Source organism: Anopheles bellator, chromosome 1 (assembly GCF_943735745.2).
Source record: "Anopheles bellator chromosome 1, idAnoBellAS_SP24_06.2, whole genome shotgun sequence".
NCBI lineage: Eukaryota > Metazoa > Arthropoda > Insecta > Diptera > Culicidae > Anopheles > Anopheles bellator.
The window spans coordinates 29143103-29215191 of record NC_071285.1 but is presented as its reverse complement, the minus strand read 5'-3'; the positions used below and the strand labels follow the sequence as shown (position 1 = coordinate 29215191).

Sequence of the window (72089 nt, the reverse complement as noted above, 5' to 3'; positions counted from 1 at the left end):
ATCTTCATCGCAGTTTGACTATTTTGCAGTTTGGTTACAGTTAGTGTTTATAGTTTTCGGAGCGTTCCGAATTTTATTCTCCTTTCCATGTTTTGTTGAGGAACTTTCGACTTATATTGTAAATGTTTCAAATAATGTTAATTTAGTGCATGTGCACTGAGAATACCTTAGACAAGGTCTTGTTACAAGCGTTCGGTGCCCTTCGCAGTGGTGCACTCACTTCCAATCGCTCACTATATACAGGGTGTTCCATCACGATCCAACTATTTAAATGTTTAATAACTCCGCTATTTCTCATTCGATTTCGACAAAAGAGCCAGATTCTGAAACGTTAGTCTATGCCGTTTTAGTCATGGATCATGGCTGAAATCATGTAGCGCTTTACATTGAAAACAATCGCTCAACCGTTTTTCAGTTTTCAACTGTGGAAACTGTGCGTGCTTATTAATGCCGATTTTTTCTGACTCCTTTCTGCTAATAAACGGCATACTTTACCACGAATAAAGCTTGTTCATTTATCAAAATCGACCAATAACGAAGTTATTCAACATTTAAATAGTTCGATCACGATGGAACATCCTGTACATTTCATGGTTTCTCATAAACATTATTACCGATGCTAATTAATAGACCTATTCGGCGGACCTTCCATGTCCGCACGGAACCCATCGGGACAAGGTTTGCATTCTCGATCGTTTTTGGACCGATGTTGCTTCCAGTAAACCTCTCTTATTAGAGTTATTAGAAAGAGCGATCTATACACTTCATATTTTATTTTTACATTATTACATTATTTCTTAGTGAGTTCCTTCTATTCTGATTTTTTACCTTTCATTCTCAATATGGAACACAGGAAAGTAGTAGTGTTGAACATAGAGGTTTTAACAGAAATACATGATTGCAGACACTCACTTTAGTGGCAATTAAATTATATCGAACGGAGAAAAAAAAACAAATGTTTCAAAATTTAAAAACAAAACAAAAAGACATTTAAACCTATCAAACCGAGTAAATTAGTGTCATTTGAAGGTAAAATCACAAAAATACACCAATTCACATGTAAATCCGCAAGTAACAATTGCTCATAAACCATCAATTACCCAAACACTGGGCTCTGGTTTATTTTTAATCGAAGTGTAACTGACTGACCATCGCAACCGTCAGAGTCCGTTGGTGGATCGGTACAATACGAAGTTCGAAGTCCGAAGAAATGCGGATTGAATGCATAGATTGAGATGGTTTGTTTATTGGTGATGGCAGCCAGACTGCCATACAGACTCATGTGGGTAAAAATGACTTGGAAATGTTTTATTTATTCTCTTAAGTCTATGTCTATGACCTTTAAGGTACTATCCATAATCGATGCAATCAACTTTGGTTTACTTTTGTTCCAATTTTCGAAACGATTCGAAAGGTTCATTGTTGGAATAACTTTATTTGTATCAGCCGAATACAATTTCCCGTGACAACTTATCGTCAGATTGTGGTTAGTCTATCCTGTCCTTGGCTTCTGTCGCTTGTCTATGTTTCGATTGAAGAACCCTGACGACTGATCACTAATGTTGCCCAGGAACGGAGTTCATGTATTTTGACATTCTCTTACAACATGCACCCCGCTTCTATATACTGCCCCGACTTTCGTCCTAAAAACCCGCAGCAAGATGGCAAAAGTGTCCGGCGTCCGGCGGGGCGAGCAACAGGTTGAGAAGCTGCCATCAAATTAGGGCATACAATGTCAGGATCCGGTGCGTCCCAACGGTGAAACCCAACGCACGTCCGCACTCGATGCGATGTCGCGACACATTTGGCCATGCCGCGGACCGGGTGGACCGCAAGGTGCAACCACAGGCGGACATCGTCGGGGCCACAAGGCACAGCCGCAACCGCGATGCGGAAAAAGATGCGGAATGAAATGTGCGTCTCCGGGCCAGCACTTTGCATTGCAATTCGTCAATTTTTTGCCCTGTCCCCGCGATATGCTCGCGTCCCACCCACACATCTCATATTCCGCCAGCATACGGACTGACCGCGGGGGATGGCGCTGGAACGGCGGGGGTCGGGGGGCGAATTTGGTATTCACATGTCGTTTGCTGCGCTGCGCTTCATTAGGGGTGTATCTTATCAGACTCGGTCGGTGGCGTTTTGATGCACTCGATTATGCACTGCCCTCCCGGAGCGATGATCGTCCGTCGTCCGACGTCCGCCTGTGGCCGTCGTCTGGCGGGCGATCATTATCATAAGTCGTTGAAACGGAGCCCGATATTAATTATGCTGTTATGCGCACGCCCCAGCCTCTGCCGCCCGAGTGCCACTGCCTTAGATGGGCGAACTATGCTGGCTGAGCCCCGGTTGACCATTGTCTCCTTGTGCCCGTGCGCTCTGAGGTTGTTAAATACCTGCGGCCAGTCAGTAAGTACGGTACAGTCAAAGGCAGGTCAGGCAAAAGGAAAAAACGCTACGCAAACCCTCGGCGAGCTGTCTGCGGCGATCGGTTCGAGTTATGCTTGATGCCATCTTGGTTGACGGTGGTTTGCATTGCGTAGGCTTTAATTGCACCGAAGAATGCTGGCTATTGGCGGCGGGGGGCCGCGAAATTCAAGGTGGACAAAGCGGATAATTATTGTGGTCCGACCTTCCAAAGCTCGGTTACTCATTTTTTTTAACCCCACGTGGCTGGCCAGTCAGACCGAACCTTCGGCTCGGTGCTTACCAGGTGTATCAGTTGAAACTATTGGGTTGATGTTTTATCATTTTCACTTGAGAGAGCGTCGTTTGCTTGTGGAAGTTAACAATTAACGTTGTTCTTGCGGTGAAAGTATGCGAGAGATATTTTTGGTAATTCTAAAATAGTGAATCGTATTTCAATCTGAAGGATAATGTCCATCCCGGTCCTGAGAAAAGGTTCTAAGATGAGGAATTGGAGATATTTTTGGATGCGTACCCAATCTAAAAAGTAGCAAAATTACTAAATGTGTCACAAACAACGACATCCCATCGTCCATCCCATAAAAGCCATGGGAAAAATCTAGAAACTTCAAAAATGGGTGTCACAGAAATTGGGCGAAATGCAAATGGAGCATCGGATTGTTACTGGCAATGGAAATAGGGTCTATTTTGAGAACCGTAAGCCCAAAAAGGGATGGCTTTCACCTAGTGAAGCCTGCCGAAGTCTGAGAAATCGAAGATGCTCTGTGTGTGGTGGGACCAGAAGCGTATGGTTTACCATTAGCTACCAAAATCGAATCAAACGCTGAATATAGATCGCTACCGACAACAAATCGCAGATTTAAACAGTGGAAATTGATGGAAGAATGACCGGATTAATGACATAATTGTGAAATGTTATCGTCCTCACGCGGTCCTCAAGCACTTGCAGAGTATCTCTTCTCCAACGGGAAAGGAATCCACAATTTGTCTGAGAAATGGGCGAAATGTACATTAAAAAGATATTTTCTCCTGAAAACTATATGTTTTCTTCATCGAAAAAAACCCCTTTAATTTCACTTGAAGTGTATTATTATTTCATCCGTGCCGTGAGTAACGTGTAGCTCTTTCAACAGCAACAGACATTGGCCTTATAAAAAAACCTTATTCAAGTACTGTAGTGAATACTTTTTACTGACCCCCTTTGGAGTACAAGTTCTTTCCGTTTCATACGAAATCCATGCCTGAAAAGTAATTTTCTTATTGCATCTGACATGTGAGCCTCACTGGCAGAGCCTCCCCCAGAGCTCACCGATGGCCGGGATGGCATGGCCGGGTTAATTTCTCACTTCTCATATTTGCCAAATATTCGCGACATTCTCGAAATTCTTCCACGAAACGGCGGGAACCCGCGAACATCAACCTGCGAGAGGCTGCGTGTGCTCCAAAATACGATTCCTAACTTTTTTTGGTCTTGCGCTTACGTATACTACCAACTTTGTCCCCGCCAGGCTTCGCGATCCCAATCGATCGCCGTGTTCTCATCGCCTCCCAGAGTGCTCGGGGGAGGAAAGCCTCAAAGAAAGCCCCCACAGCCCAGGATCGCCACAACATATCGGCGCACGATCATCAATAATTCAGAGCATGTTCGCTGTCACTTTGTGGGCGTATATGGGCATAAAAGGGCGAGTGCATGTTCGCTATCTATCGGTCGGGCGGCCGGCCGGCTGACGGGAAAAGGCTGCCGAGGATCGATGTCCGCCCCCGGGGCCTGCAGGCTTTTCCCTTCCAAAACGCATGCCCGCGGGCCGCCCCGATCGATCGAGTGGCGCGAGGTGCCGAGCGAAGGTTTGCTTTTCTTCCGACGCAACTCCCAACGCACAGGAACGGGGCAAAAATCACGGCAACAAAAACACGCCAAATCTGTAGCCTCGATGTAGCTTCCTGAAATTGATGATTGCTCTTCGAATCGTACTCGGGGGCCCCAAGGGGAGAAAAAAGAGGAAATATTTCACTTATTTATATGTTTATTTGTGTCCTTCCCGGGGCCCGTTTTTTGCCGTGCGCCATATCCTTGCTGCGGAATGCGCGACCCGCTTTCCCGCGCTTCCCAAGGCGAACCCAGGGCGAGAATGCCGAGAACGTTCTTGGGCCGCAGAGGCGAGCTAAATGCAGTAAAAATTACAGCCAAAGACGCAGCGAGGCATTTTTCCACGTTTCGTTGCTGCGCACCAGCGGAGACTGTATGGCTACCAGCGTCGCCCCGGTCGTTGTGTGTCATCCTGACACACACCGATGTTTGACGTTTGTGGTTTGGGGCCACGAATCCGGGATCCGGGTTCGGACCCGATGTGGTTTAAATTATGTTGACGAAACTATTGAGTTTTTCAGTAACTTCGAAGTGAGTCTAACGCTAAGTCTTTGTAAGTTTAACATTTTGAGTTGTTTGTGAAGAGTAAAACATGTGCGAGGAAACACTACAAAGGGAGTGACAAGCAGCTTTTCATCTTGTTCGCATCACGTATAACATTTAGGGCAATCAAGTATCAAACAGAGTTCTGCAAAAGGCGTACTTAGACATCTCACTGTTTCCCGATCTTTGGTATTCTTTTACCGTTTCTTTTCCTCTTTAGTTTTCTAATGTTTACTTTTATTCTCATATATTTGCAACGATATTCTTCTTTTTTATTTGTTTTCTTCCAAACGTTCCTTGTAAAACTAAATTAATGAATGAATAAATGAACTTCGCCATGTTCATTTGTTTATTACAAAACACAATCAACGGGCTTGGTCAAGAAGTGACGAAAAATTGTTAAACGTACGTCACAGCAGCGATTCTGAATTCCAGGTGAGGTAATCGTCTCAAAAATCCGGCAGGAGTAGAAAAGTTAAATGGGAAAATTGAGTTAAAAGAAGTTTCAATGAAAGTAGCATAATATTGCAGTCCGAGGCTTTTTTTGCAGAATTGACTTTCCTTTATGGCACTGCAAAGCACCACAGCGCCTGATTGTTCGCCCATTAACAACACGTTGCGCCGCTTCGTATAGAATCGACAAAATGGCAGCCATGTCCGGGGATAATTACATTGTTTTGCATAAATCAATGGCCGCCGGGCTATTATCGTTCCGCCAGCAGAGTACATTCGCTGGCCAAATTAACTCTTGCCCAACCTCGCGAGTCCTTCGCCAGCGCTTCGCGATCAGTTTTATCACCCCGGGGTTTGTTTGTGTTTTTTCTCTCCCCCCTTGGCCCCACCACCATGAAAGGAGTTGGCTGCCTTATGCGACGTCGGCACGTATCGGCCATTTTGAATAAATTTCCCTGCGCGGCCAATCGCGCCGCGTGGTGTAGCATTTACTTACGTTCGCTTTACTTTTTTCGTTTGTTACTGTGGTAGTTGTTGTTGCGTAGTAGTTCTCTCAAGAAATCCGTCAGCCAATACCTCACGTAGTCATTCGCGGCACGCGGTTCTTGGTTCTCGATCAACATCAACGCGGGAAGGATCGCGATGCCGTGGTATCGGGCAACCGTGTTCATTAAAATGCGACCTGCGGACCGCCGGATTGAGTCGAAAAACTTAAAATCCTTGCACGGTGGCACGTTGCGTTGCGTATATTTGGGCTTGCGTTCATTCGGGCAATAAAACGAATTTTATTGCCCACTGGCTGTTATGAACCTTGAGAGCGCCGCGAACGCAGGTTGCAAAAAGTGGCCACAACATTTTCATCGACGCTTTTCGACGCACGACGCAGCCGGGACCTTGCGTTCTAACTATTGGCGAGAGTGGTCGGTTGAACGTAAAAAGTAAACCCAAACAGAGGCCCTTCACTTGCACCGAGAGCTGCTGCTGCTGCTGCTGCTGATCTCGGCTGCCGAGGGGATGGCCACGTGTCAACCGTTTTTTTTTCTTCCCTCGTTTGGTTGGCCTCTCTTCACTTCAATCGTCATTGACACGCAACACGCAGAACTGGTTCTCTACTGTCAATCACCACTCCACGGAAACATAGCCCACGGCCGAGCCGCGACGGTGAGGGAAAATTCAGCCCGTGGTTGGTTTTTCTTTCCAAGCGCGATTAAAGAACTCCATCTAGGGGTGCTGAAAGCCAAAAAAAAAAAACGGGCGCAGAATCGGGTTGCATTATGCAAATCGCTTCACTCCTATGCGTTACCACTTCTATGGCGATTGGGATTGGGGCGATTTGTTTCACATCGATTGGGCTTTGGCATATTTCATAAATAGGCGCGGGCAGTCGTTTGAATGTCGCTTGAACGGAACAGGACGAAACCTTCCCAATGATACCGCGTTGGGTCGCATTTAACTGACATAGATAGATCATTACTTATTCATTAGAAAGCTACTTTAGATTTTAGCGGTCCTACTACTTAGTTGGCACTTCATTCAAAATGTAAAAATAATTCTAGCTTATTCCAAATAAAAGCCTTTTTCCAAATAAAAATTGGATGCCTAGAATTGAAAGATGTAAGTGCCTTCTAATGATCCAACCGTTAAGGCCAAAGCTTGGTGAAACAGCTTCGAGCTACTTTTGCGCCAACCATCATGTTGTAATACAGTTGAATACATCAAAAGGAAGTTTTGAGCTGCATACGTAACGATTGTAATTTACGAAAGTAAGAGAAAAGGAAAACAATATTTAGAAATTAAAAGTATTAGTTATTGCAATACCACGATGGTTTTCTGGTTATTCTGATCCTTCGCGGTTGCAATTTGTAGTCCATCGAAGTTCGGCTCAGATAGTTGAATTTCGGTAGTTGACCTTCCTAAGGATACTCAAGAATAGTATTGATGCAGACATTTGTATATATATAAATATAAAAATATATATATAAAAATAGTTGTTTGTCTGTCTGTATCGCTTTTTCTCCAAAACTACTGAACCAATCCGCTTGAAATTTTTCACAGCGTAGTTTTGTGACCCCGGATTGTGAATAGGAAAGTTTGACCCTCCCTCACCTCCGGGAAGGGGGGGGGGGCTACCATACAAACGTTACGTAACGTAACATCCCATACGTAACGTCTCATACGTAACGTCCCATTCCAACGTTTTCGAGCAAATCGAACCAAATTCGGCAGGCGGGGGTTTTAGGGGTGGGGAAATGTTCTGGTGAATGTTTGAAATCCCTCCCCTCTTTACAAAGGGGGGCTCCCATACAAAATTTTAGCTCGTTTCAGGTAAACTCGGATAGTTTTCAAGCAATTTGAGCCAAATTCACCTGGTGCGAGTTTTGACATGTATCCGATGAGAAGCGGGAAGGGAAGCCGATCATGTAAGTCACCGGTAATCCCGATTGTCTGAAAAGGATAAGTAACGGAAAATGAAAGGGAAGCCGATCGTCCGAAACGGAGGAATAACGGGCGGCGGGAAGGGAAGCCGATCGGACGTCATCTAGAAGTCCGATCCTCTGAAACGCCGGATAGTCGAGAAATGAGAATGAAATGGGGCGTGACGAAGCTCGCCGGGAGCTGCTAGTTGTTGGATAAAATTGTGGAGATGCAGTTGGAATGTGGGCTGTTTTACATCGCATCTTAAAATCTTAATCCTAGAAAATTGAAGGCTCTCTGATGCCCGAAGCGCACTGGAACTGGAATAGGGGTTATTGGTGGTCTACGAGGCTCTAATATTCTACTACCGTTCTGCAACTAGGTTAGTTAATCATTTTATGTTGATTACGTTTAATAAATAGACAATGCTAGGCAGACCTTGATGGGCCAATGTTCAAGAGAATTTACGACTAGACGCGACTATTAACAGGAAATATCGGTGACGGATAGTCGCAGTCCCTTACGCAGTTTGAACCAAAATTTCCAAATTGTCCTGTTGCCTGATTGCGATGATTATTTGGCGTATAACAGAATTAATTTAATTTAAACACTGAGGTTAATTTCCAATTACTATTCCTATTCCTATCAATTATCGTCATCATTCATCATTACTATTCCTATTACTATTCCAATAGCGGTAAACTTTATCACATTAGTGCCAGGCTACTAAACTACACTTATTCGAACACGTATTAAAGGTCCTATTATATTAAAAAAGGAACACTTCAAACCACAACACATTTGCCAACCTTCCGAAGCTCCAACCTTCCACTGAACGCAACATTGTAACGTCATGGCCATGGCGGAGTAACAATTCTACGTCCCGTCCCGTAGTTTGATAACCTGTCAGTTGCCGGAAGACCCGCGGTGACCCCCGTCCGCAGGTGGTAACGTTGCTGGCCAGCCGACCAGAAATGGGTTCCGCCACCAGAGAGGGGGTTTGCTAATTATAATTTTTGTCCAACGCCATCGCGCCCGGTGGGGCTCCTCTACCACACGCCGATTGTTGTCAAATGCTGTGCAACATAATCAGGTGTGTCCCGAGACCGAGGGTCCGTTTTTCTCGCCCAAGAAGTGCTCCAGAACCGAATGTATCACGCTGAGCTGAATATCAATTCGATGCCAGGGGTTCGGCGGGCCGGTCGGGAGTTGGCCGTTTTTTGTTGTCGACCACCCAAGCCGTCGTCGTGGTGGGCGATTGTTTTGTGTTTTGTTTTTTGGGTGGGGGCCGGACAACGCCATGTTTGGCAAAAGCTGGAGGTTTGCTGGAGCATCTTCGGCCACCGCCATGTAATTGAGACATCGCTCCCGGTGAGTGATTTAAGGGGATCTCCAGGATCGCCTTAGCTTGGACCATTTTATGCGCACGACCGGCCCCAATCTATGCTCGACTTGTCTTCCGCAACCAGCATTCCCGGATTGATCGGGGTTCCGATGCTCGATATCGTTCCCGCAAAGATCGGGATGCAACAATTTTCCAAAGCCCGCGATCGCGATGATGTTGATGAACAGTGACACACGCTGACGCAGGCGGGGTACGGTGGCCGTGGGGGGGGTGCATCTAACCACTTGCAGGCCGTGCCGTGCCGTGCCGTGCTACGCCTTTTCCAAAAGTGGTGTGCGCTATGACAAACCACATTTTACTCCGAACGCCGAACGTTGACAATATGGCAAAAAAATGTGCAACCTGCCCCGTGGTCCGGCTGGTCCGTAGATGGGCATCGGATGGGGTCCGGCCCGGTCGTATCAGTGCGCGGTCCAACCCCCCTCTCCTCCCGGCAAGGTCCGCCCGGTCGAGATTTGAGACGCGATGCGATCGGATGCGCTCACCGATCACCGATGGGTCTGCCGCAGACAAAATGTCTCTGTGGCTCATCAATCGCTGGCTGGCTGGCTGGCTGGCTGGCGGGCTCACGTTCGCAACCTGTCCCCAACCTGTCTGCGCGGTCCCGGGTGTTAGCTGGCGATAGTTTGTCTCAGCGGTGTCATTAATTTATGCTGCACGTAGCCCGCCCGGAGATGTCGCTTTTGGGGCCGCCACGGCCAGGACCGGATGCAAGGGAATGCCACTGGATCCCGCGGTTCGCTGCAGGTGCAGTCTACCCGGCCCCAAGGGAATAGACACTGTGCAGCGCAGCGCAGTTAGGTGGGTCCTGACGGGTGACGGGCCGTGGCCGTGTACTTTGTCGCCGCCGGCCTTGGATCGGGCTCGTCATTAGCTCGATTTTCCAGCGTGCACCGGCTAGGCCGATCGTGATTGGCACGCCGCTCCAATGCTCCGGCCGAAGGGTCCTTTTTCTAGATCAACACCTCGGTGCAGCCCGTCGCGCCGTGACTGACTGTGGTCGCCGCCGGCTTCTCTGTGTACGGATTGATGAAATCAAAAGTGGCACGAGATGGCTTAGAATTTAATCGTGGGACACCCCATTTTGGGTTCTGTGTTGTCAAGGGCCGCTCCGCGTACGTTGGCGAGGGGCAAAAGGCGAGCGTCACCTTCGCGCCGGGTCGGACTCGGTCTCGATTGGCGGCTCCAACTCGATAACGATCAAGGCCTCTCTGCATTCCTATATGCGTTCTACAGCGTGCGTGATCACGTGTCACGAAGCGCCCAACAACGCTATGCTTTTTGCTTGTTACAGTAGCGAAACGATATTCGTTTAGTTAACAATCGAAGTATAATACTCATTTTATTGGCCACCAGCAACTGGCTGATTTACCAATTTCATTAGATGTGAAAATATAATTTCTCCATTAATCCGGGATCCGTTAGATCAAATTGATTAAAGCATGGCCCAGTTAGAATCGGGGACAATTTAATTAGCTCTATCTCGGAGTTGGTTTGACTTAGGAAACATATCAAGGTGTCAAATTGATGGTATTTTATTTATTGTACTTTAAGAGTTTAGAAATTTGTTCTGTCGGTTGTCGGATGAAATCGCGAACATTCTTTGGAACGCGCGCCATCATTTTCTGCACAATCTTCTGGTACACCTCAGCGGCTAATTTGTTCCAATTTCTCGCCATCGCTGCAGCATTCTGGATCACCTTTTCAGTCTTCTTCAACTATCCTATCTTCAACTTATCGTAAAAGTATCACAGAACTACATCCCTGCTAGAGTGGCAGCTTTCCAAATCACGCCAAAACTTTACCGGACCTTTGTGTGACTTAATAAATGATAGAACTCGCTTTTTGAGGCACTCTTCCTTGTATAGAGTTGAGTTCATCGTCGTGTTTGTGATGAAAACCTTGATTTCGGTCCACAGGTGCAAATTCCTTGCTTTATCATTAGTTTTCGTACAAATTTATTGGCGAATACAAATTTGAACTTGTAGGGGACATCTTCCCGTGCCGTGGGAAGATAAACCTCTGGTCCAGGAAGCTCTCCAAAATCAATTTTCACGTATGTTTCGTCGTCCATAAGCAAGCATCCGTTTTATCTCGTAAGAACCTCGTACAGCTTTCTAGCGCGTGTTTTAACTACTAGGTTTTGCTTAAGTGTTCTATTTGGATGCTTACATGCAAGGAAAAAACAGTAGCTTCTTTGTAGACAGTCTACTTTAAATCTATCTAATGTCTACTCTAAGTCTATCGGTCGACGGTATCGGGTTCCCGAAAACGGCAAAGCTCAGCTCCAGTTGATTTTGCGAATTTTTGTGTTGTTGAGATTTTTAAAGCGGACCTCGAGGGGTTCTCGACGTGAGTGTGCAGAATTATGTTTCTTCTTTTGAGTTCCATTTAGCATAACTTTCTATAAACTCCGTGTACCAAGATGAAACATTCAGCACTGAAAGTAGAATGTATACTAAAGATATGACTTTCAACAGATTTGAAATCCAAAATTTGAAACCAGAGGCGCTGCTAGAAATCATACAATTGTTCCCGATTCTAAGTGGGCCATGCTTTAAACCATTTAAAATCTATTAATCGGAGCATCGAGAAAGAATTTATAGTAACTCATAAGAGACATTGCTGAGCTCGGAGCATTCATCTTAAAATGAAAAGTAATAAAAACAGTGACTGAACTTAAGATGCACACTCAATGCCATTTAATTATTGAATTAGTGAATGACTAATTGACACAATCCGTAAAGGATTTTACGAAAGCTCTAGTTTTAATTGGAAAAATGCAAAAAATGCCATTATCCGGTACGAAGTCATGATTAGTAGTTGAGTAATATCTCAATTGGATGCCACTGGACTGACGACAGGACCAACTAAGAACTTAGAACTATGACGAGCGATTTGTTTTAAAATCCAGTTATTTATAAAATTAATCCTTTATTTATTCATTATTTGTACTAAAATGTACTGCAGGCGGTCGATTAATGGAAGTCAAACAGGGACGCAATAGATTTGAATGTTACGATGATATCTATGTAGAAGAGGATCACAATTGGTGTTTAGGAACTTGCCTAGCTTAGGTCTAACGGTGTGTCGTTGATAAAAAGGTGGCTCATATACGATGGGTGTTTTTGGTCATATAAAAAACGGCTGAATATTTTTCGATGGTTGAAGAGTCTTAAAATTTTCTGAAACAACATCATCATAAACAGAGACCGCTTTTGACAATCTTGACAAACACCCAAAAGTCAAATGCTGTACGAACAATGAATTCTAAGGGTCTATTTATTCTTACGATTGCACGATCAGAAAACTATCTTGGCTATTCTATGTTTTATTTCGATTTATGGATTTCTGCGTCATGGAATATACTTAACGTGTAGGGGTTAATATTTGGATGCTCATTGAAAATCATTTCATCCATTCCAAATGGTTTTCGTCAGTTCGAAAATACTTGAAATAGAATATCTCAAATCATGTTTGTTAAAACAACATAAACTGACGCGGGAATGATTTCGTAAGACTGCCTTGCCCAAGGGAAACCTTTGAGCGACTCATTTCCACCCCATGCTCGGCCGCGACGCGTCCTGGCCGGTCGTTGAACGGTGAGGAAAATTTCTGAATTCGTAATTTGTCTTTGGCCACTCAAACACTATGGCATAGTCAAGTTTTTCTTCCTCTCTGTACGCCTCTCTCGCTCTCGCGACATGACACAAGTCACGCAGCGCTTCCATACTGGTCGACGGGGTAGGGATCACCGATAGCAGCAACCTCATTGCGCCGATGTTTCTCAAGAAAAAAAACCTCGCGGGGAAAACTCGACAGCAATGTTTGCCCGTTGCAACCCGCTCGACCTCGGCTCCTTCCTTCCGTGCGTTGGCATCCGCGACATCCGCGGTCCGCGACAACCCCGTCCCAAAAAAGGGGATGCCGTTGTCATGCATAAAAATAGAAAATATCTCGTTTGTCAGATCGCATTTCAGATCGCAACCGGAGTTTGATACGCAGTGCAGCATCGCAACTTGTCAGCCAAGGAGGCCCGCGGGGGGTGGCCCAGCGTCCTGGGAAAGCCTTTCCCGATCCAAACGGTGACAATCATCATCCCGGGGCTCGTGTCAATCACGGGGCTCACGTTTCCCCGATCGTTGCCCGATCGTTGCTCGCCGTCATCTGGGGCGCGTCATAATTTTGCGCTTCATTAATAAAGTACGGCGTTGCGATCGGAGCACGCGGAGACTGATCGGCTCCCGCGTGGAACGTGGCCAGCTTGAGGCCGGGCCAAGCCCGGGCCGTAAAAGGAATCCCGGGGCCGGGGAGAGCCCTCAACCGAAGAAGCTATCGAACTTTCCCAATCGGTCGAACGGCGGTGTTTGCCAAATTCGGGCGGAATATTTTATTAATGAAATACCCGGCCATACCACGGTGTGTGCTTTCGCCCGGGCCGCCATCACCAGCAACGCGCGTTTCAGCCACATTTCCTGGGTGCGATGGAACCGAGGCGACGGGGTGAGAATGATTTGGTAGAGGACGATCGGTTCGTCACTTGGGGTTGTTCGTAAAATGAGCGTTGAAGTCACTTGTTTGTCACATTTCCACGATTGCAGCGTGCAATCGTTACATGGGTGCGCTGAACGGGGCGAGAGAAACAAATAGAGTTACACAACACGGTCGTGTGACTGGTATTAAAATAAGAAGTTTGATGTCCCTTCGCAATATTAATCATGGCACTCATATTATGCGGTTCTCCTTTGATATCGGATTCTAATTCTATCGGACATAATTCTATGAATTGACGTAAATATTTAGTACATTAGTAGATTTGTCTGAAATGTGGGTACCGTTAGGAGTCAACACTGGATCTTTCTTTTCTACAACTTATCGTATCTCAAGATCTCCATCATGTCAAGGGATGATTGTTTTTTTTATGGAATAATTTGAAGCAGTCCTGACCTGAAAAAGGAAAAGATTGTCATCATATTCAGATCGTACAACTATTACTTTATTCTATCGTATTTAATCCAATGTTATGTTTGATTTCAAAGTCAACTTCAACTTGACGCAGTATTTTTCATAGTGCATCAAAAAATCCTGTACATGTCTCATTTTAAAGATGTTTTTGTGTAGTATCATACATGTTATTCGATTTTGATATTTACCCTTCATTTGTGGAAATGGCGTCGAAACATCTCATCTCAAAAGTTTGCACAGTTGGAGCGAAAATCCGAATTAGCTTCCTGGACAGGAGTACTACACGGCATCTGGAAGAGGAAAGTTGACAGAGATTTGCAAGAAAATTAAGCTGTTGCAATTCGCAAAGAAATTTCTCGTATTGCAGGCTATCTGTTCGTATGGTTCGTAAGTGGCATTTACATCGCGATCGGGACCATCAACCTGGAAATTTATGTCCGAGAGTTCCTAAATAAACGTCTTTTGCCTTTCCTAACAAAGTACAAAGGTTCTTTTCTGTTTTGGATGCATTTAGCATCTTGTAGTTATGGGAAAAAGACCATGGAGTGATATGCCGCAAACAACGTCGAAGTGGTGCCCAAAGACATGAACCGCGCCAACATGCCAGAACTCCACCCAATTGAAAAATATTGGGCAATCGTCAAGCGGAACCTTAAGATGGCTCGGAAAACAGTTATCAGTTAAATTGAATTTAAAAAAACTGGAGTTCTGCAGCAAAGAAAGCGACCAAGAAAACGGTGCAAGAATTAATAAAAGGGGTGACACGAAAAGTTCGGCAATTCGCATTCCTTAAGATGGAGGACTGAATGATATTTTTTTACATATTCTGTATTTAATGAGCTTTCAAAAGAAATATGACTTGATTTAAAAAAAAAATTGGCTGATTTACAATTTTTTTTGTTTGACTAGTTTTTGACAGTAACACCCTTTATGAGGCGCTGCCGTCGGTCTGACCTTGAATTAAAGCTAAATACCGCATTTTAACGAGATCTTCCAAATTCCTATACACAACTTACTCAATTGATTGATGCAAATATAGGCGATGAAGTCTATTTATATTAGCTGAGTTTTTATGTATCGAAAACTTCCAAATTGATTAGTGCTGGCTTGGTTTTTCAGTAATCAAATTGCACTGTACGAAAATAAGTGAATTTTGGTTCATATAATGCCAGTTTTGCGTGTTTTGAAGCATTAAATAACTTGCATAGCGCCCTACCTTTATTACTCTCTCGGCTATTTATGTTTTTTATAGCTTTTTAACGAATTGAGTGATTAATGCTTGGCATCGCTCGGTCTTTCATCGACCTGACAATTAAAGACCTTTTGGAAAACTATCAAACAGCTTAGTACATCGCTGATGTATAGAGTGAAACGAAGAAGACGAATATTAAACCGTTTTTTATATCCAAATGAAAAAGATCGAAAACATCGATTCCTTTTCTTGTAGTAGATGGTCCGCTTGACCACTTTACTTACAACATCCTCAGGTGTATTTTGTTTAACACTAAGCAGACGAACTAAAAAATTACATGAAGTAAGTAAAGTGGTCAGAGAGTCTTACATGTTTTATTTTTACGAAAATGAAGGATCATTCTAAATAAGATGCCAAAACGTAACACACTTTGAAAAATTAGCTCTACTTTACAAAAAGACAATTTATAAGAAAGATTGTAAAATATGGAAAGGTTGAACAAAAAAATACGTTCAAATGCAGTGAGTGCAATAAAACTCACCTTCGTCACCAGAAAGCTGGCAATCAATCTTTCCGACGCGCATCCATCGATCAGTCGGCCACACCGCACCGCGGTCACCCCCTCGGATCGGGGCCTTTTGGCGCACGCACCGGCGGCGCTTTCCATCGTCGTCACAAATTTGGTCAGAAACGATTTATCTCTCCTCGCCGAAGCGCCCGAAGAGGCGCGCGCTAATCCCTTTTTGTGTCTCAATCGCTGAAGAATGATGATTTTATGGTCAGGGGGCAAGTTTTTCCTGCACGCTGCATGGGGTTGGTTATGTTTTCATTTTGCACGCGCCATGTAATGGGCCTCCCATCGGTGGCGATCCGATTACAAATTGCCCACTTGTCTCACTGACGCTCCGTGTGCTCGGTCTGTCTCTCCACAGGATGACCGGTCGCCGATGTCGTCCGGCAGCGAGTCCGACGACTGCTCGGGACCGGAGTCACCGCCTCCCCCAGGACCTAGCTCTAGTACGATGATCATCAGCAACAATCAACATCAGCAGCAGCAGCAGCAGCATCACAGCGGCCTCAACGAGAAGCCATCCATTCGGCACCAGCCGGACGAGCCCGAGGCACTGAAGGCATCATCGGCCATCAGCTCATCATCGTCACCGTCGGTGCTGACGGCTTCCACGGCCGCGGCCACCATCTCCGCCATCCAGCAGCAAATCCAACAGCAACAGCAAGCGCTCCAGCAACAGATTCAGCACCGACAACAGCAACAGCAACAGCTCCAGCAACACAAACAATCAGCGAATCAAAAACAACCGACAACCGGCCGGGCCGCCGGCAAAGCTTCACCGAAAGTCAAAGCGGAACCATTGGCACCGGCAGCATCAACAGCGGGCAACCCGTCCGCGGCAACAACCTCACCGGTGGTGTCGGTGGCAGCAACACCACAACAAATCACCAGCAGCATCATCTACCCGGCGGCCGCCCTCAGCACGTTGCCCCAGGACGTGCTGGTGAACTTGCTACAATCCGGACAGATACAGCTCCACAGCGAAGGTAGACCTCTAGACTCTTGACGATTGCCAATTTGGGATTCTGTTAACGATGATTCTTGCTTCTGTTTCAGAAAATGGATCCCAACAGTACGTCACCATCCCGCTACCGCTCATTTCCACGAAAGCCAACCCTCGACCAACGTCTTCCAATGGGCAGCATAAATTGTCCGGTGCCAACCCGGTGTCTTCTGGGCCGGCCGCATCATCCAGCGGCACGTCGCCGAGGAGGGGTTCTTCGTCGTCGTCGTCGTCGTCACGGCGTAACGCGTCGTCAGCATCTTCCACCATCAAGACTGAGCCGCTGGAGTAGCGAAACCTTTGTTTACGTGCTTGATGTCCTTTGGTCGCAGGACGCCCGAAAATTGTTTTCTTCTTTTCATTATGTCCCACAAAACGTACTTCGCTGTCCTGACCGGTTTGGGCTTCAGGCGGACGACGGACAGCCGTTTGATTGAGTTTTGCGTTTAGCTTGCCCCATATCACGTTAGCACCCGTAGGTGATTCTATTGCTTCAACCTATCTTCCTTTTTCCTATATGCAGCTGCATCTCTCTCGACGATACTTAGAATTTGTCTATTAAATTATGCTTCTTCTTGCTCAAATTCGCGTTCCCGATTGCTGAACGCGTCTCTGACGCACAAGTGTAGAAGCGCGATCAAAACCGAAACCGACTGCATTACGATGTAATGTTTGCTACGGTTGTCCCGCGGGAAGCATCCCCCCCAAAAGTCACACGTGAGAGAGTTTGCAACGGTTGCATTTTGAACGCTTTCGTTCCGATCAAGTTGATCACAGCTTGCCAACGGTCCAGTCTGTTTTTTAATGCTTAAAGTTTTCGAAAAAGTGCAAATTACTCAATCGTTTGAACAATTTTAAAACATTTGTGTCCCTTTCGTTCCGTTCGTTTACCTTTTTGCTGTTTGTGTACTTTAAATTTACGAAACCTTAAATCGGAACTCCGATACTCCCAGAGCACCGGTTCAATCCGTGGCTCCCCCTCAGAATAGTGGCCCATCTACGCTACGTTTTGATGCTGCGATGCTTCGATTTTGATTGCTGATTAGTTACTATACGCTACGATTTAGAGTAAATTAACAAATGCCTGTTGCTAGGATATTTTAATTTATGAGTATAATAATATGATCCACACGAACTACATACAGTGCTCCTCCGGCGGGTAGTAACCCGGCTCCTAATCCTTTCCGCTGACCCTCTTTCCTCCTCTTCCAGCTTGACAACATCTCCGGCCCCAATCCCAGAGCCTAACCAGAATTCGTTGTAATAAAATGAACCACAAAAACAACCTGAAGCTGTACCGTTTTTTCTTCTATTGTTTACTGACGTTGATGCTGATGGCGGCATACTAATGTTCCGCCCCGGGGGCCCTTCCGGCCCGGGGCGCGTGCGTTCTACTCTACCCCCGCTTGGATCGATTGTGAAATTGAAGTAATAAAAATGCGATTTCCGATCCGTTCACGGCGTTTAATATTTCCGCCCGACGGTCCGGCCCGGACAATCGGGGTTGAGCTGGACCGGTTAGCCATTTCAGCCGTGGACCCTACTTGGAGTGGGTTCCCCGTTTTTGGCGCTGTGTTGAGGACAATTCTCAGTCCCGGGAACCCTCCAACTACCGGGGCGCGGAACTAATAGCAAATTCAAATCGCCATTTTGCCGCACGAGAAGTAATTCCGCAGTCCGTCCGGCGGTTCGCATTTCCGTCGTACTGTGTGATGGACGGTGGACGCGGTGCGAGTAATTATCGTGATTGGAATTGATTAGCTACCCATTTTGTTGCGCCGCTGCCGCCACATGCTTTTCGGTGCCGGAGTCGAGAATCGACTGTGGGTTGAGGGCAACTCCGGCATCGGGTATAGTACAGGCCATTTTGTTTACTTGTTCGAAAGTTATTCAATTTTCACAGAAATCTGTAGTATAACGTAGTGAAGTGGCTGTCAACCTTAGAAGCTGGGGTAGTCGAATCCGTTTTTTCGTGTTTGATAAGCAAATACCGTATTTTTCCGTGTATAATGCGCACCCATTTTTTAAGAGAAAAAAATTGGAAAAAAAGTTTTTTATCATACATTTTTCAGATATGTGATATCCAACAAATACCAAATGAAAATAATGTATTACTCTAACTATTCTATAAATATTCTAAAGTAGACTAAAGATAAAATGCGTATACATTGCAAAAGACATATTAGTATTTTATACTTCGTAAAAGTCTTCAAACTCAGATTCACTGCTGTCTGACAAATTGATATTCTCTAATGGCTGTTCAATGTACTCCTCATTGTGACTCTCTGAAGAGAGTACATTGTGACAATAAAGTATCCGGAAATTTGTGATTAAAAAAAAAATGCTTTATTCGATTTTCGATTATTTTGTGCCGTTAGATTGCTACACATGTCAGCGACTTATGGTGAAAAGTTCGGCTATTTTAAATTATCACTTAATCTTTTACAGCTCGTTTCACTGTGCTCGTGTCTTGGCCCATCGGCGATTTTTTTCTCTTTCAAAAAATGGATGGCAAGGAATCTACATCAATGTAGATCTACATCTACATCAATTTTATGTAGATAACGAAATTAAGAGCGCGGACGCATTCAAAATGTTGACCGTGGCTAATGGTGAAGCTATTAAGACCAAAAACAGTAAATATCGGTGGTTTAAAAATTTCTCGTGGCTTAACCACTTCGTGGTCAATTTATTTAGGAGAAGGCAGAAATCGCCGATGAGACAAAACTCTTTCACGCAAAAAGCTGTAAAAAATTAACTGAGCTTTAAAAATAGCCGAAATTTTCAACATAAGTGAGTGACATATGTAGCAACATTACGCAACAAAAAAATCGAAAATCAAATAAAGCATTTTTTTAAATCACAAATTCCCGGTACTTATTTGACAGAATGTATATAAGATACAAGACCCCCAAATTTAGGTATATATTATATGTAACAATATTGTATGGATAATAATATTCCTAACAAATGTTTCATTTCATAATTAATTCAATAATACCAGAAAAAATGTACCCAAAAGGGCACATTTGTATGTTTAGAGGAGACAAAATTTTTACTCCCTTTGTATAACGCGCACCCAGATTTTAGAGCTAAAAAAATTGGGAAAAAGGTGCGCATTATACACAGAAAAATACGGTAAGTTCCGATTCAACTTTCGCCCATTTATAAAATAGAATCATCTTAAAGCGAAGTAATAAATTTGAAGTCTTTGTTTTCAATCGCCCAAGATTTGTGGTCAAATGTTGGTCATCGGTCGAAAGCTGATTGACCAGGGTCCAGACCAGATGAGATCGGCGAATAAAGTGGATTTATTTCAAATAAGAAGGTATTCATATTTAATCAATTGATTTTTAGGATACTTTCAGCCATTTTCGGATCGGCAGCTGCGTGGACAAGATGCGTTCGCTTTAAAATCCACTCGAAAGTGGACCGGATTCAGCGACATTTTCAATAGGGCACCAGGTTGTACCGCGGAGGTAGCCCAAATTCCCCTGATTAAAAAGAGATCTGGATGTCCTCTTTACTTCCCCGTAGAGATTAGTACTCAGATACTGATCGCTGATTGGTGCGATAAGCGACCTGCTCTGAGAGCTGATCTGCCAGCATAACCAGATGAGATCGGCAAAGAAAGTGAATTTATTTCAAATAAGAAGGTGTTTTTATTTAATCAATTGATTGATGAGATTTAATCAGATAAGATCGGCGAATAAAGTCAATTTATTTCTAAAAAGAAGGTGTTCATATTTAATCAATTGATTTTTCGGATACTTTCGGCCATTTTCGGATCGGCAGCTGCGTGGACAAGATGCGTTCGCTTTAAAATAGCTCAAATTCCACTGCGGTGATCCAATTTTTTCTCCAATTCCAGCGGAAATAAAGACAATTCTAGTGACGGCTTTTGTGCTTTTAAGAGAAAATGTTCGGAATTTATTTTTGTTTTTATTTTTTTATTTTAATGGCCGAAGGTCTTGAGGAGAAGCACTTCAATCAACAGCTCTATCACACATCTCCAGGACTACAGAGCTATTTGCGTTGTTTGCTGAGAATTGGCACATTGGAGCGAAGCGATTCTTCCTTCACTAACTCTCATGTGGTCCAATGGACGATTCAGCTTGGCTCTATGAGATTAAGCTTTAGCTCCAGAGCGAGGTCTACTCTCAGGGCTCCTATCGTGCCATTTGCGCGTGGATAAAACCAAAACCCCGGATGATAATGTTTAAGCAAAAGTCCGGTGCCCGTTCTAAGAAATACAAACACAATAAAAAAAGTGTAGCTCATCACAAAAATCGATAGCCCTTTTTGGGAATAGACCTCGAATCTATTTGGGTCCCTAGCGCACCGATTCCTTCTGTACAATTTACTCAGTGCCCTAGTTTCGTTATTTTTTTCAAATTACTACCAGTCGAGTCAACACCCTTCGCTCACCAGAGTTGATGGTGTTTATAATGTTGGTGAAATTCAGGACACTACTTACTGACCCACGAGCAGCTTACCAATGGATCCTCCTACGGGTTGCGTGTTCCGACGATGAAGCAACTCGCGGTCAATGTGTCAATGGGGGGCCCATCGGTGGCCGACACCAACCCGCCGGGCTACTCACCTACCGGACAGTGCTGTGTCTGCGTAGCGCCAAACATGGTGCAACCTAATGTTACCTAGGCCTATAATGACCGTCGTATCGATTTTTACTATCGCCTCGCCCGCACTGCAGGACACTTTAAAAGGATGGCCAGGAAGAGGACGCGTGCATACAACGTGATTCTCGAATGCACAAGCCTTTGCTATAAACTGCCAACGAAATAGTCAATCTGAGCAACGTTTTACGTTTAATCAGCTCCAGGGTTCTATCGACTCGTTTTCCCCCACTTTTTTTCGTGGCAGAAACCATGTTGACCTGTGAACTCGCACCGAATGGCCAAGGTTGTGAACTGTGCCAGAAATCAATAAAAAGGTACTCAGCCCGCTCTCTCGATAGCTTTTCACCAATCTTATCGGGCATCGTGCCAAAGTTACACCACCCCAAGACGAACCGGCAGCCCTGACGTTGCCCTTTTTGCCCAATTCGTTTTCCCAACGGTTTTCCACATTCTTTGCGGTTTTCGGTGGTCGTGACCTTTTCTTCGGGACGGCAAGCCGTCGGCAAGTTTCATTCTTGGGTTGTTTTATGGGGCAATGTTTAATGTTTCTTTACAATTATTACAATCTGATGGCTGCCGGTTCGAGTTCGTTAAGCAAACCTCCATTTCATTGGACATTGATTAGTGTTCCAAGTTCCATGTTGGAGTTCCAACCCGTTTACCTTATTTCGTTCTTAACTTATTGTCGTTCTCATTTCAGATTATTAAAGGTATTTTTCAAATTTCCGTAAAGGTCAGTGCTTCACATTCTGGGCGGGACTCCACCAACCGCGTGGCACGTCACTCAGTAATTTATATTTCGCGCGACACTTTAATCGATTAATGGCACCACGGCCCTCGCCGCTAACAATGTTTGCTACTTAACGGGCAACTCCGTGCCTTCCCGCGGCCTGTTGATCCCGGGTTGGTTGCCGCACGGCTGTTGCTTTTCCGGAGGCGACCCCCACGGAGCCGTGGAATTTTCACAGCAATTCTCCGGAGTCATGGTCCTGGGCCCCGCAGTGCCCGCGGTCACAAATCAAACAATAATCCGTGAGCGATTGGCGCTCGTTGGGATTGAATTGGTTAGTCCTGGGACGGGCTGCGACCTGCGCTGCCTTCCCGTCCAGCCGTGTAGATTTCGACCGTGCGATAATTATATGGTTGGTGTTGTATTGGCTCGCGCATACCCGGGACCGCCTGGGGTTGACTTCGTCCTTTCGCTCGTATCCTTACACCCGCGTGTGACGTCACGAACGTGGGGCCAGGTGCCGGTGGAATTGGAATGCTCACCAACGCCAGTTCACCGTTCCCTTTCGGTGGCCAGTTCAGTGTTGACCGCTTCGTACGCCGGAGGGCTCGCAGTTGCCGGTGTTCCGGCAAATGAAAAACCCAACAACATCCGTGCACCGCACAGTTTAACACCTTCTGGGCCCCGCTGGATCCCAGGGCCCATTGCGCGCGTCCGCCGTTTGAGTGATGGCAAATTGCCCCCCGGGGGCACCAGGATATCAGAAGCATGGGTTGTGGACCATCGAACGGGGCCGTTCCGGTGGCAGGCGAAGGCATATCGACGATCTCGAAGCTGGTCTACCGTAAGTGATGACGCAGGGCGGCCCTGGCAAGTGTTTTTTTTGGTGATGACCCAACAATCAGTTTTCGAACGTTTAAGGCTCCGTCAATTGTTTTCAATTGATTAGTGTGACAGTGCCCGACAGTGAAGCCGTTGTGCCAAGTCTTGAAATCGAAATAGGGAAATGGTCGGTCAGTAAACAAAAACGGAATCCCGTTGAATAACAATCTAAAGGATATTAGTGCGTAATGGTTAATTAGCTGTATCTCCAGCAAAGCCAAAAAATGATTAAATTCCGTAACTTCTACCACGATGATCGTGCTTTTCAAACACGACACGGAATAAAAAACAAAATCATAGTTCCTTCGCAGGCTTTGCCGTTCCGTTGGATCTATGTGACTTTCATAGGAACGGTAATTTGTGACGGTCATTAGGTAAATTTGTGTATAAATAACTTTAAATAAGATTAGAATAAAAGTTAGTTCGAATATTTCTAGCCTGACTAGGCTAGGGTGGCTAATTCATACATTGCTGAATTCGGAGGACCAATTGGTCTTTGAAAATGATGTTACTAGAAACGTTGCGGTCAAGGACTCGGTCCCGGCTAAGGTACACCGGTCGAAAGGAAGGAAGTTAATTATGATGATTAATATGCCTTTGCTATCGAACAGAGCCGCTTCCAACAACGGAATCGGATATAATTTATATTGTTTCTGATGCTTTTACATTGAAGCAGCATCAAGTGAGTATTCAAAAGAACGTATTCGATGCCCATTAGTGCCGAAACACAGCCAAAGAATCCTTTTACGAAATGATTCCAAGTATGTTTGAATGGGCCGTTCCAAATGTTACCAATAACATGGACATTGCGTGCTGTGCTCCATTTCAGTTCAAAGTCCTCCGGCGTTTCGAGGACCTTTTATGCTTTGGGTTTAACGTTATTTTCCTCACCTGACAGCGTTAAACTTGGTCGTGGTTATTGGATATAGCGCGGATCCTTCTCAGCATTCCGAAAATATATCGCGGACGTGTGGGGTGTAACCAGCACTCTGTAATTGACTGTAGCGCTTAACCGGTGATCGTTTTACAGCGCGTCCGGAGGCGTTTGAGGTTCCCATCGGCGACCCAGCCAATCCTGACAGCGTCATCAAGAAGCACCCACCGAAACGGTTGAAGCGACTCGAGGAACAGTCCAGCAGCACCAACAGCCTCGAGGAGCTGGAAGAAAAACTGGCCACGGCCGAAATCAGGAGGCAGCAGGTACATCCAGGTTGCTCGACCCTAGCACAACTCACCCGAACACCTCCACATTTTCGTTTTAGTTCCTGGCCAACCGCTCCCAGAAAACCACCTTCGATAAGGATGCGACCGACAACGATGCCAGTACGATTCCGGACGAAGGCGACGACGATCGGTCCGGTGACGAAAGGGAGGGAGGTTTCGATCGAGACGCTGACGCTGATTCCGGTGTGGACGGGAGCGCCCCACAGGACATCCCGGGGGGCGCTAGAAGCAACCGCCAGCGCCATCGCCGTCGCCGGTCGGACGAGATGGATCCGGACGAGGAGCGAGCTCGGCTCGAGCAGGTGGACCAGCAGCGGCGCGGCTCCGATCTGAGCGTAGGCCATCTGGCGAGCATGAAAATGAAAATGAAACGATTCCGCAAGAAACCGCATCAACAGTAGTAGCATCAACAGTAGGGAACACGGGTTGGAGTGCTTTTTTAATAAACATACATTTATTTATTCTTCAGTTTGTTGATTTTTTAATATAGTTTTTTTTATTTGTTTGTTTGCCGGTTTTGCAGCCTGCACCCCTTCGCTTGCTCAGTGTTCTTTCCGTTCGGGTCGCTGCTTGTTTCTGTTTCTGTTGTGAGTCCTCCTTCTCGGTCCTTCTCGTGTCTTGTGCTCGGTCTGTTGATCTTTTCCATCTCCTCCGGATGCGTTTTCAACAATCACCAATTTCGGGTACTCAATTCACCCACCGGCTGTAGTGTAGTGGTTCCGAATCGGTCCAGCGGGAGTTCCGTTTTGCATTGATGTCCCTCGAAACTGGCCCAACAGCGAGGTCAGCTGCGACGTTTCACTGTTTTCCGTTTCCAGCCTCCCAGCCTTCTGTAGCTTGTTTAGTTCTCCCTTTCTGGTTTTGTGTTCAGGTTTTCTGCCACCTAGTTTCTCATTCTTACGCTACTTTATCGGTTTACTTTATGTTAAATATACTTTTTGGCATACCCGTATAATACTTTTTTTTTCATTATAAAATAAACACCTTTTTAAATCTAGATTTTTGCCCATTTTTGCTTTCTTGCTTGAGTGTTTTTACGGCTCGAGTCGGCTCTCACTTAAATATTTCGCTCCCTGTTGCCCATTTCCATTTAGTCGTCGCCCTGTTGTTTGCGCTTTTCCATGCTCAGTTCTTCGCACCTTTGCCTGTCCCAAAATGGCATGGCCAGCGGGTGTCGCAATTCTTTCCGTGCCGTTGTCTGTTCGGTCATCGTTCGATAACCGTTGTTCGGTGTTGTATCTCACTCAGCAAATTGGCCATTCTCGTTCTATTGTTCTCTTCCTCGCTCTACCTCGGTTCGTTACAATCCCCAGCGGCAAGGTTGTGCGGTAGAGTTTGAATATTGTTTACCGTAGTCTGTCGTGGCGTACAAAGTGTGCTCACAATTTGTGTTGATACAAAAAGAACTCAACCGTGTGGTGATGACTGGTTCCATTGGTTTCCTCTCTCTCTCTATCTCGGTGATGTTCGGTGTGGGGTCTCTATCCGTCTCTAGCTCGTGCTACATGAATTCGGCGGTTCAGTATCGTTATCATTTTGTTTTCGTACTTTGTGGTAGTGTCGCTTTAGTCACTTTTACTTCTCTATCCGGTTTGATCCACTATGTTCTACTATCGCTACCCCCATGTCGTCCGCTAATCGTAACCTGTGCTTTCATACGTTACTTCTTCGACATTTATACTATTCGGTTCGGTTCGGTAATAATAGTCAAACACGATCCTGCCGGTTCGCGTTTGCCCGGAATGGACCCGGGAAGCTGTGGGAATCAGCACGGTGCTTGACTGGACTGGTGATGGTTCACCAGTTCGTGGCCCGCATTGGGGATTTCTTAAACATTAAATTAATTATTACTCTCAAATACACACCCTGCAGTTTGTACTGTGCAACAAATCCTTTCAACCAACGAAATCAACGCATTCTGCCCCGGATTTTTCCCTCCGGGGCGTCGAGTGTTTCGAAGAAAACAGGGAACCCGACCCGACGGCCCTGCTTTAATATGAAAATATCTAACCATTTTTCTAACCAACCAAAACCAGTTGCCGCCCGGGCTGGTGGGTCGTGTGGTTCGCAATTCACGTGGCTTAACGAATCGTAAGGGTTACGCGTAAAAAACTCCAATCCAATACAGACCCTATGAAACCTATTGGTTTAATTAACAACAATACACACATTGCTAACACGTTGCTTGCTTGCTTGTTATCCCTGCTATGTTGTTTGGCTTTGTCGGCCCCGGCTCGAGTCGGCCACGGGACATGGCGGAAGTTTGCATCTTCTCCATCTCAATTCACCTGCTTGGTGCTTCTTGGGAGGGAAATGAACCGTGTTTTTATTTCGTTAAAAGTAAGGAGAAGAGTATTCGAAAGCTTTGCAAGAGTGTAAGACTGTGTTGCTATAAATGCTTTTGTAACGCCCAGATGCCCAATGTCACGCAATTCCTTACGGCAGGAACCTTTCTGAACCGTACGTCCCTAGAGCGGGCCTTCCAGTTTAGGCCTAGTTCGTTTAATCCAAAAATATCCCTCCCAAACCGAGGAGTAAAATTCCCCTCGGGAAAACAGGAGTTGGTGGTGGTGCTGGTAGTGCCACAATGAAACACAACAACTCATATGCTCACTGTTCTATCACCACTGAACCTATTTCGCTGGGTGCCTTAAATGCTAAGTTTGATTTAGTTGCCATTCGGGTTGTAGGTGCCTGTCCCTGTTGAAGCTTCAGATCCTTTCCGCCGTCACGTTACACTACTTGATAACCCAGACGTTTGTTAATAAAAGTTAGTAAACAACTAAAAACCACGAGCTATTGCTGCTGCTTAATTTGGGAGACAGGACTTGCCTATAACCGGATCCGAACCCCAACGATCCTCGTTTCTGTGCTGATTGTGATTGTGACTTGAAGCGAAATGCCCTCCCACGGGGCGTTCGGTAAATTCAGGCCTTGGTATCGGGTTTTTCTCATTTAACACTTTTCATGGTGCCTGTTACGAATATGCGATTGGATTCATTTGATTCGATTATGCATTATGCTATGATTTTCTTACTGTCGCCGATCGACTATCGACTACTTTTGGCACAACTTCCTTTGCTCCGTTGGGTAGAGCGTGGCCAATACGGGGAGAATAAACGTTTTAGTACAAAAACAACCTCGGCGACAGTGTGCGGTTGGTCCAAGAGCTGCTCCAAGAACCAGGTAAATATATTGGCGGAGACTCCCAGCGGTCTTGGTTGTTCGGTCGATCATCCGGCGGTTCGCTTAAGTCTAGAACACTGATAAAATACACACATAAATACCCACTCACAGACACGCATGCTTATACTTTACACATATACATAGTAAGCTCCCAAATACTACCCACTAGCAGACTGTGCCATTCTCCCACCCGGGGGTTGTGTTCTTCACCAAAAGGATACAACTCAACAGAAGTCGGGATCGTGTATTGAACTACTGCTAGAGCGGGTTTACACACAGAGACACACAGTGACGGGTTGGGGAATCAGTGAATACTTGATTCTCCGCTAGTTAGCTACCGACATTTACAATGTAGCTTAGGTTTTCTCTGTCTAATTACCATTTCGATTTCTACTTAAGTTTGAGCCTATATGAGCTTTGCGTCACCGACGATGACGATGGGTGGCGATGAGAGGCGATCACTTGGCCGCTGCCGACTATCGACTTAAAATAAGTTTCCCGGCATCCCCGGCACCGGCAATCTCGGAACGTGTACTGTCGGCCGCTCCGAGGCCCCTTTAGCCCTCAGCCCTGCTTCGCATTGTTTGCTAGTCCAGCTACTTACATTATATTTATTTATTGTCTGCAGAATAATGTTTCCTCGTGCCCTTTTCGTTTGTTTTCTGCTTCGCCTCTGCACGGCCTGAGATTCCGATCGGCAACTAAAGAACATCGAGAATTTCGGCGCGGCGTTCGTGTTGACGTTACGAAGCGTTACACGCTACGTTTTGCGTGCAATCCGATGGTAGTATGCAAGTTGGCGGCGTGCGGGATTGTGTGGAGCAAGCTATAATTATAGCACGATGCTATAAAAAGTATCGGTTTGGAAGGTTTCAAATTTGCAAATTCAATACAAAATCTGAAAACCTTTCAAAACAGTAAACCAAAAAACCTGAACCTATCGGTCTGTGTGCACCTTTCTGCCATCATCGTCTTCTGCTACTCATCTTTCAATTACACATAATATATTGGTACATTTCGATTCATCTTAATCCGTATGACTAGTCCTTGGCATTCGCCCGACGCGGCGACGCGGAAGCAACGCACCACATTCGCCATTCACCGGGGCTGCCGAAGGACAGAGGGCAGCGCGAGACTGCCGTGTCCTTTCCCTAACCGTGAGCAATTCTTCATTTGTGTGTGTTGGTTACGTTGGTTTTTTGTTTTCTATTTGCAAAATTAGGTGACCAATCGTCGCTTATGTTCAAATGCCTATACACATCCTGGAGTGGAGTAATGTTGCTTCCTATACACGAATGAGTCGATACGAGGTTGATACTAGGTTATGGATTAGCTATTATTCTGCTATGCTAGAGTTCACTACGCGTGTGTTGATATTTGAGTTATGTGGTGCTCTATCAATGCCTCTATCCGTTTGCCTCGTCTTTCTTCATTTTGCTATTCTACTTCTGCCATCTACGCTATATTCTGTGCACACGATGAACGATCGGTAGTATCAGTAGTCCTTGCAAAGTGTATATTCTCTCGATCACCGCCCCAAAGTGTGCTTCTAGCTTTCGAAGGACTTCGGAGTACGTTCACTGGAAAATCATTCCCCGAGCGCCATTTCAACATTTGTACAAACGAGGAGCGATTTATATTTGTTGTAATATTATAACCACATACGTAAACGATAGAAACATGCAACAAAGAGCTGCGACAACAATCAGAATGGTTTAACCAGTAGCTCGGCGCAAACGTATTTGATAACAAATGAAATCTCTGTCAATATTCCTGATCCTGTTTCAATTCATGAATACCATCCCACTCTCGATTAATTTTTGGTAAGCCTATCTACAACAGATGGGGCAGAGTAAAGTAATTAACCGTAAGCCCGGCTCAATCGCGCGAGTACTTTGATCATTTGGCGATCGTTTTCGATCGTTTTGTTTTCGTGTAGTTTCGTGAGTGAAACAAGTCCTGACATTGGTTTCACATCGGTTTGTTGTTTGTTCGATTCCATTAGGCCGTAAAACGCACAATCGCCAAAATGTCCAAAGATACTCTCCACGGGGTCCGTCCTGGTAAGGGCAATCAATCCAAATCGGCATCGGCTGTACCATTTGCAAGTGAAAAATACACCACCAGTTACGCAGCAAACCCATAAATCGTTTCGGGCGCTACCCGATGACGGCCTCGAGCTTAGTGCCATCAACGTTCACCGATAAGCCCCACTAATTGTGTGTTGCGCTATTCGGCACTCCCGAGGGGGTTTGTCATAAAAATAATCACAAAATAAATTCCCCTTTGCGGCAGCTGGCCGGGGCACGGCTTTAATGAAGGGGAAACGTATGCGAATCAAACGAATTCACCCCGAGCCCCGATCAATTCCGTCCGTCCGCCCGAGCCCGAGTCTCGAAGGTTTATCGCCACCGAGGGATATGTTAGGATTTAGCGCAATCAACTCGGGGCTCGAGACCTCTCCCCGTCCTGATGCGCACTGATGCCAATTATTTTCTTCCGAGTCCGAGTCCAAGTCCGAAGCTTTGATTGGCCGGACAGAAGCGGCAGCTCGGTTGTGTTTCGGGCACCGAATTCTTGCGAGTTAAAAAGGGCATCCGGTACGGCGCTTCCGGCTCGGGCTATTCGGGAAAACGCTATTCGGGCAGGGGTTTTCTTCTGTGAAACGTTTCACCTTTCTTCTTTTCGTCCCGTGTTTCGCGGACCTTTTTCCTAATTTCCGGTCTCATTTTTCAACCCACTTTTCGCGCTGTCCGCGACCGGGTTGAACGCCCGCGAGCTGCCGCTTATTAATCTTAATTAAACCATCGCCCGGCGGCGGCGGCTGTCCAGCCTCCAATCGTTTCTGCCAACTCCGACTTCACCGACAATCGCCGACGTTTGACTCATTGGACTAATTACACTATCCCGTTTTGGGTTATCTGGAGCCAGCTCCGTCGCGGCTTTGGTAAATCGCTTTGCTTTCTGGTACGTGGAAATGGAGGCGCCTGGTGGCCCTGCTGGTGGCGGTCTTAGTTGTAGACGCCGCGGGTCATGGCCTCGCGGTTACGCGTGTGCCACTTGCAGGTGAGGATACGCACGTACGTCCGGCGGAAGGACGCGTTGCAGAGCGCGTAGCAGACGGGGTTGATCGTCGAGTTGATGTAGCAGAGCGCGTAGAAGAAGTCCCACAGCTCCTGCGGGATGCACTTGGTGCACGCGGTCAGCGGCTTCAGCAGCACCAGAATGTTGTACGGCGTCCAGGTGATGATGAAGCTGAGCAGGATCGCTGACAGCGTTTTGGCCGCCTTCGTCTCCTGGCGCTTCTCCTGCGATTTCTTCTTCTTCTTCACCTGGCGTGCCGTCTGGGCCATGTTGGCTTGGTGGATCTGCTGCTGCTTCGACAACGGCTTCGAGATGATCTTGGCCGATAGCGGCAACCGGAAGTCGGTGGTGGCGGTCGATTGACGGCGCGCCACCGGCAGTATGTAGTCGGAGTCGCGCGTCGGCAGCGGACGGCGCGGTGGCACCGTCATCGACATCGGCACATCGTCCTGGATCATCTTGATCGACGGTGCCCGCTCGTCCCCGGAGCCACCCTCCGGCGGGAGCCGGATCAGGATCGTGTACACCGAGTCCTGGCTCACGGAGCGCGACGCCAGCCGGTTGCTGCTCGGCAGGGAGCGCGAGTCACGCGCCCCACCGTGCAGATCCTGCAGGTGGGCCAGCGGGGGCAGCGCGGGCCGGTTCGGGGTGGGCGAGATGTCCGGTATCATGCTGACGACGTTGCTCCGACCGCCGGCCGCGTACGGTTCGCGGATCACATTGAGCGAGGTGCACCTACAACGAGAGCAACGATTCCACCCGGAACGTGAGAAGAAATGGAATGCGGCTGGTGGCTGCTATTAGTATGTGTGTGTGTGGGTGTGTGTGGGTGTGTCAATGAGTGTGACGGGCGGGTACCGCACCGCGCCGAACAGCAAGTTGGCATGAATCAAGCGAGAGAAAAATTCAATAAACGCTAACAAACGGAACGCAAACGAACGACGTGAGGGGATGCCGTGGGGGTTGGAAGCGGGCGGTCGCGAACATGAATGAACATGGGTGGGTGGGTGCTAATGCAGCGCGATTCAACCTAGAGAGACAACACCACCGCGGACCAACCATCCTCCGCGGACCATGATAATGATGGTGGTGGTGGTGATGATGGTGAGAAGATGAGAGAAACATCCAGCAACGGACAACGGACGCGCACGGTGGCAGCGAGTGGTGCAGCTAAAACGCAACGATAAAACACACACACGAACACACACTAAATGTAGCCACGGATCATAAATTGTTGGCGACGGAAAGAAAATGGCTCTGGCGCGGCCGAGCGCATCCCAGCTCCGGAGTGTAAATAGTCGGAATGGAGCGTGACAAATCATAACAGAAACGGTTTTTTTAATGAACCAGCGTGGTTTCGAATGTAAAACAGGGTTTAAGCTTGAATGGACGTGTCCTGTGTAATTGCATTTGCTTCAAGTTTGATGAAATGTGGAAAAATTAAATTGATTCCTGTTGCATAGTTCTAGGCGTATTTTATGACCGTTCTTGCTTATCGCCTTGCATAATGTTAGGAGTTGAACTTAAACAATGACATTCCGTTGTGTGTGACATATTGGAATTTGTTTGGAAGGTTCATGCATTCTGTTAATTATGAAAATGGTTGTTTTATTGTTCTTGGCTATTTTAAGGATGCGTTCTTGGCGAAATGCAGTGAATTCCACGTCAATGTTATTCCCCAGGGCAGTGAATATCGGGGGACCTCTTTGATGCTAAGCGAAGCAACTTCTCTCACTTTTTACGCTACTCAAGAAGAAATTAAATATAAATAGACTGAAGAACTTATTGCCCCAACGCCTGAATGTATGCAATGGGGTAATCAATGTACGAGATCCGTCGTTTCAATTTTCACTGTGATCACTAGCAATCGAATGAGATGAGAGGACATCAGTTCTTTATGATGTTTTCCAGCAGCACCCTTCGGAAAAGGGACTAGACTCCGATGAGTGAATTAACGAAAAACGGGCTACGAAAACGAGCTACAAAGTTTTTGTTTTGAGACTAAGCCAACAACAGCGAACAACATCCACAACATAAACAGGGCGCGTGTGTTCCAGTTTCTTTTCTAGTTCATGAGTGTGTGTGTGTGTGTTTGAGTTAAGGTTGTGTCCTTGCCGCTCCCCGTCCGTGGTCTTGTTGGCGGGACACAACACAACACAGTGTGACTGCTGCTGCTGGTCGCTTGCCGTGAGCACTAACGAGAACACATTGAAAAAACACGAAACAAACAGCAAACGCAAAACGCAGACAAAGAGGTTCGGCTTAAGTGGCCATAGAAAAGAAAGAAAAAGTGGTTCCGAGACCGACTTTCCTCTACCTGGTAACTGAGCTTGGTAGGGGGGTTTCTATGGATACTGGTGTTGCATACCCTAAGTCCGACGGTTCCTCGACGTCATACCCGTAGTCCTCGGAGTCGTCGCGCCCGGAGTGCCACCACGCGATGCACCACTCCTTGATGCCGCCGAAGAACGTGGTCGGCTTCTTGGGCACTCCGTTGATCATGATCTGCAACGAGCAAAGTGAGCGATGGGAGTTCGGGTGGTCCGGCGGCCTATTACTTACGCTCGATCTCCTCGACAGCATGCCGTGTCCGTAGGTGCCGTCGGGAATGACGGCGTTGGTCATGTAGACGCTCTCGGCGTCGGCCGATGACTCGCTGCGGGGCCTTCGCCAGCCGTCCGGGTCGGCAACGCTCGCCGGAAGTGCATGGCCGCCCGAATGATTGACGGCCGTGTTCTCGTCACTGCAAGAGGAAGCGGGAAACGGAAGCACACCGACAGTTAGTGGGAGCGGCTGGACTGCGCAGGAGTTCTGCTGAGGAATTGCGGGCACAACTTTCGGACGGCTGTCCGGCCGGCTTGACACGTTACATGTTTCAGTGCGCCATTAACCTAGTTCGGCGAAGCGGACGTAACACGGATGGACGACAACCACGGCGCGGCATTGGGAATCGGAAGTACTCGGCACAATTTGACGTTCTGAGTAAAGTTTCACACGGGATATTTCACCGAAGAAAGTGGACAACATGAATTATTCGATGGGATGGAAACACACCGAAGGAAACACCAGCGACATGGACCTCCAGTCAATCTGAATCTGCATCCGCATCGGGCGCTCAAGTGCAAGGCCACGGTTTGACGTTTTCCGCTTTGGAATCAATTAGCATTAAGCATTAAGTAATTTTATTGACCATTTACAGATTTAAGTCAAACGACCTTTTTCTGTCCAAGTGGATGCTTGTTTGATTAGGGATTGGTATAATTGTTGGAGATTTACAGAACCACGTAACCCTATTACTACTACTGAAACTATTTCATTGGATTTTATTCAAATTCCCTCACCAATTTTAACTGATCATCGTGACAGTATTGAGTAATAGTGAGGTAAATTTCTGTACATTGCAAGCCTTTTATTCTAATCAAGCCAGACCGAATCGTAATGGAAATTTGTCTTGGTACCTGTTTTGCCGTTGCCAAATTTCTACTTTAATCGTTCCCATGCTTAGTTTCCTGCAAAGTTTCGGTCAACAATGCATTTTTGTGAAACTGTTTTGCACGTTTCAAAGTATCGAAGAGCTAAGTACGAATTCTACATCAATTAGTTTAAGTTTTTCTGGCGCTTACAATGTTATCCAAATTGGATACTTTTTATAGATTTGTTTTACAATTCTCAGACACCCTTAACGCAGGTCTTTTATGAAGTCTGTTCAAAAAGTATCGCGACAGAAGTATTACAGTTTTTTTTCGATTGCAGAGGCGTGTTGAATCATGAGTTGTTGCCACAGGCTAGAACAGTCAATAAGGAATATTACCTACTTTGGTCCTTAATTGGCCTTTTTTTGGACCTTAATTTGATTTGTGGAAAAACAACAACGCCAGACATCGTTGCTTGTACGCTAATTTTCGACCACGACGTATTCCTCAGATCTGACCACAGGTAACTCTTTTGAAACGGACGACGCTACGCAACGCGATTGAGGAGATAAAGACGTCATCGAAGGAGGAATAATAAGTCGTAATCGAAGGGAATAGATATTCATAAATAAATAAATAATTTTTGAAAAACACCACATACGTACGTAGTTATAGGGAAACAGACCACGTACGTAGTTATAGGCAGTGTCTCGCTCCAACGATTAAAACCTTAGGTTATTCTCAAGGTTACCCTCACTCATTTCATTCGAAGTGCGCAAAAGTGGATCCACCAGAAAAAAACGAAAGTAAAAGTAATAATGAAGTAGACACCAAGTGGTATCATTTTACGGGAAATGATTTGAAACCCCTGTGGCCGGCTCTCCTCATTACGTCAGTATCTAGACCCAGAGCCACATACAATTCTCTTAACTTAACTTACCCATTTTAGGCTCCATCCCCAGTCCACTATGGGTATCCACTTCATAAGCGACCACTCGAGTTCTCTCGATTCGCAAATTTAGTTCAACGCCCAACACAGACGTGGGACCTGCTTCAGCAAAATGGCGCTACCGCAAAGTCAATGCATTGGCCGTAAAGTACCGACCGCTGTAAATGATGCCGGATTAAAGCAAGTGCCTCAGCCAAATCGAAAAACAAAACACGCTTTTCTTCGTACACTTTTACGCTTGGGCACCGGCAACTCTCAACCAGCAACAGGTCGCACTGATTGAAAGCCCCAACCCAAACCCGAAAGGCACCCAAGTCAAACATTATGCCTCAAATTGAAATGATTTAGCACACGCCGGGCGACGGGGTGGCTCGGTGAAGCAGATAGTAACATCCGACCTGACCGCTCTCCGCACACACGTGGGACGTAAAAAAGCACCACATCAAAGATCGAAAGGGGCTCGGGCCGAATTCGGGGTCTGGGGGCCGGTGGGTCGCGGGCGAAGGCACACAAAATAAATAGCCTGCCTTCGCCAGGAGCGCTGCACACCTCCGCCGAGCGACGGGCGCGGATCGGTGCCTCTCCTCATCGTCACTCGAGGGTGGGATTTAGGGCCCGAAATACGATGCCACTTTGATAGGGGTGGTTTCGGCCGGCGAGAGTTTAAATCACTCGACCGCAACCCGACCGACCCCGAGCCGCGAGAAGGCGGAGCGCCACCCCGGTTGGATCGGGCAAGTGGATCGAGAGTAATGCGATATCCTGCCCGGCCCGGCTCGGGTGGTCGCCCCGACCTCTTTCGGTTCGGCTGAAAATTCCATTTGTAAAATGGAAAGCGCCGGGTCCCGGGGAAGGTCCCGGGTGGGAAACAAAAACCCCTGCGAGCCCCGTACGAAGGGCCCCGTGAAGGGTGCCTCGGACCGGCCGACTCAGTCACCGGAAATCTACTGCCTTCGGCCGGAGCTACTGATGGCATGGTTTATGTTTTCAATTTTTCAAAATCCCCATACGGCTGCACTCGGAAGGGGCGGACACGGGAGGGGCACCCAAACCCGGGGTGACCTTCATTGTTCAATTACGGCTCAAGAGTTCACTTCGTTTTTGACACACACAACAATTTATTTACTCGCCGAGTGGACTTCGTCGGGGTTCCTTTCACGGTCCGGGATCCCGGAATCCTTTCCCGAACCGGAAACGAGAAGTGTCACCGAGCGAGCGAGCGAGCGAGCGAAATCAATCCTCGGTGCCTCGGAAGGCTCGCGACCAGAAATGGTTTGATTCAATCAAGGATTATTTTCCCATTGACTGCGGCTTGATTAAATTACCAAGGCTCGGACCTCGGAGCACTTGGAACGCCGGTTCGAGTCCTTGCAACAACAAGAAAAAGAGCCGGCCCTGCCGGCCGGAGACCCCGTCAGACGACAATTTATTGTCGTCGAGACGAGGCACTCATCAGCAGCCTCACAGGACCCCGGTCGGAAAATGGACTTCCTTCACCGATCCGCTCTCGCTCTGTCTCTCTCTCTCGCTCTCTCTCTCTCTCTCTCTGTCGCTCTGCCTATTTCCGTGTTCCGTTCCGGTGTTGATTCAATTTCCAGCACTGAATGCCGCCGCCGTCGCTATCTGGCTGGCTGATCTGGCACAACTCTCTAACTCGCTTAGGACTTCTCCAACAAGTCCGCCTGCACAAGTCCGTACCCTGGCTTTGGCTTCTTGGACAGAAAGAATCGTGCCACTTGTTTGCTGTTCGTTTGGTAGCGCTACCTTTCTCTTATTAGTTCCTTCCGGTGGTCCGAAAACGAAGGGTTCAATGGCCACCGTCTACACCGTTTTGGGAGCCACCAAGTGGAATACTGGGTTGACACCGTCAAACGCAAACGTTGCAATCCTCGGGCTCCACAAGAAGTGGCCGCTTTCTACTTCTACCAGGTTGTCCAATAAGTTCGTCGCTTCGATAGGAAATGCACATGTTTATGGTTGGAAGGTCTCTCTGAACATGAATACTTAATATTAATAGAACATTATGACGTCATCATTTGGTGGAAAACGCTTTTCATGCATGAATTTTGTTTAAGTCTGGAAACAGATGGAAATCGCTAGGGGGCCAATTCTGTTGAATACGACTGATGCCCGGGGTTTCTCGAATGCTCCAATAATTTGAACTTTAATTCATTGATTTTTGCCATTTCAAATTGCTCTTGTAACAGGGTGCATTGCCCTGATGAAAAAGAATATTTTTCTTCTGCAAACCGGATCTTTTTCCCCAAATTTTCTCTTTGAGTTGGTCTAAAACGTTACAACAATAATTTATTGTTTTACCAATTTTCAAGTAATCCGCTAACGAAATCCCATTCGCATCAAAAAAACTGATGCTAACACCTTTTGGGGCGATTACTGGACACGAACTCGTTACGGAGCCGAAGAACAGCGTTAACATCACTTTTAGCCTCTTGTTTTGATTCAGGATCATGGTGATAGATCCAAGAATCATCCATAGTGATGATTCAATGCACAAAATCCACTTTATCCTATCCAATACTTCAGTTCAAATATTGTTTACACTGCCCAATGAGATTCCTAGGCCTTGTACTAAATCTCTTTCAGTCATTTCGACGATTTTCGAATACGATATCCTATTTTTTTTTTCTAAAGTTTCAGATGTTGTGTTTGTTTTTGGACGTCCTTGACGTGGATTGTCTTAAAGGCTTGTTACGACCACGTTTAAATTCAGCAACCTATCTTATTACTTGTACTAATTGAAGGCGAGAGTCCTTATACACTTTCAACATTCGTTCATGAATTTCCCTCGCTATTAAACCTTCCAAAAATAAAAATTCAATCACTCATATGAAGAGTGTACCAACAAAAAAATAACATTGCAAATTTATTCTGCAGCGCCCGCTGTTATCGAACCACAAAACTTATTAAACAACCCAGTATCAAAAAGTACTTCTAATCTAAGTGAGGTTCGAACCTGTACCTTCGCTCGAACGTGTCTAGAAAAAGGCAAACACGCTGCCCACAGGACCACCATCGCTTCAGCCTTAGCACTCACCGCACGTTAACCACTAAAGGCCGTTGTTGACACGCACTAACAAATTGCTCAACCACCCTTCTCTCTCTCTCCCTTTCTCTCTCTCTCTCTCTCTCTCTCTCTCTTTCTCTCGCTCTCTCTATCTCTCTCTTTCTATTTCGCTTCTTCTCTTTTCCAATTCTTTCGAATTGCTCTCCACTCCGGAATAATCGGTTTCCCTTCATCCTTCGGGCACCCGGGTGGAAAGGTTGTTGAAGTTTTCGTCCCGGGACGTGTTCGGGACGTCACGGTGGCACCTTCGCAGGAGAAAAACTCACCCCCCCCCCCCCCCCACGCCGTTATTGTCGTCGCTTATCTGGCACGTCCGTGTCGTTGTTGTGTCCGTGATTGAGGTACTTGCGATGAGCGCGAGATCAACGATAATGTACCGGCGCAACCCCTCGCCGGAGACCTCCGCACATCCCCTAGGCACGCCAGTGCACGCACTCTCTCTCTCTCTCGCTGACGCACGCACGCACGTCACGCAACGATTGGAAAAGCCGGAAAACTTTGACAGCGTCTTACGTGACAATCATTGTCAAAATGCGCCGCCCACCGACTTCCAATTTTTGGTGGCCCCCTTTTTTTCCTTCTGCCATCCCGTTGTTGTTGGAACACTCGCTCTGCATGTTCCCGCAGGTGGCGCCCACACCCGGAACGCACCGGGGTCCCGGAATTAGGTTAGCTGGGGCCCAGCCTCGCCACCGGCGCGGAGCAGATGTTCCGTACCCTTACCGTCCGTCGTCGAGCGTCGTCGTTTCTGAAAAGTTTCTGGCAACCACCGGAGCAACCACATCCCGAAGGTGTGAACGCGTCCCGGGAGCTGCGTTGTTTGCGTAATGATTTATCACATTACGGGGCCCGATACTTGGCGAGTGGCGCCATAAGTTGGAGCTCCCCAAGCCCGGGTCGGCCGAGACTACAGCGCGTACCAGCGAAGCATGTATTATGCAAAACACGCCGACACACGCCGGAGTGGGCGACCTTTTTCCACGAACGATCGCTTAATAGACGGCTGGCAGGATGGATCACCCGCGGGAGGTTGGATAATTTGCAGCACATTAAAACAGCACCGGCGGGCTCGTGCGGGCTGTGTGCTGCTTCGTAATTGGACACTTTTGTTTTACGTTCCATAATTCACTCCTTTGGGATAGTTTGACATCGATAAATCCATGTGTCGGTTGGTCGTTTCTCCGAACAAGTTACATGCACTTGAACTTACACCAATTGTTTTGTCTATTCAACAACACACAACTTCAACAACAGGCGAATAGCTTGCTCTTAAGCAGCTTCTTGAAGCTTTCTGGAGCGACTTGCAATTTTGGTCAAAACATTTGTGTTGCTGTAGAAAAGGGTTGTGTCTAATATTTCCAGCAATTCGTTATTGTAAATTTCATTAATTTATGTATAATTCTTTTTTTGACTTGATTTCACGGCTTGACTTGGTCTACGAAAACCTGTTCAAACCCTGTGTTTTTGGAAATTGAGTCTCATAGGTTAATTTTTGTGGCTATTAAAAAGACATCGTAAAACCGAACGGGATAAGATCCCCAGCGCGGTGAAGGAAATACCACTGTCCCTAGAATCGTTCCTCTGATGCGTCGTCGTTAAGTTAGTTTAGTCGATAGGCTTAAGAAATAGCGTCGGTAAATGCGGCCAGTCCGTTCTTTAAGCGTTAAATAAGGCCAACCCCTTAAGACGGACCAGTACACTTCTTATCCGGTATTTACAACCGACTGGAGACTTCTTCCGTTTCAATGCAACAGTTGCAACACAAAACCACCTACAAACATTCTCAAAATTCGACGAAAAAAGCTTGATTAGTTGGCAAACAGTAACAGCGCAGGTTACCATAGGATTACTGTCACCACCTTCGAATGGATATCCGTATAGATCGACGTGGTGTGTGTGGTGTGTTTGCCACAACCATCCCACGGTTCTGCGAGGTCGAATATATGGTCTGATTCCTTCATAACATCTACTGAACTATGATGGTGCACTGACAATAATGATATTTTGCAGAAAGTGTAAGGTCAATTGCTGGAGGCTTACACCCTTTACGAGGGTTGTGCCGTGATAGAATAGAATAAGGTGGAAAGTTTTCTGAAATTTAGGGCCTTGGCCTTAGATACATAGTATGGCGTAGAAACCAATAGATAACAAAACAAGAAGGCAGAAATATCATTTAACTTAACGGAGATGCGGGAAAACTATGAATGCGCGAGGAATATCGCATAGAGCGGGAGCTACCTGCTCCAAGTCCGATTAGCCTCAAGATAAGATACAAACCTCCTGAACCCAAGCCAGGCAGATTCCAAGTCGGTAGTCTGGAAAAATGTTGGCTCCAAAACAGGGACCTTAATGGCTTAATGATACAACCATCCTTGTTGATGAAAAATATCGACTGCAGGTTTGCACTGTTGAACTATCCAAAACTAGGCCAGGCCAGTTTATATTAACCTACTTAAGGCTTTACTGGCAAAACTTTTCCCGTTCCGCAGCACAGGCACCACTTACGGGGCGAGCAATTCATCGGATCATCGCATCGCTCTCTTTCTCGCATCAGTGCCAGTGCCAGAGATGTGATTTATTTTTTGGCTCAATTACATCAATCCTTCGTCAGGCACCGAAGGCACGTCTCAGCTTCCGTTGGATATATTCCGCAATATAGGGCGTTGCGGATGCGTGCCACAAACGCGCGCCCGGATCAGCTCCACGTGCTAGCTCGGTAGCGTGTCGAATGCAACCGCACGACACACATCAACCCCGGAACGTCCTTATACATTTATCAATCAGCAGCATCAATCGGCTGCTATCGTAGGCGAGGCGCCATGACACGCACCCAATATCTTTGAACACATGGAACAGATCAGGGATTGGTTTTAGGGTGCGTACCGAAGGGCTGGGGATTGAATCGCCGATGGAGCCGGCTTCGGTGACAGCCGGAACAGCCGTCGTAACAACCGAATAGATAGGGCCACAGCTCACTTCAGATCAATCCAAGCGATAATTCTAGAAACTTTTTATTATAAACAACAACTTCCAGCAACGAATTCCCCAAAAACAAGAGCCATAGATAACCAGGGTCAAGCCATCGAGAAGGTGCTTATCTGACCAACAGGTTGCGAGGGAGCGAAAGAGAGATGTCAGCTTTTTTCGTTGAAAAACACAATGCCCGTCCAGCCTGCCCAACGATGACGTCAGGCGCAACAAATCAGGGCGCGATGTTTATCGCACCGGCGTGCGGTGTTTTTCCGGCAAAATATTTTCCAGCTTTTCTCGGTTGAAATACCGCGGGTTTCCTCCGTCATCCGGTTCGTAATCAATATCGTAGATTCACACACAAAAGTTGGCTGATGCTGCTGCTGAAGCGGAGGAAGCCTGCTTTCGGCCGGTTCTTTCGCGTGAGAGTGCGCCCGAGAATGAGCCATCCACGCGAAGGGACTGTGGTCTTCTAGAACTCGCAAACCCCGGGTTTGGGGCGCCCGTGTAATGTACACATTTGCTTAACTTTATTGAGCTTCCGGTCCCTTCGGTTTCCGGAGTGAGCCAAATCCGGGCTCGAAGTGCAGTGGTGCGAGTTTCTTGTTGGAACACAGCTGGGAACGCTGGGAATTCAAATTTCAGCTCAGGCGTTGAAATAAGATTCTGAAGAAAGGGTCCAAAGTGAGGCGCTAAAGAGAATGTTACCGGGAGAATATAACGGATCCACTTACTATAATGTTTGCATATTTCAGAGTACAAAAGAAGTATTTCAATGCAATCTCTAGTGAAATGTTTTACAAGAATAATCACTTTCCCAAGAGTTCTCGGCCATTTCACGTCCCATCAGCAGGTTCCTCAAGGATGCATAATTAATCCATCTGCTACCATTATTGATTCGCCGTCTGAATGTCCATTGAGGCTCCTTATACGATAATCAGGATCCAAAATGTGACCGCATCATATTTTAAAGTTATGTTCGTGAAGGCGGAAAAACTAGGACATTCTTTGAATTGTTCTTTAGAAACATGGATTAATAGCACCAGCATGCGTCAACCTTCGAAAGTACTCTCAGTTCAAAGTTCCAATTTGTTTTGTAACTCATTCTGACTGTACACTTCAGCTGCTGCTAAGTTGTGAGTCCCAGGCTTCCTCCAAAAGCCTACACAACCCGTATTCGCGCACGTCACGAGGTCGCCACAACCAGCAGCTTTGGCTGCGTTCCCTTTCGGGAGTCGGTGAAAAGTAAACAACGAATCCCGCCGTTGGCTCCCATGTTGAACAAGTGAAGCTTTCAGCGAAGCCCGCAAGAAGCATCAAAGAGTCGCTCGAGCGAGCAATAACCTTCCCGGAGCAATCGAAAGGCATTACAACACGACATTACCGAGAAAGTATACCGGAAAAAAGCGAAACGGCAAGCTGCTGGGTAATGTTTCACCTCGAATCCTCGGCCTCGGCCGTGGTTCGCTCGACGTGTCCACCGAAGGAATGTCACCGCCACCGGGAAGTGGGTGAGTTTAGCTCGGTTTGCGACGCGAATTACGATCGTGCCAAATTGCTGCGTGAAACCGTAGCTCGCCCACCGCTGCTGCTGGGCACGTAGCTGAGGCCTTTGCCGAGGAATCAGCGTGACGCATTCTTACCACGTCGTCGTCGTCGTCGCAGGCGACAAGCAACACTTGTTCCTCTTCGCAATTCCCAATTTTTAATTTGTCTATTTTTGGCAGCTTCTTAAAGACTGAAATACCTTTCGTGGGCTCTTTGGTTTTAATTTTGAAACGTAAACATTCTCGAACGCACACGGCGTTTAAGGAGTAACAGTTACTGCTGGTCCGTGATGTCCTCCACCGTGTTGTGGCCTTCTCTCATGCAATGGTGACAGGCTTTAAGGCTAAGGCGCGATTCAGAAACATCAAGAATTTTTTTTACAAAACCCCTTTTTTGATTTTTTTAAAGTATTCAACATCATTCTGCTGCGTTTTCAATTTTACTAAATCACACTCTTTTCGAAAATCGAAAAATTTCCGGTCTGGAGATTGAACTCTGGGCTGTCTGGGCGGAGATTGACCATGTTTGAACAGTGAATGGTTTCCGAACAATGGCACGCGAAATGATTTCATCTCACAGCCGCACCCAACAAAGAAATTCCTGGAAGTGTTTTGACCAAAGCGTCACCACTGGTTGGTTGACAAATTCAAAAAAAAAAAAAGTCGCACCCATTTTATTATTTTCCCGTTTGACACTTTCATTCGAATCCACGCGGTTGACGTCACTCACTCGATTCGCCAGAAATAAACGCTACAAACGGCAGGAAGGAATCCGTGATCGTGGATATTGCGCGAGTATTCCGGGAAACCTACAAAGTCTACCGGCTTCGAAAGAGACCCTCTGGACACGAGCTGGACGTGCACTCTGGAGATTAGGTATCCAATTAGAAGTATCAAATGGTGAAGGCTGCTTCGGTGATGTAGCCGATCGGGGAGGTCCTGGCAAAATGGAACGCTGCTAATGACCGTGGACCGCAGCGAGCTGGTACCAGTTTCCGAAGGTTCCATTCCATATCTAACCCTCCGAGGACTTTCAGGATATGATGAAACTCACACTTGCCAGCGGCCGGGGCGAGGCCATGATCCCATCGCCATTGTGCCTGCCTGGGAGGGTAGATTGATTTAAAATGATTCTGAAAGTAGTATGGGCGGTCCTGAGGCTAGTAACAGAAGCTTGATTGATCAGTGAGTCACACCACCTCACGGGCGCGGTGCTGGGCCTAGATTGTAGGATCCTTCAAACTCCGAAAGCCCATTGATTGATGCATATGCACGAGAGGCCGCTCGTCTATTCCGATTTCGGATCACATATGGCGTCCATTTTGTGTCCGAACCACTTTGAGGTCCGGTTTCAGTCAGGTCGGGACTCTCCTCGCATCGCCCCTCCCGGCCGGCGGGATCCGATCGAAAGTTTTCATTTTCCCATCAATCAACAGGCGGCAATTAGGTCAGCTTTACGGACCCACGCACCGACCGCACGGAGCGAGACAGTCGTCCGGCTCAACCACTAGGTCAGGGGCTACTCAAAGCCAAAGCCGACAGTGTTGAATTTCCATCAAATCCTGTCCCACATACGCTCGAGCTCGAGAATTGGCTCTTTGCTGCTTGGGCTCGGTTCTGTTTCATGTTTATTTATGTAACACGTACTTTTTAATGAGCTCACCGCTCGAATTGAGGGCTCGGTGATTCGCATCGGAAAGCAAATTAAACCGATCGCCTTCTGAGTAACCAGTGCCCTCGGGCACTTGGGACCCACGCCCGATTAGTAGACCGGTTTCGCATGAATGCTTTTACAGATGAACTTGATCAAACTCCTATTTTCGGAAGGTTATCTCTAGATTGGGGAGGTGTCCTTTGGTCGATTTGTCGCCACCATCAGACGAACGGAGGTTCTCCGAGATTAACGATGCCCTAGATTCAGGATAATGTTGGCCCCTTTATGCAACAAAACCAACTGCGCCGATTCAAACCGTTCTCCGGAAACCACAACCGGAATGCATTTGGTTGGCGAGAAAACTGGCCACCTCATCAATCACTCGCCGTTTCCCGGGGCTCCAATTTAATATAGCCGCCTCCATAGAACTAAAGCAAAATCCGGCCAACGACTCCAGCAGGCCTACTCGTATTTCGCGCGAAAACTATTGACATTCAACAGGCACTCAATATTGTTCCGCTTGTCTGCAATGTTTGCCCGGTTGGCCGGGAAAGTAAATTCGAAAGCGAAGAGCTGCTCCGGGCTGCTCTGGACCACTCAGAAGGGCCAAGAACTAGAGAAGTCGACAGCGGCAATCGATTTTATAGGCAAACTTTCCCCATCCAATTGTGGCGTTTATGGTGGAAAAGTTAACTGATTTCGGGCACGGAAACATGACGCACACGAACTGTAATTGCGTGCCGCCGTAATGGCGTTCTTGGGACCATTAACCGTGGGGAGGTTGTGCATTTCGACGAAGCTACCGACCGGTCGATGGGTAGCATGGGCTGGCATTTTCTCCTCATTTTAAACTATGCTAGACGGTGGCACGCGACGGTGAAACATGATCGCGCTTGTTTGGGGCAGCCAACTTCATCGACAAGAAAGCCACAGTACTCGATCTGAGGGGCTTCTTGTTGTTTGGCATGTCTCATTTCATATGTTTACCTCTTTGGTAGAGGTTTCAGTACCAAGTTGTCCAACAAGCCACACTTCCCTTTAGTTCGCTTCAAGAAGAAGAATTTCTTTCCCCGTTCGTATCCGCAGCATGAAACAGCACCTCTGTCAAAACGAACCCAGCATTGGGATACAGAATGCAGCATGCCGAATGACTCAGCGACTGTAAAACGCTACAGTATGCAATAAAGTATTCAAATATCCCGAACGCACGTATTCCACGTCCATAAACTGTGCCAATGGCCACATTCGTTTCACGGACACAACATGGGATGTATCCTTGGGCCAGTGTGTGGACTTGGGCTGCTTTATGTATTATTACTTTGAGTCAAACACATTAACGGCAGGCAAACGATATTAACAACAGAAGCAATAGTTGTGCGCATACGAACCCCTACACTCCGGGAGAAAGGGATAATAATACCCGCTGGAGTTAGGATCTGGAGTCCACAGTGACGAGATCGAGAAAGTCACACTGTCACCGACCGTGCTTATTGTGCCGGATTCCGAGTCATTCGCTTCGCATCTCCGATTCGTTTTCATCAGTTCTGTACCATATAGTTCATCTTTCGAACTATTCTCTTTCGTTTTCTGTCCTACAACCTACAATCGCCGAAGCAAAACGATTCGTAATTCCATCTGCCGAAAACGGTACGGTTGACGGTTGGAGCTCGAGCCCGAGCAGATATGAAAAAGGACCAGTTGAACCACTAGCGCACGATGACGAAGCGAGCTGGTCGGGCGCGCCTTCTGGTTACTGTCAGGATGGGAAAGGAAAACATATTCGGGCTGTTCGTTCGCCCGAAAATTACTTATCCCAAATGAAGCACCATGACAAGGCCATTCCATGTACGCCAGTATCGCCTCGGAACAGAGAGTAGAAGAAGCTCACGTTGGTTTGGGCCGAATGTCATTTAATTGGTCGGATTCGTTATTTGTTTTCGTGGAAACACTCGCCCGCCGAGGCCGATTGGGATTTTTCACACCGCAAGCGCCTAAAATGTATAAAATGCAATCATGTAGTGTCAATTATTCAACACGTAGCGCAATAAGTTACCGGGGCTTATAAATACACGTTATAAATATCCGCGAAAAGCACAATAGGCATTCAGTACAAACCACAGCCACTATCCGTCGCCGTTGTACTCCTGCGAATCGTACTATCGCCTCTCGAGCCCCCTCAATCGATTGGTTCCGAGCGCCGCGGCAGCACTCTGCCGGATGCCGGTGACAGGACCCGCATGGAGCTTTGAGATGTTGCATTCATCAAATCCGGTCTGGCTGGCTGGCTGGCTGGCTGGCTGGCTGGCAGTGTCTTTGACATCTTTTATTCATTGGCCCGCACCAGGTGGGTCGCTGCACACCGCTCGCCTGCTGTCTCCGGTTTCCGGTTTGTTTTCCACCTCGCACCGATTTTCCACCGTACGGCAAGCTTTTTAATAGGTAATCCAACACCGTTGACCCACTTTTGCGCCGGTTCGGTTTGTGCCATTGTCGACTGCAGCCCTCCCCGATCCCAACCCGTTGCACGGGCTTGGGAAAATGTTTTTCTTGCGACAAAAAAAACCATTGCACAACTTCAGCAACAGCGTTGAGATGGGGTCGTCGGAGTGGACGACGGAAAGATAGATGGGAATTCGACCAGCATAATATTACAATTTGAGAAAATTGTGGGACATTACCTGATGCTCTGTGATCTGGTGCACCGGTGCACCGGCGTCCCGATTATGGACTTTAAGGTTTAGCTTTCATGCGCCAAGCCAAACAGGACTAGGAACACGATACGTGCAGGAACTTCCGCAAGACCTAAGCTTTGCTAATAGTTTAACGCAGCATCGCTTTGGGTTGTAAAATAACATAATTTTCATCGTTTGCGATTTAAAAAAAAGGAAAGTTAACGTGATTTGTTAGCGTGTGAAGAAAGCGTTGGAATGTATGTTAGAAATTTGTTGACACTAAATAATCGATGATTTACATCCTCGTCCGTATTCAACAGTCGCAGTTCATGCATTTTGAATCCAACAGCTTTACATTGCAATAAAATACCTCATGGTAGTATTAATAAATTAGTTGCCCAAGATCACGTATAGCACAGGGACTGTTTCTTTGCCGCTTCGAGCATTGTCAGCGTCGCATCCAGCATCAACGATTGTCGAAAACGAATGCCAACTTTCTTCCTCCCCTCTTTTATTGGTTTGCGGTAGTCAAGAGTCGACATTTTAACGGATTCTGCTCTCGTTAAGTGAGGTTTAATATTGCATTCAATGGCGACAGCACGTTGCCCGTGCATCGGGCACTTGCCGACGCGTAGATAAAATGCGTTGATGAACAAAATGTCGCCAAAAATATCGTTTTATGTATAAAAATAGACTTTTTAAAAGTTCCTGAATCACTCACGAAGCAAAGTTGGGGTTCGAAAATAAACATTCATTAGAATCCGCACGTTTACTGTCTAGGATGTGCGATGAGTTTCGAACAAATGTGTGAATATCGGAAGTCAATGCAAAATACAAAATTAATAACATTTTGTATACCTCACTAAGCTCAATTCTCGCGTAGTCTGAGACTAAAAACTAAAAAGCCTGAGACTAACTTCTGGACTAAAAAAACGAAGCATACTGTGCCCTAGAGTGCCCCACAAGTTCTCGTTGTAATTTAGGAACATTTGCTAAATGTTTCATTCATATGATTATCTAAACAATTTTATTTTTATTCGGTTAATGCTGACAAAAAGTAGATCCCGGTGTGTACGCGATCTATCAAATTAATTTCGCAATTCATGACAATTAAATTATGCAACATCGAACACCGCACGCCGTCACCAATGTTTCGGGCCAAACGAAACATAAAACCAAAACCAAGAAAGTGAAACTAAACGAGAAACGTAATTATTTTCCCCGTCTGACCGGAATAAAGTGTCGGCTAAATCGATTTCCACCAACCCAAACACACCGTAGTTCCAACGCCAGCTTATCAAACGGATGGTCGATAATGGTACCAGGCCACCGGCGATGACAGTAAACCCGGCCCGAAATGGAACAAAACACATTCGGGACCGCACGCCCGGCGCGCATAAATTCCCATCGAACGCACATCCATTATGCTGGGCGCGCCCGAAAACACGAGCGCGAGCATAATTTAAATGCCTCCAGGATCGCAGGCCCTGGCGAGATGCTGATGCTATCGCCGAGCCCGACCTCACCGAGTGCACTTGGTGCACCGGAATGCAGCTGCAGTGTAAACTACACGCCTACCGCTGTCTGGCTGGCAGATGGCCATCGGAGCCTTCGGGGGCCGATAATGTCATCGGAACGCACAGACCGGGCGGCGCTGGGATGTGGACGCTTAATTAGATAAATTCAATTAAGCTGATCAACGCCCTGCAAACGCACCAGAGTGGGGTGTGTCTGTGCAGAAGTTGACCTGCCCGCCGGCCAAGAGCCACCAGAAATCGCCGGTGTAGGAGTTACATCGAATTATCAATTAACAGCCACATACCGCAGCAGGACTTCCGTGTTGGTGGTTGGCATAAAAATGTTCTCTCCGACGGCACGCTGACTGCAGGAGCTGGAACTGTCAACCGGTCCTCGAAAGAGGTCTCGCTGAGGTCTCCCTCGTGTCACCGGACGTACCATACATAACTGTTCTCGAATACTCGGAACCGGGACGACGCCCCAAACATTACAGCTCCTTTCGCGCGGACCAAACAGCCTTCCACCGGCGGGCTACATAATAAAACTCTTCATTTTCCAATCGACACCCGACAGCCCCCGACGGTGGCCCGCTGTCTCTGGCGGCACTAAGCCCGACAGCCTGACCCCACCAGACTCGCCGGATCCCCCCCCCGGGGCGGGCTCCATTTACCATTAAATCACTTGGAAGCGGCCGGAACCGGGGCAAGGAAGCCTAGGCCCCGAAGGGCAAAGCTGGAGAACACTTGTTCTCGGTGAGGCGCAGTCGATGTAGTTTCGCTGTTCGCCGCGTTGCGGTCCCGCATTCGTGTGTGTTCGGAATCCCCCTGGGTTTTTATTGTTTTTCAATGGAAATCGAAACAAGCAGCACAGCGGCAGAGCCGACCTGGGCGAGCTGACTGAACGCACTACCAGGGACCGGCTTAGCACCGTGAAAATTGCCCACCGCTGACTTCTTGGGGGTCTGGTTTTGCGGTAGAAAAGAAACAGCGAGCACAACATGACAGCAAACTGCGGACATTGACCAGGCCGCACACGGCAGCACTCGGAGGCAGAATATGGTAATGTGCCGCCCGGTCCGAGACACCCGAGGACACCGTGCTCCGGTATCCTGGTTCCATCCAAGTGGTTCCATTATTCATAGCATAAATGAATTTGCCTGTACGGCCTGCCGCTGTTGCGCTACGATCGGCGAACCATTCGGAATTGGAAGACTGTCCGGAACACTGGGCGGATCATAATTTAAATCGAAACCTCACCGGCTCAGGGACCCAGTGACCCTCGGTGGAGTCGTACGTCTCTCGCATAGTGGCGTTTTGCAGATGTACTACTGTTTTGGTCCACTCCGGGAAACGACTCCGGGGAGTGTCAGAATCACCTGGCCACCCCATGGTGAGCTCACAATTTCAACGCAACTAATTGCATAACTTGTGGCGTCTTTTTTTAGAGAGGAACCTGTGAGCCTGTTATTCATTTACTTACTCGATCGCTAGGATCGTTTGGGCACCGATTAAACACACAGCAAGCGACTTGGACAGTTTACTACTCTTTGTCACCAGTTCGAGTTAATGGAATGGATTCCACGACACAAAAAGATTTATCGAGGTCCAGACCCTAGATGTTTGTTTGTGTGGATTTGAGGTGTGATGAGGATTACTGCAACTTGGCCCTAAATAGGGATAATAAGGCAGATGAGTCGCTTCCACAACCAATTCACAATCTCCAATCGGCAGTGCAGTCTCTTCAACTGCGTCTGGTGTAGCAACGTCAACTGTCTCGTACTAGGGTGCTCATTAAATTCCGAGCTTTTACTACATAGGATGCTCCTATTTTTTTTGTCATATTGGTAAACTTTTGAAATGAACATACGTGAAGTTTCATTTCAATCGGTCACTTAATTTCTTTTTACAAGCCATTTAGTATCGACGCGTCATTTTTTTACAGCTGTTATGACGTCATCATTTGATGGAAAACGCTTTTCAGGCATGATTTTTTTTCGGGTCTGAAATCAGATGGTAGTCGCTAGAGGTCTGGTAAAACTGGTAAATACGGTGGATATTCCAACGATTCGAACTTTAATTCATGGATTTTTTGCCATTTTCAAAATGCTCTTGTGACAGAGTGAATTGCCGTGATGAAAGAGGGTGTTTTTCTTCTTCAAACCTGGATTTTTTTCAAAAATTTCCACTTTCAGTAGGTCTTAAAGCTTACAACAATAATAAAAATTTATTGTTTTACCAGTTTGCAAGTAACCTGCTAACAAAATTTCATTCGCATCCCACAAAACTGATGCTAACACCTTTTTTGGGCGATTTTTGGACACGAACTCCTTTCGGAGCCGAAAAACCAGGTTCAGAGTGCAGAGTGCCTTTGTTTTGATTCAGGATCATGATGAGAAACTCAAGCCTCATCCATAGTGATTGTTTGATGCACAAAATCCACTTTATCCTATCGAAAACGGTTTAAATGTTGTCAAGAAAGATGCATTCAAATGCGGTTTTAGCGAATGCGGCACCCATTTTGCAAACAGCTTTCTCGAACCGAACACAAAGTTTGCCTCTACAAAGTTTGAACAAAAAATGACAGGAGTTAGCTGATATGGTCAGTTACGTGGCGGAAGATTCAGAAAGTAAGGGCGTATCATTGGAATAGTAGGGTCAATTAACCCACATCAAGGCGACCCTTGGCCTATGACGTCTGTTATAGACGAGAAGACGAAAAGCTGTGATGGTCCTGCGAGGGTATTGAAACATGGATATTCATTTGTTCCTAGAGTTTGGAACAGTCGATAATTAGTGGTTCGAAAACAATTTAGAGCTATGCTGGTGGACGTCTATGCACGAGTGAAGCCCAAGTAACTGGTCTCGTGAATTCCATTAGAACCGATCCGAGGTTTCTAATAGTAGCTGAGCCTAGGTAGTCACCTCGACCCCTTACGGTTTGTAGCCTGAACGGATGGACCATGCAATTTCTGAATTTCGACATGGAACAAATGGTAGTGAGAGTACGCACCTGGAGTTGGACCGCTTGGAGGAGTCCTTCTTCCGGTCGCCGGTAAGATTCTTCAGCTCCTTCTGGCGCTTCTTGGTCTCGCGCCATATCCGGTAGTACAGGAAGCACATGACGGTGACGGGCACGTAGAACGCGGCGATTGCCGTCCCGAACGTGATGTAGTGGTTGGTCTCGATGAACTGGATGTAGCACTCCTTCTCCGGCACGGTCCGCTTGCCCTCGATGTACGGCCAGCTGTAGATCCACGGTGGCCACAGCAGCAGACTGATGCCCCAGGCGGCACCGATCATGATGGCGGCCCTGGTCGTCGTCCGCTTGGCCCGGTACGTCAGCGGGCGCGTCACGCTGAAGTACCGATCGAAGCTGATGATCAGTAGGTTCAGGACCGACGCGTTCGACGCGAGGTAATCGAGCGCCAGCCAGGTGTCGCAGATGTGTGGCCCCAACGGCCAATACCCGAGCAGTGTAGTCACCGAGAAGAGCGGCATCGAGATGAGCCCAATAGCGAAGTCGGCGATGGCGAGCGAGAACAGGAAGTAGTTGCTGATCGTCTGCAGCTGCTTGTCGATCTTGAACGAGATCATCACCATGACGTTACCGGCCACGGTCAGAATGCTCAGTGCCGTCGCGATGATGCCGAGAATGATGATCTGGGCCAGCGAGTAGGTCGGCTCCTCCTCGGGCACTTCCAGCGCGGCGCTGCCGTTGGCGCCGATCAGCGAGGTCGCCGTCGACGCCAGCAGCGTGACGTTGAGGTACAGGTCCTCGACGACGGTCGCCACAGAGGTCGTCGGCGTGGCCGACGACGTTGCCGTAGCGGCGGCGGTCGATATCGATGTCTCTGTCGTGTAGCGTGACAGAAAGCTGTCAACGGTCGTCCGTTCGAACGGGAACCCCATCGTGCTGCTTCCGGTGCCGCTCCGGCTCGAGTCTCTACTTTTCGCGTCCGCACTCCTCCAGTGATGGTCCTGCTAATGGTGCGGCTGGTGGTGCAGCCGGCGATGATTGTTCCCTTTAAATTATTCAAAGGCGCCCGCTGTTGAGACGTCAGCCTAGAAAAGGGGCACACAAAAAAAAACAAGAGTGAGTGGTTAGGCTACGCAGTCAACTCGGTCGAGGGGCGCTGATTGTCGCCGACTACTCAGGCCAGGCCAAGGAAGCCGTCCGCCGGAAGAGCTTCTTACATGGCGGATTTGCGCGAGAAACCCAACGATGTCAATCTGGTGACAAGGTGAAGCGCCCAAAGTACCCGGAACGGTTTGGTGCTTATGCTAATGTGCGCCACACCACACCCGGGCAATAATGTGCGGTTCCTCCGACACATCGCTTTCCGATCCACTTTCGGCTAAAAGTCACAGCACCGAAAAAACGAAGCAGAAAAGCGACGTCGCCATTAGGTGCTGAACCGCCGTCTCCGAGAGCGGCCTGTGAAATGCTAATTTTTGACAGCGTTGTCAATGCGCTTGTCCCCCGGTCGGCGCAATTATATTGGAATATTTTGTTACTTGGTTTATTTCGGGGTTAACCCTTGACTCCGTAGTTTTCTTAACACTTTACCGTAAGCGTGTCTGAAAATTGTGTTAAGCTATTCATTTGGAAATTGAACACCCCAGCTTGGGCTCAAATCTTTACACACTGCCCCAGTTGGTGAACTGTTTGCTGACCCTACTCAATCAAAGTCCTTTATCTTTTCTTAGTTTACTTTAGGGGCAAGCGGCTGCTTCACAATAATTCGAAGCACCTTGAGTAGGAAATCGAGCTTTATCTCTAATCGGAGGACTAGCTATAAGCGGAAATCTTCAGGCGGCCAGGGCAAGCACCTGACTTCCAAAAACCGAAAATTTCATGTACGTGACTACGGTGCGGTGACTTCGGCAGTTAAATTCCAGAATCTTTCCGTGTTGCTCGAAAACGTAGCGTAAAACATTTATTTTTGGTTGGATAATGTTGGAAAAATAACTATCCCTGTCCACAAACAGTAAGTTTTGCTTATTGCAGAAAATTGAAGTGGGGTTTTAAGCCTGCAGAAAAAATAGTGCGTGAGCAACGAAACTGATTGGGGTTATGTTGGTGTGTTGCAATCGCTAACTTTCCCGTCCTTCAATACTTTCTTAGATAATAAGTTACGATGATAAGTGACCTCATAAACCATTACCTTATTTTGTTATGAATTTCAAGTTTTGTTTCATGAAATGTCACACGAAGAAATATCACAATGTGAAACTATCTTTCAAATGCTGATGTTTCCAACGTGTAAAGGTATTGGCTACATTTTATTACTTTACTTAACATACATAATAACGCTTGTTTATCAATAATCTTATAGAAAAATTGCAGTAAAATTATTATTCTATAAAATATTGCTAATACTTCATTTTACATTCCTAATTATTATTGCAAATAATCATCGTAATTACTAAGAGATACTAACTTTCCATCGGACAGACTGTACCAAGATTTTACAGAAGAACTCTTTCAGAACCAAAAGGAGGTTTTCTGAGTGCTGATTTGATGGTCGAACTGCTAACCTGTATCACCAATCGACTAATCTGTAATGGGTTTCGGTTAATAAGCTGCCCCATCAAGAAACACTAAAAAAGAGGTTAATAAGATTTCGATTAACCAGTCCGTATGCAGCCATCAACTGATTCAATTCCCAGCCCGTTGGCAGAAAATCAATTTCCACGGCAGAAACAATCCCGGCCAACCCGACCGGTCGATAACAACCTCAGTTGGATCACTAATAAGCGACACCGGGCCATGTTCAGCACGATCAACTTAGCTCAGTCGTCGCACTACTTCTCGAGGGCAGTGTATTTCTGTTTTCTGAGCGAGCTTTCCCCGCACTTCCCCTACGGAGCTCTCGATGTCTGTGTGTGGGTTGGCATAAGTACCAGGTGAAGCAGCACAAGGACCGGTGTACGAGTCGCGCTGGAGAGCCACGCGGATACCCGTATCATACCCGGTACCGTAATGGGCAGGAAATGGCGACAGGACGCTCCGGGGGCGCTTCCAAGCCGACCGCAAACCGAGCGAAAGTCAAGGAGGGGCGAGGCGGGCAGAAGCACCGGGCACCGGGGCCCCGGGATTCCGCCAGAGGAGAATGGAGGGGTTGAAATATTTCGCGCATCCTTAAACCCGTTCATTCGCGCTGTGGGCGTCCGGAACGGAAAAATATGCCACGGAAAACGATACGGTTCAATTCCAAGTGAAGAATGCCGAGGTGAGCTGGTTGGGAAGAACAGCGGTCCAGCGGCGAAGGCAGCGGAGCGGAAGCCGGCCACTTGGAACGTGAGCGGAATTCGATCCAACGGAAATGAAATTTAGGTTCCCTTCCTTGACGTGCGTCATTTTCGCCCGCGGGCCACCGAGTAGCACTGTAAGGCGATACGCAGCAGCCACCAGGCCGGGAGTTTCGGATCGTGAGTTCCACTGAATACAGCGGCACCTTTACACTGTTGGGAACGCGTGGCCGGCCGGTCTTGTCTGCCTGCTTTCTGCAGCCGGCCGTGGTTTCCAGATTTGGATCTGCCACTGTTTCAGTTCCAGTGAAGCAGGAGAGCCCTCTATTCTGCTGCTGCTGCTGCGGTGAGGATTTGATTCCTTGCCCACAGCATAAGCAGAATTTGTTGTATGCCACCCTCTTAATGGTCTCTGCTGACCATGACAATTATTTCCGTGTAAGTAATGTAAATCAGGTTTGTGAACTTTTTGTGAGAGCCCTAATCAGTACGGCTGAAGCTATCAAATCGCAGAATATCAATCGAAGAATTTCGTCTCGTTCACTCTCGTCCCGATTGCCCAACTCATCGTTGCAGTCATTCTACACGAATCTCACATAAAAATAATGGTTTTCCTCTTTCCCCATCCTAATATACTGTAGATTTAAGGACGAACTTGAAAAGTACTTCCAAGTTCCTAAACTTAGCGAAAGGCGATTTAATCATTACAATTGCTAGCATCGTTCAGAGGTCAGTTAGCTGATCGAGCTCATGTAATTGATTCGGTTGGAACAGTAGGTCACTAGCATCTTTCCCAAAACAAAGCAAACTCCCCAAAGGCTTCGAAAAGCCACGAAATGGAACAAGCAGCGTCCTTTAAAACCGGGTTGAGCCAATCGCGGTCCCCGGTCCCGGCAGCCGACAAATATTCATCATCACGAGCGTTGTGCAAATTGGGCCACGGGTTGATCGTAGAAACGATTACTGAGGTAATTATTATTGTTGCGCCTTGGGTCACAGTGCTGCTGTCATTATCCCGGACCCGTGTCTTTCGCTGAACCGACCGCTTTGATGTTGCGCCGCATTTACAGAAAGTTTAGGTCTGGTGTCGACGTGGAATGTACCAGCTGAAGATTGCTTTTTGATGAACATCAAAACTTCAAACAAAACGACAAACGATTAGCGGCCATTTTGGTGCGTTTGGTGGTTTGATGTTCCCCTAGAAGAAAGTAACGGCTCTCAAGCTGTGACATTGAAGAGAGTTTCCCCTTTTTCAGTTTGGAAATGTAACAGGAGAGCATAGCGGGTACATCTTCAACGGCAAACCTCAATGGAACATATCAGACAAAGTTCCATGTTCGTCGTCATGGTTGACAGCGAATAGTATTCATTCAACAACAACCACTGTTCAACTAGTCAGACCAGTATAGGAAACTCTTTTGTGTATATAGTCTTTCTAATATAGCTCGCTATGGTATTTCTGTTTTTTTTTTATTAGTCACCCTTGCGGTTCAGGAGTTTCGTTTTGTTTGATCCTCTTGTAATACAGTGACTCCTTACTCAGACAGAACACAATACGATTCATTTGGGTGATCTGCTCCAAAACCTTAGCACGTCAAAACCGACTTTAATCCATCCCGACGACTTACGACAGACTGTTGGCCACGGAGCTATCCCACGGACACGGACACGGAGTGGCGCTGACTTTCGGGCAAGGTTTGATTGAGCAGATCACAGTCTTACCATAGGCACACGGAATGTATAATTGACACGTTTCTAATTGCCGATCCCCGGGTGGCAGGGAAGCTTTTCGTGGTGAGACCTACTTCTAAATTACTACTGCTCGCGCCAAATTTGCACCATTTGATCCGTGCCCTGGTCTGGTGCGATTACACAGCTCGAGAGGCTCGAGACAGCAGAGGACGTTAGGACGACGTCTTTGGCAGCCAAGAACGGTAACAACGTTTTCCAAAATTTACAGCTACTTTGCTCCCTCGGGTAGTGCTTCAAGTTCATCTCTAATCTCTCCATTCGCTTGTTGGGAAATTCTAACCAAGGCTCCAACATTGTCCCTCGCTGAGTGCTCTCCGTTATCTAGTGCTCGTTACACATAATTAGGCAGCTCGGGCTGCTGGTGCGGTAAGTTGAGGGTCCTAATTGCAACCATATTTTCCACATTGAATGCCTTCACATTCAAGATGTTTCGGAGTGAGAGTCTTAAACTTTAGCTGTAACTTACTTCGTTCCATCTCTGAACCTTCCTGTCCCTGTTTCGGTGGTTATACTATCGAAACGCCTGAAAGCAAAGCAATTCAGGCAACTGATACGCTTCAGGCTTACTCTCAGTAGCGCCACAGCTTGAATCCTTTCCCGATCTCCATTATCGAGCGGTGCATCGGCGTACCTTCGGAGCCCACTGTAAGAGGGGAGCTTAATTGCAAACATATTTTTCACCCAACTCGTATCGCACCTCGGGCAACCACTTACAACCAACCCGGCAGCGAGTTCGAATGTAAGCACGAAACATGGGCCAAACGAAATTTATGTACAATCCGGCACAGAGAACTCACACAGCTCGAACGAGGTACGCAAAGCGCGGTAATTGAATTTGTATTTGCTTACACAAATAAAAACTGCATCCAGTGCTCAAGTTGCTGCCCCGGTTTGGCGGGGATTCGGGTGTCCCGTTGGCTGGCTGGCGATGCTGAAACGATGCCCCTTAACGATGCGTTCGGTCCTTCTCGTGTGTGGGGTGCGCCACGGTGCAACGTGCTGTGGGTTTAGTGCCACAGGAAATTATTCTTAATAAAAGTGTCGTTCCGCTACCACCGGGAACACGGGTTAGGTGCCAGCACACACATCTCAGGAGCAAAATTGCTTTTTGCACAAAACTACAAAACACACCGATCTGTGCCACAGTAAATACAGAGCCGGGTTACGGGCAGGCAATTAATTGTAGGACCATTCGAGACGGCGGAGTGTAAAATTTAGCCGTACTTTTGAGCTCATACCAATGCCATACTGATCACGTTAAAATAGTGCCAGCTGCACATGGTCGATGCAAAATGCACCGAGAAACATTTGAAAAAACTTTGAAATTACAGTGAAGAGCCCTAACTTGGGGATTCTATTTACTGATTGAAAAATGAATCACGTTGACACGGTTTTGGCTTGTTAACTCTACTCCGCGTCACCGATTTTATTGCGCGCCGATACTCGAAGATTCGACTTCGATAATTTGTTGTCACCAGTCAGAATTGGCTTTAACTGTGTTACGAGACTCAACCGATTCTTTAAAATCCCGCCTGGAGCCGATGTCGCTCCAGGCGGACTGCGAATCCTACTAAACGATTCGTTTCCACAATGATCCTCGAATCAACTTTTGACTACCGACTAACGACTGCTGACTCCTGACTAACTCGCTCTTTATTTCTCCTTTCTTATTTATAGTCAGATGCCGATTCCGCGGCTCTCGCATACCAATGAACTCTATTCCAGCGATAACGTATGCTTAAGTTATAAATGCCCTTATTTGGCCCGAAATTTGAGATGCCTCGGACGCGTCGCCGTAATGCTGTCAATCAAAACTTTATCACACGAATAAACTCTTTCGACCGTTAGTCGTCTTTGCTATGCATCTGGTTCATCTAGCCCATCTAATCCCTTTTGTTGATTTCTTCGAGAACAAGCCAATTTGATATCCGCTCCTTTCCGGTCCCTTTTGCCCTTTCCCTTTCCGGTTCAATTTGGATTGCAGCATACTGCATCAATTGAGTGCGTTGCATTTTATCGCCTGTAGCCGTTGGCTCTATGCGCGCTGAGGCAAACTCGCTAGCTGATAACACGTTCCAAGACGAGCAAGACGTTCTTATGACCGGATGTTATGTAATTCTTGCGTTCTTCAGGAGCGTTGGGTGACTTTTAGGCACTTCATTATCATCTTAGCCGATATTTCATGTGAACCGTAAGGTTTTCAATGGAACCCGATGTGTTAATTAATTTGGGTTGGGTGGGAATCTGGTTTAGGTCGCATGCTGATAGCGAGTCCCCTTTGCAATGCTGGATAAAATTCATGGCGTGCGCTGGCCTTGGTCTCTTCAACAGTTACGTTTGTAAACCTTTCGATATTCAGGAAGCACTTCGACCCTAACGATTGCCCTATCTTTTCAGGTTCCCCAGGTCTATTTCCATTGAAAAACTTAATTTCTTTTCAATCATTTTCTTCGATGAATGACCACAACAAAGAATTATTGAACCGTAGTGCTCTGTCAACTGCTAACTGTTTGTTACCACTGTTGTGTCTAAGTGCGTCAGCGGCCAGCCCAGTGACAACAAGACGTAAAAGGACCCAGGAAGCCTGACAAACTTTTGACTTCCAAGGTCGAGCTTGCGGAGCTTCGAACACGAAGTTCATCTTCATAATCGGCATTTGTGTGTTCCTTGTAGCTAACACCACCGGATGACGCCCACTCGTACTATAATAAATAATTCAGGGCTCAACTTTAGCACCGCAGATAACGTTGTGCACTCCTACGTGCTGGGGTCTCCTGTGTTAACAACACCATCTTTGTGACGATCCGATATCAATAATGCAACTTTTGCATAGTTTATCCTAACCATGCTGAACACATCTATGTTATGGGTTCTGTCGATCCTGTGGGTGTATTAAGTACACCTTCATTCAGGCCATTTTATGACGGTGTTATCGCTCTGTTTTTGTTGCTCAGTGACAGGCTTCGGTTCTTTTTTTTTAGATGGTGCTACCATACATACTTGAGCTCTCGTGCATCTTATTTTACACCCTTCGGCTTTGCGATTAACATGACCAATACGTCTTCAACTACGACTTGCCACATAGTTGAGCCAACACGGCACGAAAATGGTACGACTGTGCACAAACTCAAAAGTGATTATGGAAAGCAAACAATAGCAAATTTGCTTGCAAAGGAAAACTTTAAATCACTCCAAGCAGCGATAAAGTTGTGCAAGTAATGTATTAAATAAACATAAATAAAACACCAAGGGGTGTGCGATTCAGCACAATTTATTTGAAAAACAATTGTAAAACAATTTCCTCTTTCTCGTAGGAGACCAACTTTGCTATCGAAACTGCGACTACGTTTGGTAGCGCTCCGATTTGATTGAGGAATAGTTTCAAATTAACTGGACCATGATTAGGCGGCTCATCTTTGGCTGTGGCTTCGCCTGATTCCGTCAAACATTGGACAACCTTACAAATCTCTTGATACACTAGAAACTGCCCGTCGTTGTTGAGTAATCACAGAACCAACCAACCTGTTTAGTATATCCGATAAACTGCCATTGGAATGGGCGACATAACTAGCGATTTGGAATCGAAGTAGTGTCTCGTCGCTCGCGTCGCGTTCCCCGCCGGTTTTCCGGTGTCAGAATGGCACTATTTTATCGCTGCATCAGGCATACAGCACGTAGCCGGTCGGTCTCCATATTGCGAGCGCCGGCCGGCCGGCGTTAACGAAATAAAACTAGCAATCAGCGGAAAAGAACGGCCCCGTGCGAAACTGTAGAACACGTTTTGAGCACGTCCGGGAGCCGGCAGACGGCTTGGAGCCGACATCGACCCCGACGCTGGCCCAAGAAAACGTGTCAAGTTGGGACTGGCCACCGTGCCGTGCGGAATCAGTATAATTTCAGTGTTATGAACGAACCGGTGCCGCTGCCAGCCCCAGCCAGCCCTCACCCATCCTTGCCAACCTCCTTCACCGGTTCACCGTTGGAACCGGTGGGAGAGAAGGCACCCGAAGCGACCGAAAAGAAAAACTGGAAAATGAGAGGGAAAAGAAAAACGGAGAAAGAAACTGTCATCAACACGGGTGCCGCTACTAGGTCATAGCCACACACTCTCGGCCGTGGGTCTCCCATCTTACGGTCGAGCGCAAGTTCCGGGAGTGCATAAACTTCGTGGCCCAATGAAAAGTTATCTGGTCGGTGGGATGGCCCGAAACGGGGACACGGCTATGCACTTTAAGCCCTTGTCTATGTGTGAGCTCGGGCAAAATTTATGCTCCCCAGCTAGCAAGCGGAGTCCAAATTAATTGGAAATGCGCGTGAAAGCTTTGTGCTGCCTAAACTTTTGGTCTAATTTTTTGCTGGAAACTTAAACCAGGTCCCAGGACAATGACTCACACCAAGTTCCAAGCACACCTTCCGATGATAAAACCTGGCACAGGCACACCCCGCAAACCCAAGGAGGAATAAAAAACCGACGTATGAAAGATGAAGGGGCCTTTGCCGGGGCCAGCAGAAAACGTTCTAGAGCTCCAAGCGCCGAGGGAGCTGTGATTGAGAGAAGCACTGACAGCTGCCGAAGTTCGCGTCTGGGGAACGGTTAGCCCCGCGTTGGATTTTTGGGCCCCTTCGCCTCCAGTCGATACTGTCTTCGCCGGTCGGGGGCCTCCAGTCCGCGGGCCGAGTGAAATATGATTTGATGTTCGGCCCAAGGCCCCCCTCGAACCAGGGGGGCAGCAGCATCCATCTCCATCACAGCCGAGTCGTTCTGTTGGCGGCGCTGGCCCAACGAGGGAAGCCGGCGAACGTCTTGAGTCGGACCGTGTTTCGTCCCCGGACGGCGTGATGGATGGGCAAAAAATGATGTCGGACTGTGTGAACCCGGCACCGTCCGCGAACGTCCGGAAGTTTTGTGGCTCGAAAGACCGACACAGAGGAAAGAAACGGCCGACGGTGAAAAACTGGCTCTATCGGCCGGAACAACGGAATGAATATATTATAATTCCGGTGCGGTGCGCGAAACGGGTGGATGGCCGTATGGTCCGTTGCACAATTAATGCGCCTTGCCACGTGCAAATGCAAACGAATATGCCTCGGCTGCAGTCCGTCTGCGGAAGGTTGGATGGCGTGCCGAGCTGCTCGAACGTCGGGGCACACCTTTCGTATACCCCAAATAACTTTGGAGCCATCCAGGCGGTCAGGAATCAACATCATTTATATTAATTTTGTTGTACCTTAGCACTAGCTTGCGGTATTTTCTGCATGCTAGACATCAAGACTCAGTGGTGCGTTTACTTCACGAAAAATTAACGATTGTCGATAACAATAACGATCTGTTTCACCTATTCACCTGTTTTGTTGGAGCACTCTAAACGAAACTTCGAGCATCTTGTAATTGTCGCAATGATCTCTACCCGCTAACGAAAATAAAAAGATCGATAGTGTTTCGTTATTTAAAACCTTTAATTGATTGAGTGAACTTCTTGCTTGATGCCTGTTCGGAGATGCAGATGAGGCAGAGACTCAAGTTGTTGTCGAGGTTAAAGTGATTTGTGTTTTTACCGATCTTAAACAGCCACAGACAGCCTCTTGAGTAAATAGCCTTACTCCTCATTATAATGTGCAAACTAGTGAACCGACTTTTCACTTTCTTCATAAAATAGTTTATTTAGTGCAGTTCTTTTAATTTTTGTTGGCTCCTCTGTTGTCGTTCAACAACTGCAGTTCCACCGTGGCAAATGGAGCCCAGCATTCCCTCTCGATCCTTCTGCATGGTTTAAGAAAGCTTTGGGGGCTAACTCGTCGTCCGCCATTCTCATCACCTGGCCACCCTACCGAAGAATGGTAATTCGTATGCTCTATACTACAGTAAGGTACAGTTCGCTGTACGTCTAGAAGCGTCAGCTCAAAACCGTATGTCTTGCCGTGCAAATGGCGGGATCATTGTTTGGATCGTGACGTTGAGTTGACGTGGATCGTCCCATAGAGGAAGAGAGAATTGCTTGTTTTGGTGGGGAAGCTCTCGATGAAGTTTTTCAACCTGAATTAACTGAATTAATTAAAATGTCTCTTGTTATTATATCCAGGACTTCTGGCGAAACCGAAAACCTTTTCCAGGACATAAATTATACCAGAACCATAATTGGTTGCGGGTTTGCTTAGAGAAGGCTCGCTAAAATTAAAAAATCTCCTCAAATCGAAACACTGGAGTGGAGTGGACTAATTAAGAAAGTTGTTTTTATTACACCAACACACACACATACACACACAACTTTCTGGTGTCCTCCAAAACTATTTCCATTTACGACTCCCGGGACTGACCGGGCAATGATTTATCTCCGGTTGCCAAAACGGTTTCATTTGCAGCACGCACACCACTCCGAAACACACCGTCCACTGCAAACAAGAAGTTGGACAAGAATTTGAATTAATGTGAACCATGAATCTCGGGTGCCCAAACCACCGGCGCTTGCCTGTGTGGCACCACCCGCGAGGGTTTGATCGGCGACAGCCGGCCAACAAATGACGATTTTTCCGCTCCTTGGCCACCTGGCTCCTTGAGGTAAGGAGACATTTTTCCGAGCTGGGAGAGCAAAATCGTTGGCGCAAAGTTTCCCCATCTTGGGCTATTCGTTGCTACCAGAGCTGGAGAAACCCGGTACGCCAGATACGCCGGTTGTTGTGTAATTGAGCTGCCTGCTCCGTCACTCCGCAGCAGCGGACGGTAAACTTTTCTCCGCGTTTTTGTGCCGTAATTTGAGCCTCCCTGGACAGTGGCCAGCTTGCCCGTGACAACTGTGTGACACCCATAAAAAAAGGTAATATTTCACCGTAACCCTGAACCATCAGGACATTCCCCGTCGTATCGGGGGTGCCCGTGCTCCGGGTGACATGAAAATGGCCGAGTTTTGGGGAGATGAAAGTAAACAGCTGCTGGAAGTGAAACTCCTTCGCCGGTTGCCGGTCAGCGAAAAGAGACCCCGGGAATCCGGGTGCTGGAACTGAAAAACGTTTGAATGTCCCGAAATCCCGTTCTGTGCGCCTTCCGGTCGGGCCAAACCGGGCTGGGTCGTCCGGAGCATATTTTGTTTACCGAATTCAATTAAAACTTTCTTCGAATCACCCAACAAGAAAACGCCAACCGGGCAAAAGCTGACATTCAATCGATTGGCAACGTTTAACTCGAACACTGGCCCGCACATTGGTAATGAAGGAGGCCCACGGGTTGTAGACATTGCCATCTATCAACAACGAGATGGGCCGCCATGAACGATGGGCGATTGAACACTCCCTATCGAAGTAATGTCTCTATCTTCAACCCCCAAATGGCTGCGCCGGGCGATGGAGTGCTATCGAGGACCCAGTTGCCAACTCAATCTGATTTGCCGTAAATTTGGTTTGCGTAGGGTGTCGGCCCATCTATTTTATCCACCGAGTCAAGCACATCAAAGACTAATTGGTAAAGTAGTTACTTCGAAGGCGAACTGCTACATCCGCTCGATAGTCGCCAAAATGTTGGTTTCTGCCCACCACATCGCACCACCACGGTTCGGTCGTCTAAGAAGGTCGTCTTTTGCAATACCGGCTACATTTGAACCTCTAACACAAGGCTCTGAGTAAATAGCGAAATGACGCTGCCTTTGTGTTTTTCTTATTTAAAGGAAGGTTTAGCCCTGACTCGCGGTAATTGACATAAATGAAATAGTGAAAAATCGTTTTACTTAAACGTAAATTGAAATAAACCCGCTAAAGAGCTTTTATTTTAGCACGAAATCTCACAGCACCACACCATCACTTCGAATGACCACCATGCATGGGCTCGTTCTACTCGATAAGTCTATTATAGACTCGATCAGTAGCTCTTTTAAGTGCGTGATTAAGTTAATTATCAAAAGAGCGGTATATTGCCTAAATCAATAGCTACGTTTTAGACCTGGACCTCAACGAGTGGTGCCAAGAAACACGTAGGAAAGCCAATCGATGAAAGCTCAGTTGTAAATAAATCCCGTGTCGGTTGGTGATTCCAGCTTTATGTTTTGTAATCAGATCGAAGTGATAAAGAATCCTAAACGGCGATAAAACTTCGAATAGGAGTTTCCACTCTGACAGTATTTAATACTGCTCGCATTAGGTAGCACCCACAGTCTCAGTGTTGGAACTCATTGAGGCTTGATAACGCAAGTAGGCAAGTTCATTGGAATGGAATGTAAATAAATAAACAAATAAATAAATAAATAAATAAATAAACAAATAAATAAATAAATAAATAAATAAATAAATACCGCTGCGTAAAAAGGATACCACAACAACATAAGTATAAGTAAGTTTAAGATGAACATGACTATCTCTGTTGGTTGATTGCTGAAGGTTTCGCAGCCAAAACCTTAGACAATCATTTTGAGAATCGGCCGTTATCGACCCATTCTCGCTGGTGGCTGACAAGGCTTGATTGAGAAAAGTAAAAAGTCACCAGCAACGCTCAAAACAAAACTGTTCCTGCTATCCGATTATACCTTGTTTACTGTGCGTCCTTTTCGGTCTTGATGTTGCTGTCGGCCACAACATGTTACCGGTTTTTATCCGCCGTGTTTTTCGTTCGTTTATTTCTTTGCCCACCCAAGGCGGGGCGAACGTGTGTGTGCCTTCTTATGCTTTCATGGTCAGCCACAACCAGTTGACCAGCATTGCACCCAAGGGAGGCAGGCTACGTCAGGAGAGGCCAGAAGTGCGGCCAACACGTGCGAGGCACAAACCACCCACCATTTCTCTCTCCGAAATCCACCCATTTGCAACCGATTACCTTCCCGGAAGCCCCGACCCGCCAACAGCAGTGTTCTGAGAGACAGCCCTGCGCCCGGCTTGTCACCATCTCCGGGAGAAGCGAGAAGCTCATCATCATCCCACGGACGATGGATGGACGAGCTGGCGGGCGGACTGGCGATAATGGCCGGCCAGCGGTCCCACAGGCACACTCTGCGTGGTCACACTTTGGTGGACTTATGATTATGCGCCCTGGCGGTCCCGGTCTGCGTTGTAAATAAAGCTGACACCAGCAGGAAATGAGCGCGCTCCGAATGGGCCTTGGTCCGGGCGAACTTGACCAGAAGACCCACCAAAGAAGCCGGACAGGTTCACTGTGAGGGCCCGAACAAAAAAAAACGGAAGGACGAAAGGAAAAAAACCTCCACACGAAAGTTGGGCTCGGCGTCGACCAGAGTCCAGCTCCCTTTTTGGGCATTCGGCGACCATCGACCATCAACCGCCATGTTGTCGGTGCGAACCGTGATAGTGGTTAACGCATGGCTAGGCATCCCGGTCCGGGTAACAGAGGCGAGTGGCCAGCGAGTCCCAGCAGAAACTTGTATCGTGTGTGGCGTTCCGTCGGACCAACTTTCGGTCGTCGAGTGGGCGACTTAGATAAATGCACCGGAAATTGCAGCGAAACGAATGTCATTAACGGGAATTGCAAATCCGCTGGGCTGAGCTGGGCTGGGCTGGACTGGTCTTGGACCGTCCGTCCTCTGTCATTCTGGCGGAAGGGCAAAGCGTTACTGCTTTTTACGGACACACCCGAGAAGTATTGCGCACGAGTGCTAGGGCGTAGGATGTCCAGTGGGATTTAATTATACACAGTCCGGTCCCTCTGTTCTAAATGTGTCCGGCGCCTAACGGCCGTGAACGGCAAAGGGCGCGTAGGAGTGTAATGATTTCCACGTTACCCAACTAAATCTAAATAAAACGTTTTTGATAACAAGCGCTCAAACAATTTGCAATCTATTCACGTAACCGACAGTGGATAGTGCTGTTGATTAATTCCAGTCCAATAATAAATTAAAAATAGGTAATAGGCACACAAGAAAATACATTAAAATGTTAGTCAAACTTAACAAAATTGATTCGTATAATAAGTCAACCATAACATATTGGCCCCTAGTAGGCACACCAAAGAATTGGTCAAACTTTGGTGTAATAAGTAATTGAAATAGTTGCCATAAATGTTATATTTTCAGTACAATTTCTTAGGCAAAGCTATTCAAAATGTAAATTAAGTAATTCAATTTCATCAAAATTCTTGTCCATATCGAAACACCGTCTAAGCCAAACATTCCGAGAATGGCTGTTTGTTGGGCGAATAGAACAATGTTTTGGTCGATGTTTTTATGAGACTAGCCAGGATTGTTCCAAGCGTAAACGGATTTTTTGTCCTTACCCAAAAACGTTAAATGAGCACCATATTAACAGTTTGCGGTTATTTCAATCAAATATAGCAAATAAAAATGTAGAAATGAGGAACATAAAATTATCTTTTTGAGTTTATGAACAAAAATTAAATAATACGTTTGCTGTATGTTTATCCCATTAGAAGGTTTAGTTATGCCTATTGTTGATGTTCAAAGTAATTAATCTCAAATTCGATAAGCCTGCACTGTAAAAAGACATTTTTGTACAAGAGTACCGTAAATAATTCAATAAATAACGCGAATTACTCATTCATTTAAAATTCCACAAAAGAGACACAAATGTAAGTAGACCCAGTGAAAAGTATTCCAAAAGTAGCAAACCAGCAAAAGATTATCTGCCAAGAACAGAACCCTCCCAAGAGCTTCTGTTTACCCGATACCGTTGGATCATTACTCGAAAATTGGTACTACGATAGCCGGCCCTCTCCGGCTGGCCACGGGCCAGGCCAGTAAATAGCGTTATCATCATTTCGCGAATTGGTAAACACAATTACTGCCCTACCATGCAGCATTTTTTGGCCCGGTACTTTTCCTGTGACATTCATGGTCTTTGGTCCGAAGTGCCTGTCGGTTGGGGATTCCCGCGCAGGGTGTGAAGAAAACAACCGGCTCGTCCGGTAATCCGGGAGTAAGCCCAAAACTGCCTCCAACTCACAGAAATTTCATTTGCTCCCTGAGTCACCTGAAACATTCGTTTTGGCAGGGGGAGAGAGCATGATTACTTCGGGCATGGACCAAATGGCGAGCGGCAGTACCTGCGGAAAAGAAGCAAGAAAAAGAAAGCACACCTTAGAGCATTGAACTTTGGGCGGCCCGAACTGAGGCCAGCATACAAACATGTTATGCGCCCCCCATAACGGCAATACTTGATGATAATTACAATCACTCAAAAGGGCTCCACAGGCGAGGAATGCTGCCAACTTGATTACCCCGTGCAGGGCCAAAGCCCTGTTCCTACGACGGCTACGAGAAGCAATAACAGTCTCGTTCGGATGTAAGCCATCCCGAAAATCCCTCTCCAAAAGCGGGTGCTTCTCGCTGTGCTACCGTAGACCGTCTCGGGAAGGGCTTCTGCTTTTCTTTCACCCGCCCATGCGTGGTGTAACTCAAGCTGCGCCATTCCAGAAATTAGGCAAAATGCGGGATACCGAGGGATCCGGGTTTCCGAGCTGGCTGGCTAGCTGGCTAATTCCTTTATTAAATCGGAGCCTAACTTTGATGGGACATAAAATAAAGATTTCAGAAGCTTTTTCCCGGCCGATTCCCGGACGATGCTGCGTTGATGCTTCGCTTACATTACACGCGTACATCTCCTGCTGTGCCGGCTCGGTCCGTCGCTCGGGCTCATCGTTAAAGATCACACTTAAAGTACTGCTCGAGGCCCGTTCATACTTCGGCGAGCGACAGAAAATCGAGCATGGAGTAGAGCATCGAAAGGAGATGGACAACCTTGAGGCGATCGGACCTTGAGGAGTCCAACGACGGCGACCGGCAATGTCAGAGAAGGCCACCTCACCACCGGAAGAAGCTGCGACGCACTGGTCAGGACAGAGCTCCGGTCCCACCAGTTATCGACTAAACCCGGCATACGGCATCAGGCTCATCAGTTTGAGTTTTGCTTCCGTTTTCCTTTTATTCGTTGATGTTTCTTTTGCTTCTTCCTTCTTTCTGCCGTCACTTTGACCTTTGACCGGTGACCGAAACAAGCAACAGCTTAAGGAGCACCGCACGATGGGAACTTTGTAGGCATTCGCCGTTCATTTTTTACGCCGCACTCCCACGTGTACTGCATATGACGTGAGACGGGTTTGAGCCCTCTAAGCTACTGCCATCAAGCGCCAGGACCACCAGGCGTCTCCATCGAACAGAGACGAAGATGAACTCCCGTCTCGGTCGGTCGGTCGGTCGGCCGCAGCTGCAGCTACAGGTCGCGGGCTCCATCGCTCGGCCGGCCGGAGAACAGTGGCTGGCCTTTATTAAAAAGGGATTAGTTAGCACAGCCAGTTAATTACTGCTGTGACCTAATAAACAGCGCCGTGCATACATATTTTATCATCATCATACTGCGGGGTATCGCTCAGGACCTTCAGCATTCGCTGGACCCGCTGAGGAGCTGCTAGAGGGTGAAAGAAGCAACAGCGAGAGAGAAGGCGTTTCCGTTTCCGCTCGTTGACTAAACGCACCGGAACCAGCCAGCAGGTTTATGCAATATTGGTAAATTTTCAAAACAGCGGCAACCGGATGCCAGGCTATCATTGCCGGAAGTACTGCGCGGTGTTACTGTGAAACCGGAAGCGCTGCCGGGCTTGCCGCAGCAGAGCAAGCACCCTGGTAACATTACCGAGTATCGAAACGAGCAAACGTTCAAAAGTTCAGTTTTCGGGTATTTTATCCGAAATCTATCGCTGGGTTACGGTAGTAGATAAAACTATAGTTTTGGATTTGGAAGCAAATAGACTACAGACTGAAAGTTGACATGTATTTTTTCCATAAAACATAATCTTGTATATTTTAATATTATTTGTAAGGACAAGCGTTTTCAGATCATTTTTATACCCAAATGAAATATTTAACTTACGTTTTGTTCTTATTGTGGTTAATTTAAAGAACCATTTCTGGCGACTAACATTATATTTGAAGCTGGTTAAAAATCCAAGTTAAATGATATTCAAAATCTCCTACCAGACATAGATTTGCTGTTCAAAAAATTAGACACAATTTTAACTCAATTCATTAGAAATTCTCCTTAAAGTCTTGATATTTAATCCATAAAAATAATTACTTTATATTGGATCGTTTCTAGCTGAATTATTGCACAAACTTACGAACAGGAATTCATATCCCTTTTTTCCCTCTATGCTTTATGCCCAAAGATACAATCGAAAGTGGAAAAAGTCTGTCGAGCGCAGACAGAAAATGCAAAACTCAATAAAGTATTTAAAAAACGGTGAATGCTTCGTGTGGCCAACCGTGTAATTATGTTTTCCATTGCCAGCCCCCGGGGCGTATGCATTCCCAGTCGTCCGGCGATTCGCTTTTTATCGGCCGCACATCGTAGAGTCCAGCTCTGGACCCTGGTACCGGTACTCCGGCCCGGGGGCCACCAGCATGATCTCAGCAGCTGGCCGGCGGGAAAGCCGACGTTTTATGCTGACATAATTCAATTTCGCCTCCATTTTGGCTCTCTGATTTTGGCACCAACATGGAATGGCCATCGGGCGGCCCACCGGGGCCATGCTCGCTGCACAATCGGCACTAATTCACTTGTCACAAACGTATATGCCACACAGCACGCGCCTAGAGAACGCCTCCGCACCCAAGACGCTGGAATGCAATTTGTCGAAAAAATAGCTGCAAATAGACACAGCCGGCTCTACAGGACACAGCCGGGTCCAAGCGGGACCGGTGCCGTCAGCGCCTATTTCCCGTTTCCCGACGCAACACGGAGCAGTTAACGGGAAGGTAAGGGTCTTTAATATACGAGTAAACTCAATATACGGCCCAAATTGGATTGAGGCGTGCAGATCGGCAACGCATTTGCTTTCATTAAAATATTTTCTATTTCAATACGCTGCAGCCTGCCGAAAGGCCTGCACGAGATGGACCTTTTCCAGCCAAAGGGAAGATTGTGAATCCTCGAACTTAAGTGGGCCAATCCGAGCTAAAAATAAATAATCCGATAAGGCATGTAAAACAACGAACCACAATCAAACAGGAACTCTGTGCCATTACCAGAATGTTCACAGTGTGCTGGCTAATATACACTTTTCAAACCCCTTTAAACATTCTAAAACTCGTCTCGTACAATAGCTGAATGCTACAATCTTCAAAACAGTAGTTCGAGAGTGGCCCGAAATCCTGTACCGTAATGGTTCGCGCGGCAGCGGTTTCGTTAGGCACTGTATTCTTCGAACCGAAAACATATTTCCCGGTTGGAAGCGCCACATAAATTATATTTAATGTACTGAATAATTGATGAAACGCTCGAATCCGGTGGATATTTGGGCCTGGTGGTTCACGAAATTGCAAACATACTTTTACTTTGGTGTAGTTCTTGCGTTGTGTGCCTCAATTTTGCTACGGTTTGTAGCCAACGTTCGCGCAGTTGTTGGTGAATTTTTCCTTTATCAAAATAAGGAATATGAAAACCAACAGCTGATGACATCAATAACCTGTGTTACGGTGAAACTTTAATACCTTTTAATAAAAACAAAGGTACTCTATTCCACTGCATTAAGGCATATTTTATGTAGTCTATGGTTCCCATGGTTAGCGGAACCAACTTCATTTCCACACAACAAAAGATTTTATGGAATACGAAGCTAAACACTTTATTTTAATAAGTAACAACTCTTTCAGAAACAACGACTGAATAGTGTAAATAATATTTTTGATTGAATTACGAATGAATCCAGAGCACTTGTGCTCTCTATAACGAAGCTTTCCAAGCATGCCGAAAGTCAAATTCCAATCTTTTTTAGAAAATCTACATCTTCGTTGAATCTAAAGCCCTTATAATATATTCAGATCTGCCCGCATTATACAGATGTCACGTATGCGCTTATAAACTCGTTTTTGTCGACTACTTTTGCAATATCGTTGGTTCTTTTATAATTAAAAAACATAGTCATAGCCATTTGACGTTCCTCATCGGTTAGTTTAGAATAGTTCAAAGTTAAGTTCAAAGTGCAAGCAAAGAAACAACAGTATTGTGGATTCGTCATCGCGCGTTTTTCATTTCTAATTCAGTATTTTTAATATTAAAACATGCAGAAACTCACAAAAATCATCATATATCAAATAATTATACATACTTTAGCTGCTCCTTATACCGAGTAAAATAAACGTAAAAGATGTGGAAAACTTCAAGCTAAAAAACTCCAGGTAACTTTACCTATTTCATAAATTTAGAACCTTAAGAACTAACAATCGACATCTATAAAGGTAGCCTAAAATCCGGAGAGTCTGATGCTTCAAATTTAAGAAGAATCTACATTGCCGTTTTTGAGTCACATCCAGTTTCCCGAATTCCTTTTTGTGATCGTTGTGTGACAAGATAAATGGAAATCGGCCCCGTGCTCGACACCAAGTGGTACTTTCAACTTACCGACACCCATACCACGCCACCTAATAGCCTCTGTTTCTAGTGCCTGCCACAAACATCACCCATAAGACCGGTCGGAGAGCGTGTACGCCATTTACATGCACTCCGTTGCGAATTCTCCAATAAAAATGCAAAACCGATAAATCCACCGGCAGCGAGTGTCGCGCGCGTGTGTGCCATCAGCCCAAAAAGAGTCCGTGTCCGTGCCAGGCACTAGGACACGTGGAGGACGTGATGAGCTCACGCCGCTCGATCGGGCTTTGGACTTTATCAACCGGAAACAGGTTGGCATTTCCTCTCGACGCCGGATGCCGATCCAACTCCACAACGGCCACACGCGCAGACGACTGGC

At 46.8% G+C, this 72089-nt stretch overlaps 3 protein-coding genes across 3 annotated transcripts in view; 2 read left to right on the top strand and 1 right to left on the bottom strand.

Moving 5' to 3' along the window:
• The window catches only part of LOC131211093 (serum response factor homolog), a 115064-nt gene extending 97489 nt beyond the window's left edge, over positions 1 to 17575 (top strand). Inside the window, exons 3-4 of the mRNA XM_058204450.1 lie at positions 16200 to 16824; positions 16895 to 17575. Coding sequence (XP_058060433.1) covers positions 16200 to 16824; positions 16895 to 17133 — 864 coding nt within the window. The 3' untranslated portion in view covers positions 17134 to 17575. The remainder of the gene's footprint in view (positions 1 to 16199; positions 16825 to 16894) is intronic.
• A 5404-nt stretch (positions 17576 to 22979) lies between these two features.
• On the top strand, positions 22980 to 24718 carry LOC131215387 (uncharacterized). The gene is made up of 3 exons (XM_058209775.1): positions 22980 to 23055; positions 24124 to 24293; positions 24356 to 24718. The coding sequence occupies exons 1-3, from the start codon at positions 22980 to 22982 to the stop codon at positions 24716 to 24718; spliced, it is 609 nt and encodes a 202-aa protein (XP_058065758.1).
• Positions 24719 to 30514: 5796 nt separating this feature from the next.
• Positions 30515 to 52303, bottom strand: LOC131215385 (muscarinic acetylcholine receptor DM1). The gene is made up of 4 exons (XM_058209774.1): positions 51405 to 52303; positions 33150 to 33330; positions 32905 to 33092; positions 30515 to 31322 (listed from the first exon to the last, which is right to left on the bottom strand). The coding sequence occupies exons 1-4, from the start codon at positions 52301 to 52303 to the stop codon at positions 30515 to 30517; spliced, it is 2076 nt and encodes a 691-aa protein (XP_058065757.1).
• Positions 52304 to 72089: the final 19786 nt, after the last annotated feature.

Bases quoted from the DNA above. Each gene is read 5' to 3' on its own strand.
- LOC131215387 (XM_058209775.1), top strand. From the start codon at position 22,980: ATGGGTTGTGGACCATCGAACGGGGCCGTTCCGGTGGCAGGCGAAGGC. The intron at 23,056-24,123 runs GTAAGTGATGAC...ATCGTTTTACAG, and splicing joins GATCTCGAAGCTGGTCTACC to CGCGTCCGGAGGCGTTTGAG. The intron at 24,294-24,355 runs GTACATCCAGGT...TTTTCGTTTTAG, and splicing joins CCGAAATCAGGAGGCAGCAG to TTCCTGGCCAACCGCTCCCA.
- LOC131215385 (XM_058209774.1), bottom strand. From the start codon at position 52,303: ATGGGGTTCCCGTTCGAACGGACGACCGTTGACAGCTTTCTGTCACGC. The intron at 33,093-33,149 runs GTAAGTAATAGG...TGCTCGTTGCAG, and splicing joins TGCTGTCGAGGAGATCGAGC to ATCATGATCAACGGAGTGCC. The intron at 31,323-32,904 runs GTAGAGGAAAGT...CTCTCGTTGTAG, and splicing joins CTACCAAGCTCAGTTACCAG to GTGCACCTCGCTCAATGTGA.